This window comes from Tamandua tetradactyla, chromosome 12 (genome assembly GCF_023851605.1).
Source record: "Tamandua tetradactyla isolate mTamTet1 chromosome 12, mTamTet1.pri, whole genome shotgun sequence".
NCBI lineage: Eukaryota > Metazoa > Chordata > Mammalia > Pilosa > Myrmecophagidae > Tamandua > Tamandua tetradactyla.
In genome coordinates, this window is record NC_135338.1 from 11,849,009 (window position 1) to 11,921,097 (window position 72,089).

At 39.7% G+C, this 72,089-nt stretch overlaps 2 protein-coding genes across 9 annotated transcripts; one reads left to right on the forward strand and one right to left on the reverse strand.

The window, feature by feature from the left end:
- Positions 1 to 6,420: 6,420 nt before the first annotated feature.
- Positions 6,421 to 22,107, forward strand: CNIH1 (cornichon family member 1). The gene is made up of 5 exons (XM_077122599.1): positions 6,421 to 6,597; positions 10,154 to 10,222; positions 14,246 to 14,358; positions 15,500 to 15,643; positions 18,276 to 22,107. Exons 1-5 carry the CDS (start codon positions 6,451 to 6,453, stop codon positions 18,301 to 18,303), a joined length of 501 nt encoding a protein of 166 aa, XP_076978714.1. The 5' UTR covers positions 6,421 to 6,450; the 3' UTR covers positions 18,304 to 22,107.
- Positions 22,108 to 24,176: 2,069 nt separating this feature from the next.
- On the reverse strand, positions 24,177 to 39,977 carry CDKN3 (cyclin dependent kinase inhibitor 3). Of its 8 annotated transcripts, none has more exons than XM_077122592.1 (9): positions 39,761 to 39,973; positions 37,839 to 37,997; positions 37,519 to 37,601; positions 35,788 to 35,843; positions 35,227 to 35,271; positions 33,108 to 33,330; positions 27,730 to 27,761; positions 26,089 to 26,192; positions 24,177 to 24,406 (listed from the first exon to the last, which is right to left on the reverse strand). In XM_077122592.1, exons 2-9 carry the CDS (start codon positions 37,878 to 37,880, stop codon positions 24,320 to 24,322), a joined length of 672 nt encoding a protein of 223 aa, XP_076978707.1. In that variant the 5' UTR covers positions 37,881 to 37,997; positions 39,761 to 39,973; the 3' UTR covers positions 24,177 to 24,319. The 8 variants fall into 8 exon arrangements, with proteins under 8 accessions (XP_076978707.1, XP_076978710.1, XP_076978708.1 ...); XM_077122595.1 differs by lacking the exon at positions 39,761 to 39,973 and adding an exon at positions 39,396 to 39,678 and having other exon boundaries at positions 26,089 to 26,189; XM_077122593.1 differs by lacking the exon at positions 39,761 to 39,973 and adding an exon at positions 39,484 to 39,646.
- Between the last annotated feature and the right edge of the window lie 32,112 nt (positions 39,978 to 72,089).

Below are 72,089 nucleotides of genomic sequence, written 5' to 3' on the forward strand. Positions count from 1 at the left end.
AACGCAGTCCTAGGTTCTACAAGCAGTGAGTAGTCCCCTCTAAATTTTGTTATGGGTCAATCTCTCTCTAAAAGCTAGGTCCCCCAGGTGCGCACCCTAGCCGCACTCTTGGATCCAAGTCTGTAAATGCGGCCGCTGGGGAAGCCTCTCCCTCGAATTACTCGAGAGGCACCCGCCCTTGCGGGACCATGGCGAACATACTAATGGCGGACAGACGAATTCCACCCTTCCGCCTTCTTCTCCACTACCTAAACAGGAAGACAGCCACAACCTTTACCCCGCCCTCCCTAAGAGCGCGGAGGCAAAACATCCTAAGCCCTCCCCCGCCCCTTCAGCCCCTCCCTCCGCTACCCCCCCTTCTTCCTTTAGCTGCACTAACCCTTTTGTCCCGGAGGCGCAGCCGCCACCTTATGTTCCCCCACCGCCATCTTACGCAGGGCCGTGCCCGGGGCAACCGCCATCTTTTCCACCCCGGCCACCCTGCTACAATCCCACTAACAATAACCCCTCCCTGGGACCTGGACAGCTCTGGCCCTCGGTCCGACCGCTGCCGCCGACACAGGCAGTGCTCTTCCCCATTAATCTCACCCCATCCCCGCAACGCCCATTCCCGTGAGTTCCCCACAGTGAGGAAGATATAAAGCGACTGCACAAAGCAGTCAAAGAGGATGGGCTTACCGGTCCCTACGCTACCCAGCAACAGTTGCTCCAAAGGATTGGAGCCTCTTCGAAAGAATCCTACTTGCCATAATTTTCCTGTGCATCATCGCATGTTTTAACCTGCTCATTTTCTTCCTCTAGGTGCTAACCTGCTTATTATTTTCAGTAAAAATGTTCTCCCTAGCACGCCCCTCCGGAATTCCCACCTGGCAACTCCTCCCTGTAACACTTCTAATTTTCTCCACAGCCACTTCTGCAAAATCTACCGAGAGCGAAGTGTGGGCCGCGGTCCAATATCCCCCAGGATTACTGTTCCTCACCCCCGATTCCCCCACATTCCCACAACTTTTTGTTAATAATTGTTTGCTGGACCTCCCGTGCGATCCCAATGTCCTCCCCGCTAGCGCGCCTCTCAACCTATCATCATTCCCTGACTTCTCCCCCCCTCCTGAAGCCCTAGCGATTAACCTTACCTTTTTGCAGACTTCGTCAATGCAAGCCCTCCCCGAAGTCTCCCAGCCAAACAACAAACTACTCAACCTCACGTTCACTAATCTTTCAGGAGAAGCAGAAAATGGGCTCCCGTGTTCTCCTCAATGGCCCAATTATATCCACCTTATCTACTCCCGAACCATAAGCGCCGGAGTACTCAATAAAAACTCCCATAACGCCCCCAATGAAGCCCTCCTTTTCACAGGACCTTGGCCAGCTAGAGGAACTGCACCCGGATATAACCGAACTCGCCCGCACCTACCGGTGCGGTCCCCAGTTCCCCTCTGCTCGCCTGGCAGCTTTACACCCTCGACTTCCTTTACAGAAATCCCGTGGCTTCCATATCATTCTCCCCCTCGAACTTTCAACTCTTCCAAATATAACTTCTTCGTTCCCTATAACCCCCCCTTTCTTTATGGTACCAGTGGCTTCACGCATCTCTCTCTCTGTGGAAACCTCAGTTGCCTAGACCTACGTTCCCTCCTCGGAACAACCCAATCCCAATGGCGCCTGGTCACCTACCACAGCACCCAGCAGCCCATTACTCAGGGTAATAAAGTTATCGGTACGAGCTCTTACGCGTTTAATATTCTAGGCACCGAAAACCTCACCTCCACAGTCTTCTTAAATCCCCCGTTCTACTTCTTTACCTGCTCAAACTATAGTCACCCTAACACATGTCACCTACTTAACTACCTTAATACCTGTTTCTCAGTAGTTTTCATAGTACTTCAACCTAGACTCCTGTGGATCCCGCTCAACGCGACCAGGTGGGTCGCTCCTGCACTACCCATGGACAGCTCCGTCACTCAGCTCAGCTCATGCGCAAAGCGAGACTTCGGCATCACCGCCGCCATCTCTGCAGCCATCATCGCCTCAGTTGCGGCTTCTGTCACGGCAGCCGTCGCGCTCACCCAGACCTCCACCTCCGCTTCTGTCATAAATAACCTTACCAGTTCCACCTCCTCAGCCCTGTCCTTACAGGCAGGACTCAATTCCCTAACCCACCAAACCCCGTTTCTGTGTCACCCCTGTACTTGTCAACACCTCTCGTCCTCGCCTCACCCTGCATGATTGGAACTATACTCACAGCCTTCAAACTCAAATTCTAGCTATAGAAAACCTATAAACTGTCTAGCTCTCTCCTTTCGAACCTCCTCCATAAATTCTCTTCCTTCTTCCAACCTTCCAACCTTATCTTCTACGGTGTCCTCCTACTAATTTTAATTTTTATTCTTTTCACATTTAAGTGTCTCTGTTCAAGAATCTCTCGTCACAGGCGAGATACGAAACTTTTAGCCCTTGCTGCTCTAGAGCTCCAGAATCCCTTCTCAGACGCCGAAAATCGTCCCCAGGCTCAGGTATGGCTCGCTAGTGTTGCTCACCCCCAGGACTGATCACCCTGAGGTTGGTGTCGCTCTCAAGACTGGCCATCTTGTGCAGTCGGCACTACGCTGCTGCGGCTCTAGCCTTGCCTGCCTATGCCTGCGCCACTCCCTGCCTCTCTCCATTCCCCTACGGGGGCTGCACGTCACCAGAGAGCGTGCATCTGGGGCCGCCGAAAGGCTACCAGATGGGTACCGCTGGGTGCGGCACAAAGTAGCCGCAGAAGAGGGCCACTCTAACAGGCCTCCTCTGGCTCTTCTGGGGCACATGAGATTTGCATAAGGGTCGGCTCAGCACATACCCTTCCCCTGAAATTCTGAGCCTCAAGTGCAAGGGGAATCTCATCCCTACCCCTCCCAGCAAAGGTTAATGCCCACCACCTGTCACACAGGTGAGCCTTTAAAAGAAAAAGGAGAGGAATTGTGGCATATTTCTCAGGGACTGGAGCCTAGCCATACTTAAAATTTTTTAATCCTTCTCTCCCTCTCTACATTCACTCTCTGCCCTCCGTACCTGTAACCCCCCTCTCTGTTCCCCCCTTCCCCCTCTTGTTGTAGACCGCCCATTTCCGTAGCTCACCACTAAACCGGAAGCCTTCCTGTTATTCTCTTCACTCCTCTATACCTAACCTAAGCCCTCAGCCTAGCAACTGCCTCCTGCCTTGTGTGATTGGCTGTCTCCCCCTGACGTGTTCGCCCAAAACTCCACCCCTCCCCGAGAGTACTTAAGCCCCACGCTTACCCCGCTCTGGGTCGTCCGAGCCCCGGGGTCTTCGGACCCCAGACGTCTCACTCCTCGGGTTCCCGGGTGGCCCATCCCGGAGTGTAACAATAAAAGCCTAAAACCCGAATCTGGCCTCAGTGAAGACTTCTCGCGACCGCCGGCTGGGGAAAGCGCCGGCTCCAGCTTACCCAGGTTAATTCCCGCGAGCTCGCCCCAAACCCACCCAGTGTACCGGTCGCACGGCCCGGCTGAAGCTATCAGCGGCAGAAACAGTCATATATAAAAAAAGAAGAACGTTAAAAAGATGTTATATTTTGGTCACATATATAAAAAAAGAACAAGGACAAAAAAGAGATGTGATATTTTTTGAACATGTGAGATTGTTGACAGAGTCATTTCTGCCTGCTAGTTCCTATCATAATTGTGTAACAGGCACTCTGGATCAAAGGTCAAGGTGGGTGACACAGTCAACTGATACTGTGATATCCACATCCTGTTGGAATACTTGCAAGCAGTCATAACCCAATGCTTTAGAAATAAACATAATGTACAGAAAATAATATGAACCATCACCAGCACTGCTATACACAGAGCAAATGAGAGTCACACCACACTCTGGAGAGGCAGGCGCTACCTGTTCCTGAAACTTCAAATTATGGAAAGGCTCCTTCCCTGAGCATGGTGCATGAATGCCATGAACCCTTGAGTAAATTATGGGCTTTGCCAACAAGAATGGAGTGTGGGTGGATTTGGGGTGCCAATACTTTACTTCCCCATCCCTCCCCCATTCCTTCCAAGCCTATATCTAATCATATATCCAGATCTATATACCACCCTTAACCACCATGAATTCTAGATGCAATTGCTTTCAACCCAGATGTGCAAACATCTTCGGGAATATTGGGAACTGCTGGCCTATAATTTATTTGTTCTCACAGTTCTTTCTCCTTGAGGTGCCTCATTAACCGAGGCAAGGGCCCAGATCTTCCCAAAGTGTCATGAGTTCCACGTGGTATATGTAACTGGGGTAATATATATTGCTTCACCTTTGTGAGCAACTTCGAGTCGGTTGAGACAACATTCAGACCAGTGCATGGGCTTTCCCCTTATGTAACCACCATGTCTTTAAGTATCCTACCCGTCCCCCAGCCCCCCACCCCCATTCTGGAGGTGCTTATGCTTTGGTGCTTATTGGGCCAAAGAACCAGAATTATCTCCTGAGCATGGACTGGATGAGGTGCCAAGCAAAGAGATAAGCCTCATTTCCACCTAGACAATTGATGGGTGAAGTATTGCCTGCTGTTGTTTGCTTGTCCTTAATGGACACTCATATAAAAAGGAAAATTGAGCTCAGCTGCCAAGAAATTTCCTGGTTCCTTTGGACAGCTGCAACTTTCTTGAGCTCACACTCTCCTAATTGCTCAGTACGTCCCTTTATCCCTTCCTCAGTCCTAGCTTTCTTTATTTAGTCTGGTGTCTGGATAATTCTCTCAGATATGTATCTTAACTTGTTTCTTTTGTCTTATTTTTAGACTAGACTCTTTGAACTTAAGTCAAATATTATGTCCATTGGTTTTCAGTTCTCCAGTTCTCCAGTGGCTGACTTGTGTCCAGCTGTCTGGCTTGGGTTCATTGGCAGGTGGGAGGTGGAGGCAATGTGATGAGGGAGGCAATTCAAAGGAAGTTTGATGGGGAGATATGTGTGTGTGTGTAAAGCAGATTAGTACTTCTTTGGAATATCATCTGGACCCATTCATATACACAAATAGAAAAAGGAATCTAAATCAGTTTGTGTTGCAAAAGTAGTCCCATAGTCTGAAATGGTTAATGTAACTTCCAAAGATTGACCTGGAATGGTTTGAACACGGACTGTACAGATTGCTTACTACCGTGAATAAACCTCTAAATTATCGGAAACCAATTATTTTTCCCACCAACTTCCTTGTGTATGGTTAGTTGGTCCAATTTTCTTTTTGCCCTCATTAAATGGTTGTATTCTTTAACCAACTATAGCTGCATAATATTGTCTAAAGCAATGCTGTCCAACAGAACCTTCTGCGATGATGCAAATATTCTGTATATAATGTCCAATACAGTGGGTGCGGAACTGAATTTTTAACTTAATTTAATTTAAATGTAAATAGCTGCATGTGACTAGGGGTTACCACATTAGAGCAGATCTAAAGCTTACATATGTATCCTGAAAAACTGTGAAGGGTCATGTGGCCACAGCTTTTGAAGGAATCCACCAGCATTCTACCTAACATAAAATGGATGCCCAATAAATGTTTGTTGAAATATATGAAATGCTACACTTGAATGCAGTGGAGCGAGTTGGTTTTAATGCCAACAGCAGTACTGGATGTTGGGGCACACAAAATTCCTCTTACCATTTCTCTTTACTTCCTTAGTGACATGTGGGTCGCTCCTTCCAGGACTGGTCCCTGGGAGAAAGTTCCATTCTGTGAAATAAGGTGATTGAGTATGGCTACCAAGCAGGGGAAAGGTTCATTTCACGTGAAGTTGGAGAAAAGCTTCTTGTCAAAAAGCAGGATCTTGAAACATCACCTCCCGAGGTGTGGATGGAATGCACGTAGAAGAAGGGGGCTGGATCTCATGGCTTGGCTGGAACAATTCTCTGCAAATTCTGTTTCCCCCGAACCCAGGAAACTGCATCTGACTCTCATTATCTCAGGTAACTGCATCTGCCTCCAGTCTCACACTTCTCTTCATCAGGGTCATCGTGCACAGCTTGTGCACTGCAGGAAAGCGTCTGGCCAAAGGAAGTGACTGGGGCTGAGGCACCATTCTCTGATTTTTCATAATCTCCTGTAGGCATCCGCTTACAGTGGTAGACTATTGTTTTGATTCATACAATATATAAAGTGTGCCAGTTTGTTTCTGGCACTATACTAGATCTTTCAGAACATGAACTCTCGTATTCATTTTCGTATTTCATGGGAGAAGCACTGTACTTGGAGCAAACTGTGCATTCATTCGATAACTATTCAAAGAATAGACTTGGGAAGACAGGAAAAAAAATAAATCAACTGTGTGGGCGTTATAATGGCAACGCAGACTCCAGCCGTCAGAGGGCGCCGGCGGGCCCGAGCTGGTGCGCAGGCGTGCTGGGAAGGCTGGTGCCGCGGAGGCGGCGGCGGCGGTCGTGGCTGTGGCCGGGGGAAGTGAATGGTTTTACCCAGAGGGCCCCGCGCCGCCTTTCCCCGCTGTCCCCGGCGCTGCTCGTCGCCGGCCATGGCGTTCACGTTCGCGGCCTTCTGCTATATGCTGGCGCTGCTGCTCACCGCTGCGCTCATCTTCTTCGCCATCTGGCACGTGAGTAGTCGGAACCGGGGGAAGCAGGGCGAGGCGGCCGAGCAGCCTCTTCTCGCCCTTGCGTCTCGGGGGTGCCAGAGGAGGGGGCCGGGCCGCGCGGCGAGGGGTCCACGGGCCGGGTGTGCTGCGCGTCCGGGGGGCCCCGGGGCGGGGAGGGGTGCGCCGGGCCCTGGCGTGGGTCCGGGGGGCCCAGGGCGGGGAGGGGTGCGCCGGGCCCTGGCGCGGGTTCGGGGGGCCCGGGGCGTGCGGCCGCGGGGTGGTGCGCCGAGCCCTGGAGCGGGCCGCGCGCGCCGCTGCGGGTCCCCGGGGCGGGGTGAGCGCGAGACGGCCAGGCCCGGCAGCCCTTCGCAGGGACCCCGGCCCCGCAGCCCCGCGGAGGATGTCCCGGGCGCAGGCGCACCTGCGACGTTCTTAGCGGGGATGAAGTTTTCCGAGATTTAAAGAGTTCATACAGATCGCCTTTCTTTTCGGGTTTCTGCAGGAGAATGGCCACACTGAAATAGTGATCGCCTGGCTTTGATGAATTTTCCACTTTGCCCTTTTAGCACGTGTTGTGTGCTTTTAGAGTAGAATCACCGCTTTTCGGGTTCCTCTTGGCGGTGAACTTTGGTGCAGGTCGGATTGATTTCTTGGTCACTGCATCTCCGAGCTTTCCCTCTCAACCACACTTGGACCGTCAGACTCAAAAGACAGTCTTCCGAGCCGCCGCTGTGTACTGGGTAACAGGGTTTAGCGCAGGAAGTTTTACTTCTCTTTTGAAAACGCTCAGGAACCTTAAGCTTCTCCAGGGCAGTTTTATTTATAGTATTCACATCATACTGCAAGATAGAAGCAAATCCTTACTGTTTCTTGTAAAGAACAAGTAATAAGTTCCCTGCGACAAGAGATTTTAAAGGATTCCTGTTTCTCTGGCGCAGAATTAGAAGCACTGAGAGAGCCCTCCGGAAATCAACATTCATTAAAAATTAACCTCATTTACTTTCGTACTGCCCATGTTCCAGTACATTCTGGGATTTTGGTCTTAATTTGAATTATTGGGCATATTCGGTCCGATGTAAATTTTAATAATATTTCATCGTGTCCATCATAAGGATTTGTTTATGTAATGTACAGAAGGCAGAATAATTTGAATGGCATCGTTTCCTGTGCAAACAAAAGTCTCAAAAGTAGAACTGTATCACAAATCCATTCCCTTTTACTAAAGAATGTGATTATAATTATTTTTAGAACCTGACTGCTTGTGTATTGGGGGAATGCTTACGTAGGTCAGTTTTTTCACAAATAACTAAATGCTTGTCAGTAGGAACCAGTAGGAAGGTTGCTTCGCTGCTTAGGCTCTTTTTTTGGTGGAAGAACAAATAAATGAGATAAGTTGGGATGCAAACCAGCCCTGCCTTAATAAATTTCTAATGAAACTGAAATGTGTGGCTTCCTTCCAGCTTTAAAAAATCTGTAGATGTGGCTTTAAGTCACTCTGCTTGATGGGTGTGCCTCATTTTTCTGGGATGATGGGAATTTGTAGGCGAGAGCTATGTGATGACTTTTATTTTACATTTTTGAACATAAGTTATGTTTGGCTTAAAGAAAACCTGCATTATACTTTTAAAAATGAATAGTTTAGATTCTGCTTTGAAATGAATGTATGCCTCAGCAAAGTAGATCATTTTAAGCCCTAGTATAGAATTAAAAAAAAATTATTTTGTACTCCACGGATCAACGGAGTGCCTTTATGCTTAGGGATTTCTTAGTTCAGAGGATTATTGCATTATTTGGAAAACAATTCTAAATAAATTTACATAGTTTTAATTTTTCTATTATCCACATAACCGTAAGTTTATTTTCTTAGGTAGTTTAACTGTCTTTCAGAAGACTCATTTGGAAATTTTAAATATAAATCCCAAAATTCAGTTTACATTAATCATTATGTGGAAGGTATTTTATACTGATGGTCACGTCTCGTACTGTAGTGTTAATTCATGTATGTGCTTGATGCTTTATGGAATACAGAATTGTGAGTACAGATTTTTTTAAAAGCTGAAAAATGCAGAAGTCAATCCCAAAGGCATGCATCAAATTTGAAGACACCCTGAATTGTGTAGCTTGGCATCTTTATAGATTTAGGATAAAAGGAGTCTCCCCCTGTGGGGGCCACAGCAGTCTGGCTTTTCTGTTTTATTGTTTTTACACCAATGTGGGAAATTTTGTGAAAGCCTTATCTAGTAGCAAGAGGATGTTAGCAGTGTTTAGCAAAGGAAAATGCCATTTAGTGAATCCCGTGCTTTTTTATCCCTACGACTATTATTCTTTTGCTCTTACCTTTTTATGAAACGAAGAACTTAATAGGGAAATAAGCCAGGATATTAAAAGATAGAAATACAAAATTCCATTATTTGATTATTGATAATATTAAGTAACAGTGTCTGACATATAAAGATACAACTTCTAACCCACCAGGGGAAGCATAGATTAGGTTCTCTGTCCCCTGGGCCCAGGAATAGTTTTCACATATACCTGGTACCATTGGCTTCTTATTTGGACACCTCACTTAACACCCCAAAGTAATGTGTAGTCCATATTTTGATTTTTAGTCATTTTGACTTTGAAGTTCTGTGTTTAGTTAAAGCCACATTTTTTAAAGTCTAAAGCCATATTTCTTCAGAGTGTGGGCAAAAACATTCTTGCCATTTATTTTAAATGGGTGGTCTTTTCCCCTTGCCACGTCTATAACTGTTTCACCATAAGAAGCTGACCTCACCCAGGCTTACCCTCCTTCCATCATTAGTTTGGTGACCACATGAAAAAACCAGCATGTTTGGTCAAGGTGATCACTTTTACAGTGGCTTCAAACTGGGTAGCTCTTGCCTGTGTTCTGCCTTCCTGTGAATTTGGAAAGACGCCTCGGGGGTCAGAAGAATGAGAAAAGCTCTCCTTCCTGAACACACATAACCCCGGAGGGTCCTGTGCCAGGGGGCCTGGGCGTAGCAGTGGGACATGGGTGGATGTGGCCCCCACCTAGCATCTTGGCTGGGGCTGTGTGTCCGTTGTGGAAAGGACATGACTGTATATGGTGGGCCTGGCTGTGCAATTTAAGAATCCCGTAGTATCCTGTGCGTAAATATTCTGCTCCATGTTGGCTGCATTTTAAATCCCTGTGCTATGTGGATATGTAGTCAAGGATGCAATTATTTCATCCCAAGGGAGTCAGGAAAAGCTGTGGAAAGGAGGTAACAAAGGAAGAGGAGTTTTTAGGGTAAAGAGGAGTTTGCCAAATGGTAGTGAGTGGGAGAGAGATCATTCAAGTAGGGTAAATAACTTGAACCAAGGCATTGAAGAAATGGAAAATATTTTTCAAAGTGATGTCAGCTCATTTTTAGCAATAACATAAAAGTGTTTTCAGGTCCTTTAAATTCGATTTAATCATAAATTGAGTTCATTGTAAATTGGTAAATGTGATGCTGGTATACTTTGCTTTTGTTTTAACTTTATTCAGTAATTATCTGATATGGGCAGGTTTGTTGTTAAGTGAGAGATCCTAACTCTATCAATTTTATTTTAGATTATAGCATTTGATGAACTGAAGACTGATTACAAGAATCCTATAGACCAGTGTAATACTCTGAACCCTGTAAGTTATACGATTTATCTTCAGATTTTTAAACAGTTTCTGCTTGTAATTTGATATAATTGGAAAATGGCCAATATTCTCAGTAGCATCATTGTATTTGTTCTTTTTGAAGTAGGCGGAATTTAAAAAATATCTCTTTTCCTGTCATGCTTGACTATTCTGACTATTATTAATCTGTTGGCGATCTTGTCAGCTGTCATACTAACATTCTTCCAATCTGCTTTTTACATTGTCGACCAAAGACAGTTGAAAAGGTCAAAAAGATTAAAAGAGTCAAAATTGCATTAAAGGTGTGTACTGCTTTTTAGTTTAATGTTTTAATCTGCATTAGTTTTCATGGGGAGGGTTAGGGCATCTGTATTTGTAATGTTTTGTTCAGTGTGCTTGTTCATATGCCTGTGAGGTTTATGATTTCATGAATTTTCTTATTTTATGCAGATGTTTGCTTGCTGGCCCAGCCAAGTAGGGAAAGCTGTTATATGCTTATGCATTTTTCTTAATATTCTAGCCATAGGCACCTCTGTATTGTATTATTTGGTGCAATGTTTAAAAGTTAAAATAAAATGACTTTTATAGATGGTGAGATTATTCAACAATTGTGACTTGTGAGATGGTGTGAAGTGGAGCTTTTAGCATGGTCTGCACCCCCATAGCCCTTCTTATCCATATCCTGGAATTAATTTAGTCATTCGGCTGATGTCAGCTGGCTTTGTGGCTAGGCTCTGGAGTCTTACAGTAATTGATGTCCTTCACACTCAAACTGCTTGGATTTAGATAACAATCTGTATACAAATGTCTACAAAATTATTTCTAGTATATAGTCACTTTAAATTTCTAAAATAGACCTGTCTTATACTAAGTTCTCTGTATGAAGGATTTAGTTGTAATGTGCCTTCATTGCGTTAGGTGTACATCTTTTTTGCTTTGTTTTAGTTTACTCATTTAGCCCCCGGGTTTGATTTTGCCTGATTGGTCAGAAAATGAAAGGTCATTTGTAATAGAGCAGAGGGTATGTGTTTAAGAAATAGAATACCGTAATGCATTAAAGAAAAAAAATCACAGTGAAGATAAAAACTTGTTTTGTGCATACTTAGTTGCATAAAACCATAATGTACTTGCATATTAGATAAATTTTATGGAAGAAGCTCTATAGTTTATTGTTTTCTAGATAAATATGAATAATGGTGTAGATCTCTAGTTTGTCTTTAGAAAACTATTACAGTCAGGCTTTTTCATAAAAGTGTGAATGTACTAGCTGTTCTTTACTTTATGAAACAAATTGTGAGAAGCTAAATCTACTTTCTCATTGGAAAGTAATGTGTTCATTGTAAAAACATCTTAACCTTAGTAGTTGAAACTAATTGCTACCAAGAAATTAATAAGCTGGAATTTCTCCTTTGGCAGCTGTTTATTCATAGTGTTCTATCCTCTTTAGCTTTTCATTGCTTCAAATAACCAAATGATGATTAGGATAATAATAGCTGAAATAGTTTGAGGGCTTTCTTGGGTGCCAAATTCTGTGCTAAGCACTTTCCTGAGGTGTTTTCATTCAGTTCTCATGGCAGTCTTATGAAGTAGATATACTTTATTTTATTATATATAGGTGAGGAAAACGGGGGTTAGTGAGCTTAAAAAACTTTCCTCAAGGACACACAGCTAAGGTGGAGCCAGAATTTGAACCCAGATAGCCTAATTTTTGAAGCTCAAGTTCGTGTACCTTCCTAGTGTCCTGTAAATTAAAGAGGGACCTATTTCATTTTAACATGTAGCGTGTGATTTCTGGCTTTTCTTAATGGAAAGAAATTCTTTCTTAGAAGAGATGCGTGCAGTAGGTTTGGCAAGAAGTTTTTACACCAGCACAAGTTGCATTTTGGGTAGAGTGCCAATACTTGGCTTAATAAATGTGCATCTGACAGTTTTCCCTATTTTAAGTTTGTTTTAACAATTCTGCCAAAGTATGGGGGAAAACAAGTACCATTTTTTAAAAACGTGAACTTTAACAAAATAATACGATTTGCTTGTTTAAGTAATATCATTTCAGTCATTTTTGCATGAGCTATTTTTCCTGGATACTAGCTTTTGTGTGACTCTTGGCTCCTAAATGGAATAATTTAAGTGCTACTTAGGGGAAATCTCATCATTAAAACAAAGTTTAGAGAAGACTTTTTTTCATTAGAAATGCATAGTAAATATTTCTGGGCTTCTTTTGAAGGGAAGTAGGGTGCGTGGCATTTGTTTCATACTAGAGCTGGTATAGTTGTTGATTATATTTAATATCACTTTTATTCAAATATATTTTCCAAGAGCAATAGGGGTCATGCTTTCAAAATCATTCTCTCCCCATACCTCAGTCTGTAAATTTAGGATGAAACCTTGAATGCAAATTTGTTTGTTAAATATCATTTGGCATTAGAGGGCTAAAAACAGGCATCTTATGTTTTATTTTTATTTTTTTTATTTTTTAACATGGGCAGGCCCCGGGAATCGAACCCAGGGTCCTCTGGCATGGCAGGCAAGCATCCTTGCTAGCTGAGTCACCGTGGCCCGCCCGCATCTTATGTTTTAAAGAAAAATTATGTTTTAAAGAAAAATCATGTATTTAGATTAGTATTATAATTAGTGTTTCTGGTATAATTCCTTAAAAAATGCATATTTTTCTTGATTTGTCCTAGTTTTTACCATAAAATTTCAAAGACTTCCTGTGGACATTTTCTTATTTAGAGACTGCAAGAATTTGATCTTAGATGCTGGTCATGTAATTTACAGATTTATATATGTATACAGAATTTATCTTTTTTTTACATCTATATTGCTTGAGTTTGTAGAAAATATTTGGTTAGTGGTGTAGACTAGTTGGAATTTCGTTTAAAATAGTATGTATTTTTAAAAGTTTATTCTACAGCTTTTAATTGGAAAAAGTAATTTGGGAGTTTTAGAAAATGAGCTTGATTGTGTGGTATAATCATATTATTTCTGTAGACATATTTCCTCTCAGGAAAGATCTGATGGTGTTGAGAATTCTTAGAATTTTAATTTGGTATGAAGTAGACATTGAGAAACGGACTTGGCAGTTGTGACCTATAGACGATTCTTTGGCTAAAACTTGAAGTGAAAGCTTTTGATATTTTTAGTTTCAAAAAATATTAGGCTGAAATCTTTAGGATGAAAAAGATAAAAGAAAGCATTATATTGCTTATTTTGGAATAGAGTTATTTAACTTTGTCATTTTATAAAAAGCCTTTTGCTTGAGTTAATTTTTCCTCACTTAAAACTTCTAACTACTATCAAAAGATTTGAGTCTGAAAATGGAAAGGACATGTAGGAATGGAGCTCAGAAACCTGGAAAAATTCTGATTTCATGGTTAAGAACTCAGTCTTTTCCCTCCTACATTGCAGAAAGCACATCATTTGTACTTGTGCATATTAATGTTCCCCCCCCCCCCCAGACTGTGCTGAGATTATTGGCTGATTGGCTTTCCACTGAAAAATTACTGTTGTGGTAATGTGATGTGGTTTGCTAAATATTGTTTATATACCATTTCTGGTTTTTGTTAAAAGCTTAAAAAACTTTTGAAGCTTTTAAAAAGCTTGTACACCTCTAAAGGGGTATTATGTTTTTTTGTGGATTCTTTTATATCATGTTGCATGTGATCAGATGCCTCATTTTGTATTTTTATCATGTGTTGAATGGTGAAGAGAAAAAGCATCCCAGTTGATTAGTAAATAACTGTGTGTGAACAATCTGGGTGGTAAATTTATATAAACCTTTAGTTCTGAGATTTTGAGTTTCAAAATTTAAGTCATGTTTTACAAGCTATATTCTCTGATCAGTTTGCTTATAATCCTGCTTTTGAAAAAAGTTTAATATGGAAAGAAAACTCAGCATCATCTTTCATCTTTGACTGTAAGAAAGCAGTGATTTTTCATTATGGAAACTTGGTTGCCACTTGCTTTCCAGATTAGCAGTTGACAGTAGACTTAATGCCAACGCATTTTGATAACTGACTTGTATTTTTCTTCCAGCTTGTACTTCCAGAGTACCTCATCCATGCTTTCTTCTGTGTCATGTTTCTTTGTGCAGCAGAATGGCTCACACTGGGTCTCAATATGCCCCTCTTGGCATATCATATTTGGAGGTAATATTTAGATATACTTCTAATAATTGTCTTAATTAAATTTTAATTATACTGTGGTCGATGTGCTTATCTTACATGGTAGCTGCCTAAATGAAATTCTGAAAAGTTCTGAAAAATTTCATTGTAAAATTTAAGTGGATGAACAAATACTATAGGGGGTATGCTTTTATTTAAAGTGGTTTTAAAAAAAATGAATCTAACTTACATACAGCATGCACATGTCTGATGAGTCTAACTTACATATAGCATACACAAGTCTGATGTATACTGTTCTCAGTGAGTTTTTACATATGTATATGCTTGTGAAACCCCACCCAGCTCAATACCTACAACAGTTCCAAGCCTCTCAGAAGACTCCCTTACACTCCCTCCCAGTCATTTTCTGTCTGTGCCTCCTGTGGGAAACCATTGACCTTTACCAACTTAGATGAATTTTGCCTGTCTTTAAACTTGATATAAATCAAAATGTGCAGTGCTTGTTTGATTTCTTTCTCCATTTTACTTTATAACTTTAAATAAATTTGGTTGTTTATAAAAGATGTTCATATCTCATCACTCTTCTAATAGTTATACCAGATCTATATAAATACACTTAGTTCTTTGTTGCTTTAAATAGGCATATCAAAATCTCAGTGCTCTGGATTTTAAGAAATATATACTGAAGATATATTTAGAGGTAAACTGGCAGATATGTCTGCAGCTGATTGAAATGGTTCAGAAAAAATGTACATATTTTAGAGAGGGAAAGAGAAGAATAAAGCAAATGTGGTAGATGGTAACATTTAGAGCATCTGGGTAGGAAGGGTTCTTGCCACATTCCGGTTACTCTCAAATTATGTCAAAAGAGAAAATTAAAAGAAAAAAATCCTGTTGTCTTTATACAATTATTCATATTTTTGTTGGATTCCTGAAAATGTAGAGGAGACCAGATATGACTAGTTGTCCAGTTCTGTACATTTACAGGCCCCAGTTTTAAAATTATAATGATAAAAGGGAAATAATTCCATCTGTAACTATGAGTTTGCTTTCCTACGTGGATCACCTCTCTCTGTAACAAGTACCACTGAGAAGAAGACCCTTCCTTCCCGTCCTGAAGGGTTGCTCCCTTTTCTGAGAGGCTAATCGACTATGTTTATTTCAGGTATATGAGTAGACCAGTGATGAGTGGCCCAGGACTCTATGATCCTACAACCATCATGAATGCAGATATTCTAGCATATTGTCAGAAAGAAGGATGGTGCAAATTAGCTTTTTATCTCCTAGCATTTTTTTACTACCTGTACGGGTAAGTTTAAATAACATAATGAAAATATGATTTTTAATGTTGCTGCCTAAAAAGTTTATAAGCTTTATGGTCTGAATATCTTACAGTATACTGAATAACTCAGTGTCCTGATGGTGGTAGCTGGTAAAGGCACATTGCACACCAGCAAATACATACTAATTCAAGAGGCCATACATTGGTACAGAACAGAAACTTTGGCTAGGGATGTTACTTCCAGTTTTCAGACAGACATGTTCATCAGTGATGGACAATTCTTCTCCATGGCAAAGTGATGTCAGGGAAATGATACTGCTGTGTGAGTTTGCCTGAAAGTGCCTTTTTGGAGATTGTATCATTTTTTCCTTATCAGTCTTCATAACTAAATGCTCTGCCCTTTATTTTCTGGTTTGCTTAATCCCAATGGAATGAATGAAACAAAGTTCTGTAATATAGAATAATAAAAGTTCTATATTACAGGACAATGTGACTATTGATTTTTCTCTTTTTATACTATGATGGACTCATACCATCTTTCCTGTTAGGTCAGGATTTCTCAACTTTGATACTGTTGTCTTTTGGACTGGATAATTCTTTGTCATGGGGGGTTGTGCACTGTAGGATGTTTAGCAACATCCCTAGCCTGTCTTCTCTGGATAGCAGTAGCCTCCTTTCTCCAGCTGTGACAACCAGATGTGTCTCTGAATGTTACTCAGTGTTCCCTGGGGAGTAAAATGGCCAATGTTTGAGAACAATTGCTCTAGGTTTACTGTAAGTGGGATAAAATGACTGCTTATTAAAACTAGAAAAGTACAGTTAAGAATAGAATTTTTTTTTAAGTTATATACACTTTTTTCATCTTCCATTGATATGTATTCAGTTGAAGAAGGTTTTCCACCTGATTCTGAAAACAGAAGAGATATTAACTGCTGTTCTAGTTTGCTAGCTGCCGGAATGCAACACACCAGAGACGGATTGGCTTTTAATAAAAGGGGATTTATTTCATTAGTTTTTCAGAGGAAAGGCAGCTAACTTATAACTGAGGTTTTTGCTTACGTGGGAAGGCACAGGGTGATCTCTGCTGGCCTTCTCTCCAGGCCTCTCGGTTCCAACAGCTTTCCCCGGGGTGATTTCTTTCTGCATCTCCAAAGGCCTGGGCTGAGCGGGTGCTGAGATAAGGTATGCTGAGCTGCTTGGGCTGTGCTACATTGAGCTCTCTCATTTAAGCACCAGCCAGTTAAGTCAAACATCATTCATTGCAGCAGGCGCACCTCTTAGCTGACTGCAGATGTAATGAGCAACAGATGAAGTTCACGTACCATTGGCTCATGTCCACAGCAACAGAACTAGGTACCTTCACCTGGCCAAGTTGACAACTGAATCTAACTACCACAACTGCATAAAATGAAATTGTGTAGCAATTAAGCTTCCATTCTGTCTTCTTTTTATTTGAAAATTTGCTGAGTATTATATGATAAGCTTATATTTGTATTTCTCTGTACATCATCATACAAGTTTCCATGATAGAAAAGGATGAATGAAATATTAGACTGAAATTTAAGAAAAAGGTATTTATGCTTTCAAAACTCACAAATGGAAAAAAATAAGGACATTAGTACATCTATAAATATCTCTCACATATGAAACAAAAGTACTGAATGGATTCTGAGAAGTGATATTCCATTTGTCATTCTAATTCCCTATTGATTTTCAGTTTTTAAAATTTCTTTAACAAGTTTAGAGTAGTGTTGGTACATATTAGGCATTTAAAATATATTTGTTGACAGAAAGAAAATGAATGCATGAATAAATGATAAAGTTGTAGATGGGCAGTTGTGGGTAAATGTTTAACAGAAAACATGCATTTATGTTTTAAAACTGTCCATCAAGTTTGCACAGCTTCTAGCTTTGTATTTATGTTGAGGTATAAGCTTGTGAATCATAATCCTCTGCCTTTCCCACACCATTGTTAATGCAGAATTACTCCTGGCAGTTCTTAAGCCTAAATTGAATGGCATTTGCCTTTTATTTTGCTTGTTTGTCCTGTTTTCTTCTTTAACCCTGCTTCTGTTGCTTAGAACTTTTCTTTAATGAGAAAGTTCCTTACTTGACTATCCCTGTTTGTAAAATGAGTAGTATCTACCTCCTAGGATTGATTTGAGGATGAAGTGTGGTAGTGTGTATGAGAGACCTAACAGAAGGCCTGGCACCGTGTGAGCCTTCCAGAAATGCTGTCTCCTAATATTAGAAACAGCTTCAGAACACTGTAGCTGCATTGCCTCTGTAAGCTCTCATTCCCCATTAAGCCTTCAGCTGTGCCATTTTACTTGCTAAAATTGGAAAGGAAATTCTGCTTACTAAAATTGGGAAGGAAATAAGGGACAACTACACATGAACTGAGCCAAATTGTACCTTAGGCAAAAGTCCATAAATGCGAATTAAAATCATACTGTGAACTTGTCATTTGTTTTTCCACTTTCTGTGATTAAATCTAAATACAAGTTAATGTCACTTAAGTCTAAAGTAAGGCACTGAAAATGCTTAGATGATCATATACCACAAACTTGTTTGCTGTGGAAAGCATTCTCAACTTTTTGCTGCTCTTAGTTTTTCTAGTTAGGATTGTTTGAATTAACAGCCTTTTTCTTCTTTACAGCATGATCTATGTTTTGGTGAGCTCTTAGAACACACAGAAGAATGGGTCCAGTTAAGTGCATGCAGAAGCCACCAAATGAAGGGGTTCTATCCAGCAAGATCCTGTTTCCAAGAGTAGCCTATGGAATCTGATCAGTTACTTTAAAAAAATGACTCCTTATTTTTTAATTATTTCCACACTTTTTGCTTGTGGAAGACTGTTTTCATATGTTATACTCGGATAAAGAATTTAAATGGATTACGTATAAATTAATATAAAATGATTACCTCTGGTGTTAACAGGTTTGAACTTGCACTCCTTAAGGAACAGCCATAATTCTCTGAATGATTGCATTAATTACTGACTGTCCTTAGTCCATTGGAAGCTTTTGTTTATAGGAACTTGTAGGGCTCATTTTGGTTTTATTGAAATGCCACCTACTCATAAATTAGCTGTAGATATCAGGTGCTTTTGATGAACTGAAAATGTATACCTGACCTGTGGGAAACGTCATGAGTTTCCTTGTCTATCATGTAGATGATTATATCTGAATACATTTACAGAAATAAGAATGGGATTTTTTCCCCTTCAACTTGAATATTATCCCTATATATTGCATGAGTGAGAAATTTCCGTATTTCCATCAGAGTAATATACTTGCTTTAATTCTTAAGCATAAGTGAATATAATATAAATATATCGAATTACTTGTGAAGAATGCATTTAAAGCTATTTTAAATGTGTTTTTATTTTAAGATATTACTTATTAAGAAATTGGTTATTATATTTACTGTTCTAATCTGGTGGTAAAAGTATTCTTAAGAATTTGCAAGTACCTTAGATTTTCAAAACTGAATGAGAGAGTACATTGTATAACCATCCTGCTGTTCCTTTAGTGCAATACAATAAAACTCTGAAATTAAGACTTATTTTCAGTGCATTGTGTTAAAGATTTCAAGTACCTGGTTTTTAAACTTACATAATCTATAATAAAGACATATTACTGTCATTTTTTTTAATAGTAGAGTATTGCATTGTAATTTCTTTTCTTAAAAAATACCATGCCAGGATCTAAAAAGGATTTTTTAAATGAACAAATGCATTCTCCTCTATTGCCATTTCAGAGGGATATTTTATTGACAAGATTTATCAACACCGATCTCACAGCATCATAATTTTTCTTACCAATTAAAGAAATTATTGTGGCACTTAAAATGTTTTAAATACTTTTTTCCTGTTTGAAATAGCAGATTTTAAGGTAAAATCACTTGTAAACTTCTTTGAGTTTTTGCTGCTTCTTGTAAGGCAGGTAAATTATGGCTTGCATGTTTTCATAAGTATCCTTGTGCTTTATTTGCCACGAGAAAGTTATGTCAAATGAAAGTTTAAGTGGCTCAGAAGTAGTTTCTGGACAAAGGATCAAAGAAAGAAAACCAATATGTAGAAATTTCACAATGATCAAGGGAGTCTGGATATGTTTGTGGAAGTTTTACTCTAGAACTCCTTGAATTAGATGCTGATTTATGCTCTGATAGTGAAACAATGCTTTGAAATAATGCTTCCTCATCTTTGGGAGAATAGCTTTCACTATCTGGGGATTGGGTATGTGGGTGAGTATGTAGAAGAGGATGTAGAACCAGGAGAGTGAGGGGAGTGAAACCATTTCATAATGAGGAATGCTTTAAAAACCTTGTGTTTTATATTCTGTAGAATGCTGGGAGGGATCTGATGATCAGTTAAAGCAGTAAATGATCGGGCACTTGGTTTGTGCTAGCATTGTGCTGGACACCGAGGAATCATCTCTTGAGTTTGAGCAATCAGTTTTTAGTCCCCATAATTTTATTAGCACCCACTCCTTATTTCTTGTTCCCAGGTAGTTTTGATCAAGAGCGACCTGGCCAAGTCTTCTATAATCCAAATGAGTTTTCCTGGGGCAGCTACTTTAGAGCCCCTAGTCAGTACTGTCAGAGACCCTTGCTATATCTTAGCAAACACTGCTTCTCTTTATAAGTTTTAACAAACAACTTTTTAATAATCTATTTCAGAATATTCTCCAGGGTTAATGGAAAGTTTGCTTATTGTAATTTGTAGAAGCCACGTTCCAGGCTTCAAAAATGAGATAAGGTAGTTCTCCAATTGATTTTTTTTTCTTTGGCATGGGCAGGCACCGGGAATCAAATTGATTTTATTTCAGTTAGATAATGTTGATTCCTCAAAGGTGATTGACAGTGAAGTTCACTTATTTCAGTTGTAAGTTGTTAGTCTGTAGTATATGATCGACTAAAGATTGAGTACCTGGGTAATCTCATAATATCTACCCCACTTTTGTTTTTTCCATCATTTTATGATAGTAAGTCACCAAGAGAAAGCAGAAACACAGTGCTTTCATTTAAGTGTCCCACTGACTTTTTCTTGTTCTGAATTTAATTTCTTCTCCCCTGCTCCCCCAATCTGTTTTGTATGTTCACAGCTTCACTTTATTACTGCAAGTCCGGCTGAGGCATAGTTAGCCTGGGTTTGTAATCCTTTCCAGTTTTTATCATACTCCTCTCTGTGCTGCAACAGCTATTTATTTAGGTACCTATATCCTTGTTACAGTTACTTTTGATATTATATGTCTTGACCTCTCTTTAAGAGCTCAGAAACCATGTGCGTATGTTACTGCATCTGGTGTAACATGCTGTGGTTATATCTCTATACCAACAAATTCTGAATTTGAAATCTCATATAAAATACATATTGAGCAGTTATTCTATTGAGTAATAATACTATATCATACAGTTATGTTCTTAGTGCTAAGAATGTAGGGGTAGAAACTTTGAATACCCATATCTAAGTTTTATTAATAATGTTTGATGATTTTTCATAATATCTGATATCCTGTGTCCCTTTCCTGAGGTATAAGAGAGTATGGTTCCAGTCTATATACAAAATTGTTAAAGTTTGAATTATTTTTCATGGGAAGGGGGAGTGATAGGAAATGACCAACCAACCCAATTTGGCATGGCGTTATTATAATATCTTAGATTATGCCATGAACTGCTAGACCTACCAGTCAAGTTCAGACACTCAAGTATTGGTCTTTCACAAAGTAACAAAGTGTGTAGCAGTTTATTTGGGCATGTGTGTCTTTCAAAGCCTGTTTAGGGTGTTTCACTTCCTGGACTGCTCATGCTAACAGCTCTCATAGAGCTCTTCTCTGGTCCTCAAATCAACATATTTTGAAAATATGTCAAACGCTAGTAGAAATAGATATATTGTTAGGTTCTCTTTGAAATTGGCAAAATGGTTTCCTTTGTACAACATTTCTCTTTTCCCCCAATTGTATCTATGAATAGATTACTGCCAGGTGAAAATAATGGCTTCTGTGTATCTCCTGTTCCCTACAGAAGTGAACTTTCATCTTAGGTGTGGCTACATCCTAGCAGTGTGATATTAAGCCTATTCAAATAATGATCTTTATTTTAAAAGGTACATCAAGTTTACTTATATCATTTAACATCGACAGCGTGCATCTCAATAATAAGTTGTACAGTATAACTGTAAATCAGAAACATGGATGGCAAAATTATTTAAACATCTTTCTAGAGGGAAAAGGAAAAAAATATTGATACTGTGTGCCTAGCATTGTTCATGAAAGGTACTCATGTTCACCCTTTTTGGAAATGACTAATAAAGTTATTCTCAAATAATCTGAAGCTCTTTTGCTCAAAACAATTTATTGATCTGCTCTCAGACCAGCAGCTACTGTGTCTCTGGTTCTAGTAATATAGCTGGGAAGATGGTTTTGAACTAATACTCCAGGTTGGTTCGAAGAGAAAAAGTATGTTTCTGTTTCTGGATATGTTGACCAACCTTCTTTTTTTTTTTTTTTTTTTTTTTAAAGGAAGGAAAGACAGAGAAGGAAGGAAGGATGGAAGGAAGGGAAACATTTTTAAACATTTTCTTGTTTTATTATATTTTGTTTGTTTGTTTGTTTTTTTACATGGGCTGGGGCCGGGAATCGAACCGGGGTCCTCCGGCACGGCAGGCAAGCACTCTTGCCCGCTGAGCCACCGCGGCCCGCCCCAACCAACCTTCTTTTAACAATTTTATCTGACTAAAAATTAAGAGTTCTAAAGTTAAATGTCTAAAATGAGTAAATAAATGCTGCTTGTTCTGCTGTTTTTTGAAAATAGTATTAACCGTATAGGGTGATTGAAGGTTTCATCCACATTAATTTTATTAACACACATTGTGGAAGTGAAGAGGTAGAGAATACCATGACATGAAAAAAAGTAACTGCATGTTTCATTTAAATAACTTTTTATTGTACAATGCTTTTTCTAAGTATTTAAATTTCCTTGGCTACCATATTCGTATATTCTGGAGAAGAAAAATTTCTTGAATAGATTTGAGGACAAGGTAGACCTTAAAACCATGAAGAGAAGTGCAGAATGCAGTTAGCTGACAGTCTGTTCTCATGGTTTGTTAAAATCCAAATTAACTTTAATGGTGCTGTATCACCATCCAAAGAAAATGCCCTTAAATAGTCTTACTTTTCTGCCTGCTTGATTTATTTTGATTTTGTATATTTAATAAAAACTGTCTCACATGTTTCCTTGTGTAGTTTATGGATAATGGTTGAGCCTATGTTAAATTCAGTTTCAGATGCAGCTAACTCTGGCTTGTGTGTGACAAGCATGCTAGATTGTCTCTCTGTCCCTGTTCTGGGGATGTCACATGGGTTTGGAGGAAAAATATTTTTTCCTAGAGCATTGGACTCACATGTTATTAAGCTTAACTGGGCAATTATATTTGAGTAGTAAGCATCTCATATTTCTCTGTTACAGAATGACTGATGCTTATCTTATACTTAACATTAAAGTAGTTTAGTGAAGCATTTTAAATGTGTAAGGCTTAAGCACTTTCAAAGGACAATGAGAGATAAATGCACTTTTAAAATTCATTTGATTATTAAAGGGTTTGACTAATCCATGTCAATATTTTCCCTCCATGTCCTGAATATTAACGGATAGGCTATATACTTAACATTGGGTAAAAGTGAAGATAAGATTTACTAATACCAAGTTCAGTGACTGCCTAAAATTTAATAAAATGTGATTTTAAATTGCGTTTGATTTTAACACTAAAATCATGAGGAAGATAAATATATTGTTGCAGCCTGTACTTTAAAAAAATAACTTTCTTGCCATTACATGGCATTTCTTATCTGAGATGAGGAATCTTAAGGTTAAACATTTAGAGGCTGTTGGGACGTATGATTCTCCCATCATCCTTGGTACTCTCATAAAGTCATAAGTTCTAGAAAGTGTATGTACAAAAGTACTAAAATAATTGATTTTATATTACAGAACAGTACCAGCTCTCTGGTTTGACATTAGAGAATTCCTTATAAAATGAAAGTAGTTCATCAGCAGCAAGAGGAGTGTGAGACAAAATTAGAATTTCAGTCTTTCTATGATTATTTAAAAGGCAAGTTTTGATTTTGACTAAATTTCCTTTTTCTTGTATGGTAGTGCCCATGACTATCATATGGTGGTAGTTGTTAAATAACCACTGGTTCACATTTGTGAGAAGCAGTAGCCGGGAGAACCATGAGGCCCTCTGTGTGTTCCTGATACCACTGAGGCCTGCTGGAGTGAGGTGGCTTTGACTCGTTTAATGACCCTTGTCTATAAGCCAAATGACTAACTGGTTACTAATACCAATTTTCAAACCTATTACTTTGCCATATACCACCCAATAGTTACAAATAGTAAAATGAAGTGATAAATAGTAAAAATATACAGTCAGATATTTTTTATATCCTTTTTAGCATAATCCCAAATAAAATATACCAGGCAGTACACTTCTAAAAAAGAAAATTGTGTAGCAGATTTTCTATCCCCTCTCTTGTAAGACATGAAAGACACGATGAAATTTGTCAATAAAAGCTTTAGGAATATCTGCACATATACATTTACATTCAAGTTGATAACACTAGTAGTTTCATTACAATACAAATTACGTTAGAGAGCTTAAATTTCAGACATGGTCATATATATGGTATTTGAAATGCTTCTCTATCTAGATACAGATCTTGATAGTGAATCTCTTGATAATAGATGTGCAGCTAGTTTATCCCGGAACTCATGGAGATAATTATATTGCTGAAAAAAGTACAGAAACATTGAAATATATTGTAGAAAACCAGTTGTTACAGTTATACTAGTAGGAATCAAGAATCAAAAAATATTTGCTAAGATTGAATTGTATATCCTTCTGGGTGAGGAAGCTCTTATATTATGGGGAAGTTTTATCTTTTAATAAAGTTGCAAATATAGTGTGAAAAATTAAGTATTAAAAATACCTAATAACAGTAGCATGAAATGAATGTGTTATAAGTTCGTAATATCTTTTCTCTCTTTACTGGCAGGGCCAAATGAAATAATAGTACATGAAGACATTATTTTAATTTTTGTTCATGCCTCCCCCCCGCCCCCAGGAATAAGCAGATAAGTAGGAGGGGATGGGATTTTTTGTAGCAATCAACAGTGGTATATTCAAGAAAATCTATTTCTCAATTTATAGAAACACCTAGTTTTCTGCTTTTATGATGAAAAAATCCATTTGGAACAGTTCTTATAGTAGACAATCTTGCTAATCTTCACAGACAAGCAAGACAAAAGCTTTAAATAATTTATCTGGAGTTTTAATAGCTTCCTGGGAGATACTTTTATTATGCCAATGATAATCATTATTGAGAGGTTGAAACTGCATACTGCAGACTTATAATGCACAGGAAATGTTAAAACCTGTTTGCAACAGAATGCTGCGGCGATACATTGACAGTTGATATTAACGTGGGCTTAATTCTCTCTAAGATTAAAGATGTAAAACAAATTGCACATATAAAATATATATATTTGACCGTGTCTTTTGTTCAGTTTTGAGGAGAAATTGTGGATTTGAAGCATCATTTGATTTTAACAGACATAAGATAGAACTATCATGTTTTCAGAAGCTGAACAGAGAGTGCTAGCATTTTAGGAAGCGGGTCCTGCAAGGATTGTTTTGTGAACACTTTAAGCCCTGAGAATGACGGTGCTTGGTGAATGTATCAGTTATCATACTAAGGCACTATACGGAGCACTTGATTTAGTGCTTTAACCCTAGGGAGATGGACTTTCAAGCCCAAGGATGCTGCCTGGAGGCTGGGATTTGTTTCGTACTCCCTCCCTGATGATGTAGCCCTAAAGCTGAGACAGGATACTTGGAAAATGAAGGAAAATTAGTTTCACTGACTTACAAATAAAGTGAAGTCAGCAGAATATTTTCAGTAACATGACTGATAAATAATATCCTTATGGCATTATTACTTGAGTGCTTTTGAAGTGATAAGGGGAAAGTAAATGTGGAAGATGCCACTTTGGTTATCTACAGCATAGGATAATTAGCACTATGTTAGTTTTTGTGTTATAGTCATTCATCAATCTTTTGGTGATATAACTAGTGTTTTTGGCCAAAAATTTATTCAGGAAATTACCATGCTTATAGTACCCATATCATTTTTAGAAGTGAAAGGGTCCATTCCCAGAACTGAATGGGGCAAAAACTAAATAGTAGTAGATCCAGAAAAAAACTGGAAATTTCAAATATTTTCATTATTTTGTTTGAAATATCTTAGGCTTTTGCAGACATCACTATTATATTTAAGTGTAAATATTAAAAATGTAATTGAATAATAGAAGGCTTTGGGTTTTCATTTTACTGTTCTTTTCATTATATATTATACTTTATTTGTAATAGTCTACCTCTAATCACAAGTAAACAAGAACGGACAACACCTTACCTTTATGGTCTGTATTGCCCCAGATCCTCTTAGGTCTCTCAGGCTGTCTATGGCTTGCTGTGGTGATACTGTGTCAGATAGGTAGAGGAGGAGACAAGCAGCTACTGATAGAACACATAGAAAAATAGTTTATAGGTTAGAACAATTTATACTTAGACTTTTGTTGGTGCTAAAGACTTAATTTGGTATAATTATTCAAAATGAAAAGGCTGAACTTAATGTATTGTTTTTGACAAATATTGATCTTAAATGACTAGTTTAAATAAAGCTTAATACTAACTTCATTTTTTAAAAAGAGCTTTATTAGGATATAGTTCACATATCAGACAGTTCATTTAAAGTGTACAATTCGATAGTTTTTAGGATACTCAGATATGTGCAACTAACACATTTTCATCACCTCAAAAACAAATTCTGTACTTTTTTGCTGTCATTTCCCTATATATCCCCTACCTCCACCCTATCTCTAAGCATCCACTAGTCTACTTTCTTTCTGTTTATAATTCTGCTTATTCTGGACTTTCATGTGAATAGTATATAGAATTTTGTGACGGGTTTCTTTCACTTTTCATGTTTTCAGGGTTTATCCATGTCATAGCAGGATATATCATATTTTATCAGCTGAGGGACATTTGGGATGATTCCACTTTTTGGCTATTGCAAATAATGCTGCTGTAAAATTCATGTACAAGTTTTTGTGTGGACATAGGTTTTCATTTCTCTTGGATTTATGTACCCAGGAATGGAATTGCTGAGCCATATGGTAATTATGTTTAGTCATTTGAGGAACTGCTAGATGGTTTTCCAAAGTGGCTGCCATTTTATATTCCCCACCAGCACTGTATGAGAATTCCAATTTCTCTACCCCCATGCCAGTATTTTTGATTTTTGATTCTAGCCATCCTAGTGAGTGTGAAGTGTTATCCCATTATGGTTTTGATTTAGATTTTCCTGATGACTAATAATGTTGAGCATCTTTTCAAGTGCTTATTGGCCATTTGTGCATCTTTTTTGGAGAAATGTCTATTCAGATTCTTTTCCCATTTTTAAATTGGGTTATTTGTCTTTTTGTTACTGAGTTATAAGAATTCTTTATTGCATATGATTTGTAAATATATTCTCCTATTCTGTGGACTGTCATTTCATTTTTCTGATAGTGTTTTTTGAATCATAAAAGTTTTTAATTTTGATGATGTCTAACACTAAAGTGAACCACCATTGTTACAGTGTGGCATTTTGTTAACTGGTTTTTAACACATTAAAATTTTTTTAAAAAATTAATACAATAATTAACTTTGATTTTCATGCTTATGTTATTCATGAGTGTTATTTAGAAGTTATTTTCAGTTCTAACAGCTGCATGGGGAGAACAAAATAGAAAACCAAGAATGCAGGTGCCAAGACTTGTAGTAAATTATGTTTCAGAAGCTTCCAAAACAATGCTGAAAATACCCACCACTCTCACCCAAGTTTTCTAGGGAGCACCAAGTTGAGAGCCTTAAATGATCCTATAGGCTTTCGCAGATTTGTATTGTTTTGTTTTATTTGGTGAGCATTTGGCCCCCAAACCAGAGTTTCCCAGAGACCAGAGTTTGCCTACTTGAGGTTAAAAAACTTGAATAATGAAAATATATTTCTTACCAAGACAAGATCTCCCAAGTCCTCCATAACAGCTGAAAGGGAAATACAGTTTTGAAGTTTGTACATTTTCATTTCATCCCAACAGGTACAACTAATGATTTTCTCTTACCTTCTATTTACAACTCCACTGTTTAGCACAGCGCTCTACACATAGAGAATACTTTTTTTTTTTTAACTAATCAAGAACAAAGTTTGTTGTTGGGAGGTATCCTGAATGCTTCTTACGGCATGGCCTTTTTATTGACCTATTCAAACCCCATGACTCACATCTGAGAAGTGGAGATTAGTTACTAAATAGATAGAAATCAGATTACTTTAACCCACTACCACTTTTATTTTTCTCTGTCTAAACAAAAACTTAGTGGTTATGGGACAAGTGCTATCCATATGATAACTCTTCATTCACCTAGAAAGATAATACAGAGGTAGCATAGAGTTTAAGAGCAGCAGCCCTAGAGCGTGACTGCCTGGGTTTGAATTCCGAGTCATTTAGATATTAAACCTCCCCAAGTTACTTAACTTCTCTAGCCTCAGTTGTTTCAGTCTTAAAATGGTGATAGCACTAGTACCTACATAATAGGAATAAATGAATATGTATAAAGGGCTTAGAACAGTGTTCGGCACAGAGTATGAAGTAAATGAAGGTTTGCTGTTATTTTCTATCATTGTGAAGGAATGAGTTCTGCATAAATGATTTTCCAGAAAAAATGAAGATTAACCATCAACCTTTAAAGCAACAAAACTATTCCTTTAAATAATTTTCCAATATTCTAAAAAGTGTATTACACACTTCCTAACTTTCTTAGAGGGTATACTAGTGTTGATGACTTATCATAAAAATTAATTACTGTAGTTATAGTGAATATAGCTGTAGATACATGTCTTGGTTCGTGATGTGAAATATATGACCAAATAGTTACTGGCCTCCAGAGTTGGTCATGAGTTTGTTTTCTACAAAGCATTCTAGATATAGCATCCTAGATATCAGTCTGTTTCAGAGAGGTCTGGATCTACCTACCTTATAAAGGTTGAGAGAGGTATAACATTTTAATGGGTTTCTGCAAGATAAATGCTGTTTATACCCCCTTGCTATCTTTATCTTTTTTCCTTTGTTTTTCTATGTATTTCCTACGAATTTCTACTTCACCTTAAATTTCATTTCCTGAAATGCTTTTATGCCCCCATGGAATTGATCACTGTCCTGTGTGTTACCTTGCACACATCTTCTGCAGATTACTGCACTTATATGGTAGCATAGTTAACCTGGGGGCTCCTTAGGGGTAGAGACTGTGCCTTATTTTGCATTCTCAGTGGTTGGCACACAGTAGGCAAGCAATGTTTACTGATTTTATAAAGGAATGAAAATGTCCAGGCAGAACCAGTAACACAGTACTGGCAGATAAAAAGATAGTGGGAAGAAAACTTCTAGACCTTGATACTGGCATAAATCTACAGCTGTAGTAATGTGGAAACTCAAAGATGGCAGAACAGATAGAAAATTGTCTTTGTCCAAACAAACATTAGCTTGTAAGCTCTTTAAGCAACCATTGTGGAATACTTTTGATTGGGGACTTTAATCCATTAACATTTAGTGTTATTACTGTATGGGTAGTACTTTCTTTTACCATTTTGCCTTTTGGATTTTATATGTCATATCTAATTTTTCTTCTTTTTACCTTTACTCATAGTCTTCCTTTCTACACTCTTCTCCACACCTCTCTCTTCTGCCTTCATATCTGTCTCTAGTGCTCCCTTTAGTATTTCTTGTAGAGCTGGTCTCTTGGTCACAAATTCTCTCAGTGATTTTTTGTCTGAAAATGTTTTAATTTCTCCCTCATCTTTGAAGAACAGTTTTGCTGGATATAGAATTCTTGGTTGGCAGTTTTATCTTTTAGTAATTTAAATATATCACCCCACTGTCTTCTTGCCTCCATGGTTTCTGCTGAGAAATCTACTTATAGTCTTATTGGGCTTCCCTTGTGTGTGATGCTTTTCTCTTGCTGCTTTCAAGATTCTCTCTCTTTGACCTCTGACATTCTGATTAGTAAGTGTCTTGGAGTACGTCTATTTGGTCTATTCTCTTTGGGGTGTGCTGTACTTCTTGGATCTGTAATTTTAAGTCTTTCATAAGAGTTGGAAAATTTTTAGTGACAATTTCCTCCATTAGTTTTTCTCCACCTTTTCCCTTCTCTTCTCTTTCTGGGACACCCACAACACGTATATTCGTGCACTTCATGTTGTCATTCAGTTCCCTGAGTCCCTGTTCATATTTTCCCATTTTTTCCCCTATATTTTCTCTTGCTTGTCGGATTTCAGATGTCCCGTCCTCCAGTTCACAAATCCTATCTTCTGCCTCTCAAAATCTAACATTGTAGGTTTCCATTGTTTTTTCATCTCTTCTACTGTGACTTTCATTCCCATAAGTTCTGTGATTTGTTTTTTCAGACTTTCCATTTCTTCTTTTTGTTCATTCCTTACCTTCTTTATATCCTCCCTCAATTCACTGATTTGATTTTTGATGAGGTTTTCCATGTCTGTTCATATATTCTGAATTGTTTCAACTCCTGTATCTCATTTGAATTGTTGGTTTGTTCTTCTGACTGGGCCATATCTTCAATTTTCCTAGTGTGATTTATTTTTGCTGGCATCTAGGCATTTAAGTACCTTAATTGCTTTATTCTGGATGTTTTCACTTCTTTTACCTAGGGTTTTCTTGCTGGATGAGTTTGTTGTCTATCTGTTCTTTGACATTCAGTTCAGCTTTTTCTGGACCTCTACCTTAGGTTTTGTTTAACAGAGGAGAACTTTACAGTTCTTGTTTTCTTGTTTCTTGTCCTGCTTGTATGGTGCCTTTTCCCTCCCCACCCTTAGGAGGGTCTACTTAGGTATTAAAGACCCCAGCTGAATTTTCCCAGACCAAACTGGCCTTCCATCAGGAGGAAAGAGTCAGCTGCGTCAGTTTTCCCTGAGGGTGAGACCCAGCAGGTTGAAAGACTTTCCTGTTAAGTCTCTGGGCTCTGTTTTTCTTAGCCTGCCCAGTATGTGGTGCTTGTCTGCCTGCAGGTCCCACCAGCATAAGATGATGTGGTACCTCTAACTTTGGCAGACTCTCCATGCTGGGGGTGTGGTGGAGACAGAGGAGAGGTTGTAGGCTGGTTTTAATGGCTTCAAATTACCAAGTCCTGGAGTCTGAATTCCTTGAGAGAGGGATTCCACCTGAGTTGGACCTCACCCCTCACCGGGGAAGGCACAGCCTCCAACCAAGCTCTCAACACAAGCTTGTTTCTGCCTATTCCTGGGGCAGCTGCAGCCTGACAAGTCCTGCCGCTATATCTAAGGGCAGTCAAGCCTCCATAGAAACACAGCCACAAAAATCTCTGCTTCCTTTTTTCTTTCTTTTTCCGTCAGCCCTGCCCCCTTGGCACCAGGGCAAAAATCAGCGCGCTCCACTTTGACCAGGTTCACCTGACCTGGGGGCCTATTTTTAGTAGTCAGAATTTGTGAATTAATTCCACAATTGGCGTTTGGTTGCGCTAAACCCCTGCTGCTGGTAAAGTCCGTTTCCTTTCCCCTCTGGGAAGCAGCCTGTGGGGGAGGGGTGCCAGCCACCACCGCTTGGGGAACTCACGGTTCTGGGGGGGCTCACAGCCGGTCCAGCTGGTCCAGACTGGGGTACTCTGTGTGTCCGGTCACTGATGTGGCCCCAGGAGCTGTTCTGTACTGTTCCTGGCTATTTACAAGCTGCTCTGGAGGACGAACTAAATCCCACACCTTGCTAAGCTGCCATCTTGGCACCTCCCCTGTGGAATACTTTTCAAAGCTCTGGGACAATTAAAATTTCTAGTCATTAGACACTTTATGGGAGCCTGAAAAGCATTCAACATATGCAAGATCTCCTATCCATCTATCCATCCTGTTTCTATTTTCTTCAAACATCAGAGCATTTCATTTTGCCAGAACCTGCTCAAGTAGAATTTGTTAAGCTTCACCAAACTGAGCTAGTTTGAGTTCTATAAACTTATGTGGAGCTTGCTTTTAACAATTTATTTGGAAAAAACTCTCAGAACAAGTTTGGAAAATGGGTAAATAATGCTTTTCACTAACTACATATCTAGGTATATAACGCTATCTTACTTTTCACTAACTACATATCTATGTTATTTTACCTATGCTTATCAGGAATTTAACCACACCTATACTCTGAAAGAACTATAGCCTTTAGAGAATGAAGAACTAGAAGCCAACCTACAATACAGTTTATAAACCCTCCAGGGAAAAGTGTAATCACTCATTTAGCATGAATTGTATTTATTCTGGAATTTTACTTTTACAATTAGTAAACAGGTAAGTCCCTAAAGACCCTTGTACTTGGTAGTATACCATCAGAAAGGGCACTAGTGGCAATGATGCCCCGGGCTACAAGTGTAAGGAGAAATGTTGGCTGGGCATGCCCTTTCACTAGGTGCCCTGAGACTCCAGAGTTTATAGTTTGCATACCTCTAGTTCAACCCAGTAGTCTGGGTGACCTAAGGGCTTTTGAGGCATCAGACTATTTATAACCCCACCTTGTTCCTGGGAAGGATAAAACAGCTCATTAGGATACAAAATGTATATACAATAAGTACCGTGAAGGTCTTTTCTCTTGCTAGTTGGCTCTCTTCTGCTCTGCTTCTCACTCCTCCTGGCAGGGCATCTGCTGTTTGTTATCTATAGCACCACTTCTAATTTTTGCACTGCTACTGTCAATTCAACCATCAATTTCCATTCTCTTATTCCTTTTGCCAAGTTAATTTTTTTTTCTCTCCTCATTTTGGCCCCTTTCCTTACCCATTTTACTTTGTTTTAAGCTTTCATACTGCAGCTTGTGTTTTTATAGCCACTGAGAATGACAGTCTCTCTTTCATTCTGGAGGAAGGTTCAGAGTCATATTTTTTAAGATTTGCTCACTGCTTAAGAGGTATCTTTGCTACTGCTAATTTTTTAAAAACTGACTTTTTGCTGTTAGAAGCAACTAAACAACTGAAAAATTGAAATAAGTGAGGTGTTAATATAGCCAGAACTATGTTCCATGTGTTTTTTACAGAGCAATCCCAAAATTGTAAATAAAAGTCTAAGACAAAAGGAAAAGAAAAAAAAAAAAAAAAAAGCTAGTAACCCTATTTTAAAAACATCCAAATCTGCTCATTTATTGTCCTTATTCTTCAAAAAGTAATAACAGCAAATATTTGAGTGCTTACTCTGTACCAGGTATTGTGCAAATACTGTTTATGTGTTACCTCATTTTAATCCTTGGAATAGAATATGGGATAATAAGGATGCAATAATTCAAGAAATCATTGGGAAATTTCTCATGTAGTTTACCAAGAAAAAGAACGTACTGTATTAGGGTTTTTCGGTTATTTTTAAGGCATATTGCAAGCTCCTCCATTATTTCACAGCAGCTGGCTATGTCAGGAGTCCCGCCATCTGGGATTGGATGATGATGAGTAGTAATTCCATACTGCTGGTAGAAGTCCAAAAGATTTGGAACCCTATATTTTGACAGTTCCCCTCTGGTGCAGAAAACAAATATGTCTTGTATACCATAGCTCTTTAGTTCTTCTGCCAACAGACCAAGATACACAAACACACACATAAAACATTGCAAACTTAAATACGGCCAAAAGGAAGAATATGGAGTTAGATTTCTTAAGCCAAACTATGCGAATAAGAAATAATTATCTACATATTTGAAGTACCTATTGATCATGTAAAACACTATTGAACCGGCTTCAAACTAGGATAAAAATCCAATCACTAAGCACAAAATAGGAATTAGAAATATACAAACCAAACAGTTTTTAAGTTTTGTGTTTCTAAACTTGAGTGTGTATATGTGCATGCACTACAAGATGATTAAAATTAAATGTGACAATAAGGCAGAATGCTTTATAATGAACCATAGGAAGAGTCGATTACATTGCTATTCTTGAAAAAAATTTTCACTAAAATTGTTTTCAAACAAATTTAAAAACACCTTGTATTTCCAAATAAACTCTTGAGAAAGAATAGCACATTTTTTTTTCTCACAAAATCAACCATGTTTGCTGCTTTCATCACTTTGCTGTTCCTTTTACTCAAGCACTGTATGCTTAAAATCTTCACTGTGATGGTGCCAGAGCTCTGGCTTTCTTCGTTATGTTTGCATTACCCCACACAATCACATATTTAATTTTATGGGCTAGGTTTCTAGTTAATAAAGCACTAGCTGTATTACAATTATTTGACTTAGCTAATTTCACTATGATGATATGAGCCAAGCAAATATTACTATAGACTATTCTATACACTAGTACTTCCTATGACAGTATCCACTATCAAGCATTTGGTTCAAAAGAACTAATTAGAAGGTATACAGATTGGTTCAGTGGTAGAATTCTTGCCTGTCATATGGGAGACCCAGGTTCGATTCCTGGCCTGTGTACTACCTCCCCACCTCCACCCCCCAAAAAAATCAACAGTGCTGCAATAACAGAATAGTCACATGGAAAAAGAATGAAACATGAACCCCATCATACAGCTTACAAAAACCAAAAAAAAACACTAATTCTTGCTGATCTGAACTTTCTTCCTTATATCAAATTCCCCTCCCTCCCAATTTAAGCAAACTTAAGCTATTTAAGTGCTTTCCTTTATCATGGCCCTCAAGATCCATACTCTCCAAAATGGTAGCCACATGGTAGGACACAGGCTATTGAGCACTTGAAATATGGCTAGTCCAAACTGAGATATGCAGGAGGTGTAAATACACCTGATTTCAAAGTTTAAAAATAAACAAAAATGTAAAGTATCTCACTAATAAGTTATTTTATACTGATACATTAACATATTGAAATGATCATATTTGGGATATATTAGGTTAAATAAAATATATTATTAAAATTAATTTTACTTGTTTCTTTTTACTTTTTTAATGTGGCAACTAGAAAATATAAAGTTCCATGTATGGCTTACATTTGTGTCCCCCACTATATTTCTGCTGGATAGTGCTGCGCTAGATAATGCCATTATATTTTTATACTTACAATGAGATTTAACCTATGTTTAACAGACTTAGCCATTTTGAGTGAGTAGGTCATTTTCTATTTGCCTCTTGTACGTACATATTCAGTGGTTTTCACATGGTCTGTTCCTGGAAATGAATCTGAAGAGGGCCTAAAGGAACTGTTGTAAGAGTCTAGATCTCCTCCATCCAACTTCCATGCAGTTTATATGTATAAAATACTATAACAGTCAATGAACAGCAATACCATGTTTAGGTAAATAATGAGTTTTCAGGGTCCTTCACAAATACTTCTTCAAATATTTAGAATAAATCTATAGGTGAAACTTCACAAAATATTTATTATTTTTTAATATAAATAAATAGAAAAGACTATATAGTTTGTTCCTTTTGACAAGATTTTCAGAATTATTAAAAGAAAACCTATTAGTATGGTTGTTTCATATTACACCTACCTGTGTCTTTTTGGATATTTCTTCTAATATCTTTAAATTTACAACCTATAAGTAGTAATAAGGCAAATAAAAAAGTCAGTTTTTAGTCATATATAACAATGCTTAAACACATAAATAACTACTTTGGAAAGTTATTCCGCATGATCATTAATATATTTCAATTCCATTATGAGTGTGAATCTCATTTTTTAGGGAATATAATTACTGGGATTCATAAATCCTAGCTGGGGGGGACTTGATCTAAGCAAGGATTCTTCATTCTGTTTTTTTTGATAACAAGCACCTGGCTCTAGCTTTTAGTCTTACATTGTAGTCCATGGTTTAAGTTTTATTAAGTTTGGTAAACCAGAAATGTAAAACTGTGAGTGCAGATCTGGAGGGGTTCTCACAGTGGATCTATGCTACTTTATCTTAGGGCACTATGAATACTTCCAAAACTGAGTCCCCCGGTGCTGAGAGTCTGTGAAATCCTCTTATTGCCCAGTACAGAAAATAAAGTGTTAGCTGATCAAAAAACAGTCTTAAATATGTCAATAAGAAGCCAACTGTACTGATACATACCTGGAAGAGCACATAAACCGAGAAACTGAGAACAATTCACTCTTGACAGGGGTAGCCTGAAACGTAGAAAAATTGATCAGGTTTGGATAAATGGAAGTTTAATTTCTTCAGCATGTGTGCTTGCCACTGATATAGGGTGATTTTTTTTGTTTTTGTTTTTTTAACATGGGCAGGCACCAGGAATTGAACCCGGGTCTCAGGTATGGCAGGTGAGAACTCTGCCACTGAGCCACCAAGGCCTACCCTAGGGTGTTTTAAAGTTTTACAAAACAAAAATTCACAGATGAATATCAACATATTGTCATAACAAGGCCTACAACAACTGAAAGTTTTAACTTAAAAAGTTAAAATTTAAGTCTTAAAAATGAAAAGGTAATTAAACTAACTTTAAATATAATGTCTAGGTATTATAAAGTATACTTAAATCACCCCATAGTATAATGGAGATTTTGTTGTTGTTGTATGATATAACATATATACAAAACAAAGAAAGAGAAAAGCAATAGTTTTCAAAGCACTCTTCAACAAGTAGTTATGGGACAGATCCCAGAGTTTGTCATGGGCTACCATACCATCATCTCAGATTTTTCCTTCTAGCTGCTCCTGAATATAGGAGACTAGAAGGAATAAATATTTTTTATCATCACAATTGACTTTTTTTCTTTTTTGTGAAAAATAACATATATACAAAAAAGCTCTAAGATACTGAGAAATATCAACTAAATGATTCAGCAGTCATATTCACTTGTTAAGCCCTACCTTCTCTGTATAACCGTTAATGGAAAGATTTTGTATAAATAACCTCACATAAATAAGGGAGGGAAATGGCAATCTGGTAATTTAATCCCTAGCATTCAGTCTATTATTATTTTGGGATTTCTTTGTAGGACTTCCTAAACAGTAATAATTTCATATGAAAACCATAGCTTTTAGTTGTAATGGATATTAGTTAAAATGAAAAACATTTCAAGAAATCATTATCAATTTTCAGAACCCAGGGATGGAGGGTAATTGCATTGTCAGCAAGATAGAAAATAAACTTGGAGGAAAATTGGAGGCTTCATATAGATACACCTGACTATTCCTCTTGCTAGTTCTTTTTGGCTGTTTTGTTTTTTTGGTAGATGAGTTTTTTGAGATGGTTTTGGTATTTGAAAAGAGGAGTTTAGCAAGGGAAATGAAAGGTAATTGCTATACTACACTTACAGTTGATTGTTGTTTGTAGAGAACTAGGCGTAACCATGGTACTTTGTCAGGATTTAGAAACAGAATTTCTGAAGAAACTTTTCTTTGGTTATTGTGTCTACAGTAATGTGATTTTTATCTTAAACAGGGTCTGCTGACAGATCTATTACTTATGACAAGTAGTTTTACCTAGGATTTTGTTTAATGATAAGTGATGAAATATTCTATCCTTATATTTGCTATACTATTCTTTTGTAGTAAAAGAATAAGCAGCTTTTGGTCCTAAATGGGATATAATTCTGATCCTACATCTACTGCTTCTTACTTGCTTCTGCTATGGTTTTCGCAATGTATAAAGAAAAAAAAAACCAAACAAACCCATCACCTTATTCAATATCTAGATAGTGAAGATTCCTTTAACATTAGAATTTTATAATCAGCAGAAGAGAATCACTAAATATTTCAATATGTGGACTATATTCTACAAAGATTATGATGTGCAGATCAAATATTTTTGCTCGTTATTGATTAGGAATGCTAACTTACCATGATATCTGAATTGGAGTCTGCTCATCTTCAATAGGTTCTTCGTCTGATGAGTCAAACTCACTTGTTTGCAATGAACTAGGCTTCAAAAGAAATCAATTTTGTTAAATAACTAAAAAGAAGGATAGTTGCATATAGTCTTAGTATACCTGGTCCTTACTTAAACACATACTGAATACATTTGCAATTTATTCAGTCATCAATCTGGACTAGCAATATCAAAAATAAATTGCTATTTACCATCCTATTAATAATTGTGTAGTGGAGAATTGGATTGGGAACCAAGAAACCTGGCTTCTGCTCCTGGTTCTGCTACTTACTGTATAATCTTGGATAAGCCAATTCAGTATTCTGGACCTCATTTTTCCTCAACTATAAAGTGAGAAGCTTTATTCATTTATTCACAAATATTTCTTGGACACCTTCCATTTGCCAAGCTCTGGAGATGCAAGTCACCTTCAGTATAGTTGGAGAGACAGCTGTGTGCATAGATCACAGAAAAAAAGGTGTAAGTGCTAAAATGGAAGCATAAACTATACGCAGAGAACAGACAAGTGACTGCCTGGAGAGCTGAAGAAAGCTTCGCAGAGATGTTTCAGCTGGATTTTGAAGGATGACCAGGTTTTTAGGCAATTAAGTCAACTAAGGCAAAATGAAATGTATAAAAGAGCTTGTGTATTCGGGAACTGTGATACCAGAACCAAAATGGAGCACAGATGAAGCTTGAGAAGTAGTTTTACTCACCTCATTTCTCAAAACAAAACAAAACAAAACAAAACAAAAAACCCCCACACGGCATAGTAACTTGATGGGAGGAGTACAGGTGAGTAACCTGCAACCAACTTTATGAATCACTGGACCAGAGTTTGAGATAGATCTTTATACCTTTCTAAGAAGCTGGAACTCAGTCCTAAAGCAGCATAACTGGAAGATTTATATACTCCCTGCTGGATTTTAATAATCAATATAACATCAATCAATAAGCATCAATAAATAACACACCTTTCTTCCATTTCATAGTTGGAACCAAATGAGAGATAAGACACTGGGGAGCAAATGGAGATAAAAATATTAGTTCCACTGCTGAGTGTCAAATGGAGGATGCGGCTTTAAAACTGCCAGTTTTCACCTCAAACTAGACACTCATCTATCCAGTCACGGGCGGGGTGGACAACCCCAGGGCTCCTGCGTGATGGAGAGACCAGACTAAAAAGCACCCTCTGCAGCCAAGCTGACGGGTAGACAGGTCCTTAGAGAGAAGGGAAGGAATGCCTGAGCTCCCCAAGCCAGGGGTCTGATAACTCACACAGGCTCCTGAGGACAAGTGGGTGAGGGGTGGAAAGCGGGACAGGAATGAAGGACAGATGACATCCCTCCACATTGAAACATGGGAATTACGCAAATTTAACCACCCCACGTCCTATCTAGATCCGAAGCTACGTTCTATAACGGCCTTGGGCGTTACAGATCGCATTACAGAGCCAGTTTAGGCTGTGACTTTGAGTTGCTTTGGATCTATCCCTAGTGTTACGATCAGCGCAACCTAAAAGGAGACCCTTTAATAGGGTGTCAGCCCTGGGGGTAGGTCATGCGGGTCAGGGATCCGGTGGGGCTGCGGCTCCGGCCTGCGTGTCCTCCACCCCACCCCTCTCCTTTTAGGAGTTTCAATGATTTCCCACGTGCGTGGTCCGTTCACTCAGGCTCTCCCAACCACGTCTACAAACCCTAACAGAAGTTAGGCGTTCTGGCTTCTCCCGACCCAGCGACTCTGAAACGCAGGGAGAGGAGAGCCGTGGCCGGTGGCGGGGGGCGGTGACAGCGGCGCTATCTCCCCAGGCGGGGGAGCGGGCGACCGTATTTCAAGCAGTTTTCCGCACCCGCGGGGCCGCCTGCTCCTCAGTGGGCTCGGAGTGGCCCCGGACACTCCTCGGACACCTAAGCTCGCCCCTAAGCCTCCGTGTTCACCGAAACACGGGGCCCATCGGTCCCTGGCAGGGCTGTCGTGAGGCTTCCGTCCACTCAGGCGCGCAGTGGCTCGTCCCCGTCGTCCGCCGACGGCCCCGCGGGGTCTGGTCAGCAGCCTTCGCCCTGGGCACGCCCCTGGCCCTCAGGACCGTTACTGCGCGACTCGCGCCGCCACCGGCTCGGGCTGTTCTCCAGTGAAGAGCTGGCCTCGGGGACCCTCTCCATCCCGGCGGCTTCGTCCTCCAGGGCCCGCACTCCCTCCCGCCTCCAGACTCACCGGCTTCATCGCTGGCCACCCCGCGTGGGGACCCGCTGCCGCCTCCCTCCAACACCTCCAGCGGCTCAGACACAGCCCCGCGCCGAGCCCGCCCCTCCCCTCAGCTCATTGGTACATTCCTTCGGGAGGTGGGACGCAGCGTCCTCTAAGAGCCAACCAGACCCTTCCCTTGTCTCTTCCTCCGCCTCCTGGCGCCCTGGCTCGGCCTCTAACCGCTCATTGGCTCCTAGCAGGCCTTTGAAACCCGCGCGACAGAGAGCCCAGCTGAATGTTGATTGGCCAGAAGGGCGCGCGCCTCCCGTCACGTGAGCGTGGAGGGGTGGAGGCGGAGCCGGGCCCGAGCGCTCCGGAGATTCCGCAAAAGCTGCACTTTCTAATGCAGAACTCGAGTGGTACCGAGTTTGTTTTCTTCAAGTTTTTTATTTTTTGAACGTTTTAAGTCGTGACAGGAGCATTTCCTGGAGTCTTATGAAAAAACATGAGGTCACATCACATCCACTGATGGTGACACGTAGTCAAAAGATCACTATGGAAACGGCTAGAAATTCAAAGTATAAACATAATCTGTGTGCTTGGGATTTTATGTTCTTACCATTCCGGGATCTAGACAAATTAGGCATAGATCAACCTTGCTGTTCACTAAATATGAATGAAATAACAATGTATGAGAGCGAGATTAAAACAAACAAACACCAAAGGGGGACCGCGCTGCCAGCACTTCTGAGTAATTGACTCTGATCTCTTTGGAAGGTTTCGCTATTTCCCGTCCCCCCATCCCCCGCCCTCCTGTCCCCATTTAGGGAAGGAAGTCTTCTTGGAGCTTTTACCTGCAGACCTGAAGAAAAATACCCACAAGTTTCAGCTCCCTGACTCATGTTGTGAAAGCCAAATTTGTTATGAAAAAAGACAGCACAGTCTCACTTGGAAGCCCACTAGGATTTTCTATTGTCAGAAGTTCCTAGACCTGTGCTGTCCATATGGGGGCCACTAACTACGTATCGCTGTCGAGGATTTGAAATGTGGTCAGCCCAAATAGAAATCTTTTATAAGTGTAAAATGCACACCACATTTTGCAGTTCTTAGTACAAAAAAGGAATGCAAACTATCTGAATAGTTTTATGTTGATTACATATTGAAATAATACTTTGAATAGAGGACTTCACTTGTTGATTTTTGCTTTTTAAAAATGTGGCTACTGGGAAATAAAAAATTACGTATGTGGCTCATATTATGGCTCTATGTAATGGTGCAATTATAGATCAGGAGTCGTCAAACCAAATTTGGCCCCAGTGCTTGTTTATTTGTAAATAAAGTTATATTGGAACACAGCCATGCTCATTTGCTTTCTACTGTCAGTGACTCTTTTATGCTACAAAGGCAGAGTTGAGTTTTTGGTACAGAGAAGACATGGCCTGTGAAGTCTAAAATATTTAATATCTGCTCTTTATAGAGAGAGTTTGCTGAGCTCTTAACTAGGTAGTTGGCAACAGTATTGATGTAAATATTTTAGCATATTGAATAAGTTTAAAAAACTTACTTTAAATTCCCATGTTTGTTGCTCTTATACTATTATTCAACAAAACAAATTTATAAATTTAAAATGAGAAACAAAGCCATTTAAATTCAAATTATTATTAATGTGATAGGAAATGCTCTTTTGCAGAACCTAAATTGTGGGTATTGGGTGAAATAGTAGGAAGATGAATTTACTTTTCACTTATAGACTTGATTTGATTGTTTTTTAAGTAATATCCTTATTACCATTATTTTTCATTTTCAATAATTAACTCATTTTAGACCACCAGTCTTTTATATTGACACATCAACCAACTTAGTGTTGCACCCTGAAATATAATTCTGAAATAAATACTCTTCAGCAAAAAAATTCTTCATTTCCCAATTTCATTGTCACTTTTCTTTTTCTTTATTCTTTTTTGCATGGGCAGGCACCGGGAATTGAACCCGGGTCTCTGGCATGGCAGGTGAGAACTCTACCTGCTGAGTGACCATGGCCTGCCCTCACTTTTGAATGATGGACTGTTGGAACTTGGAAGAGAAAATCTATAATATGCTTGCAATATAAATATGGCACGTACCGTCTATCCTGTGAGCTTTGTGAAACCTGTATCCTCCCCCTTCTTCTTCTGGTAAACGATCAGGAAACTTTGTCAATACAGTATGTCATTGTGGTAGGTTGAATTATGTATTCCAGAAAAAACATGTTCTTAATCTTAACCCATTCCTGTGGATGTGAACCCCCTGTAAATAGGACCTTTCGTAGATGTTATTTTTACTTAGGATGTGGAGAACTGAATGAGGGTAGGTCTTAATTCTATTACTGGGGCTAATGAAGAGAAATTTACATGGAGGAGTGGAAGCTGGAAGTCATTGGAGCCCAAAAGAGAAAAGAGAGGATAGTGCCATGTGACAGGAAAGTCAAGGACCCAGGGATCTCCTGCAGCCAGCCGCAGAATGCCACAGTCTTTTCAAGGAGAAAGCATCACCTTGCTTACCCCTTGATTTTGGACTTCTTCCAGCCTCAAAACTGTAAGTCAATAAATTCCCATTGTTTAAGCCAACCCATTGTGCAGTATTTGTCTTAGCTGGGAGCTAAGATAGTTTTGATGCTATTTTAGGCTAGCTTGTTGCAAATTGAACTGTAATCAAAATTGTGAATAAACATGCAACCACGGAGGGAGTAGGCAGTACTCCCTCCTATAAGATAGTAATCTAATTGATCCAGAATGTTTTCATTTTATTTGTTTCTTGATTATTTCCAAAATCAAACGCTAAAATTATTTAAGATTTTTTTTCAAGAACTCAGGGAGCACTTAAGAAACACTGCTTTATACCTATTCTCTTTTTGTTTTTATTGTGTAACATGCGTATCTCAAAATTTCCCATTTTAGAGTATGTCTTTTGCTTCTGATGAAGTCCTTGGTAAAGCTGAGGAATTTGTCACAATCAATGAATATTTACAATGGTTGTTTTGGTGTGTTATTTGCATTTCATATTAGTGGCCATGATACTATACATAAGGGCAACAATATTTAAGGTGCATCTACTTTCTGTGGTATGGCTGACATTGTAGACTCCAAGCACAGTGGCTACGCTCAACTTTAAATACATTTGCATTGATTTGAAAATAAACCAGGCTGACCCTGGGTGAAATGGTGAAACAGGTAAAGTTTGACTTTTGGTGTTCTGGGTACTCTTACTTCACGTTTGACCTAACTTATTCCTGGAGCTGTATATGCCCCAGAAAAGCACGTTCTTAAACTTCATCCATTCCTGTGAGTGTGAACCCATAGTAAATAAGACCTTTTGATGAGGTTTCTTCAGTTAAGATGTAACCCATCTCAATCAGGATGGGTTTTAATCCTATTACTGGAGACTTTTATAAATGGAATGAATTCATGCATGAGAGAGAAAGCCATTGTGTTCTAGTTTGCTAGCTCCCGGAATGCAATATACCAGAAATGGAATGGCTTTTAAAAAGGGGGATTTAATAAGTTTCTTATTTACAGTTCCAAGGCTGAGAAATTGTCCCAATTAAAACAAGTCTATAGAAATGTCCAATCAAAGGCATCCATCCAGGGAGAGATACCTTGGTTCAAGAAGGCCAATGAAGTTCAGGGTTTCTCTCTCAAGTGAGAAGGCACATGGTGAACACAGTCAGGGCTTCTCTCGCAGCTGGAAGGGCACATGGTGAATATGGTGTCATCTGCTATCTTCCTCTCCTGGCTTCCAGCTTCATGAAGCTCCCCGGGAGGCATTTTCTTTCTTCATCTTCAAAGGTTGCTGGCTGGTGGACTCTCTGCTTTGTGGTGCTGCAGCATTCTCTGCTCTCTCTGAATCTCCCATTCTCCAAAATGTTTCCTCTTTTATAGGACTCAAACAAACTAATCAAGACCCACCCAAATGGGTGGAGACATTTTGTCACCTAATCCAGTTTAACAACCGCTCTTGACTAAATCACATCATCCAGGGAGATGATCTGATTACAGTTTCAAACATACAGTATTGAATAGGGATTATTCTACCTTTATGAAATGGGATTTTGATTAAAACATGACTTTTCTAGGGGGCATACTTCCTTTCAAACCAGCACACCATGGAAGCAAGAAACTGAAATCAACAGAACCCAGAAGAAAAGACCAGCAGGTGCTGCCATGTGTGTTGCCTTGTGACAGAAGAGCCAAGGATCGCTGGCAGCTGGTCTTTGGGAAGAAGCCATTGCCTTGCTGACGCCTTGATATGGACATTTTCCTGGCCTCAAAGTCGTGAGCAAATAAATTCTCAGTGTTTAACCTGACCCATTTCATTGTATTTGCTTTGGGTAACCTAGGAAACTAAAGCATGTGGTTGGCAGCATCACATTTTGGTGGCAGTAGCTAAGTGATACATTAATTTAATACTCTGAGGGAAATATTATTAAACTCATTTTAGAGAGGGGGAAATTGAGAGGAACAGAGAGAGTCATTATGATCCCATTTGTCCAAGGTCCTATGGCTTCTAAGTGGAAGAGTCAGGATTTGAAGTAAGGAATTCTGACTCTAGAAACTGCATGCTTAACCATTACTTTATACTGTCTTGAGACTTTAGCTGGAACTTGGAGTATGGAAAGGCAGCAAGATAAAAGAGAAAGAAGCATGTTAGGCAATCATGGAGAATGATGTTAAAAACATTCTTTTACCTTTGTTTTGGAAGTAATGTTGTGAAAGTAAACTTTGAGATTTCAGGAGAACATGGAAAACAACCCTCAGACTCATGTTCAGGAAACCTCAATGATGATGATGATGATGATGATGATGATGATGATGGAGTATTAATAATAATTAATGTAAATTGAGATCTACTGAGTGATAAACACTGCTAAGCACTCGTGAGGTGGCATAGTCGGGGTGCAGCTTCTGGATCACTGGTATGTACAATGACCAGTGGGTCCATTGTTGCACCCCCTCCCTGATAGTGTAACTCTTTGAGTCAGTGACCTGCACAATCCCTTGTTGGCTAGCCAGATATGCCATGCATACTTGGAAAGTGCTGGCTGAGGCAGTGTTGCAGGAAAGGAAAAACCATACTTAGAATATATGACTGTTCCATTCTGGATGAATTGCTGCCTTTCTGGGGTAGAAAGGGTCCAATGTCATCAACTTGTCATCAAGTGGATGGTTGGTCTCTTTGTGAAATAGAAGCATATTAAGGTCTATTATAGGTTTCTTCTATTGACAGAGTGGACATTCAGCAGTAGCATAGTTAGATCAGCTTAGGATAGAGAGAATCCAAAATCTTGGGCTCATGTATGGCCTCTATCTCTGTTGCTATGGCTACTCCATTAATGAGACCATTCATGAGACCAGGGTGTTCAAGTGTAAAGGCTGGTTGACATCTGCTGGATAAGTCATTACGTTCACCTGGTTATCTAGTGCCTCCTCTGTAATGGACAGTCTTAGTGGCTATGAATGTATGTTGCAGTCATCTTCAAATCTTGTACCCACTCCCATAGATCCATCTATATGCTTCTCCTTCTGACTTCTTGATCTTGATCTTCCAATGTTTCTACTTCTAGACCCCAACCAGTGCGTTCAGCCATTCACTTATCATTGCCCAGGAGTACATGCATATCCTTTCCTCAGGCAGCTTCTCTCTCCACTAAGGATAATAGATGTACCACTGAAAGCTTTGCTTACTGGGAGGATTTTCCCTTATGATCATCTTTTAAGTAGTGGTACACTGGAACTAGCTTGTACTGGCTTACAAGAACCAATTGTTAAAATTTTAGGAATTTTTTGAGACTGTTGTTAAACACAGCCATTATTAAAAATTAAATGATGTAAACTTGTAACTAAATTTTATATTAAGAAGGTAATAATTACTCGGTGCTATCACTTCCTAATTATTGTATCACATTTTACTATTATCTATGTTTTTGAGGATATTTATATCTGTTGTATGTATATAGGTGAAACATGGAAATACTCTATAATGGTGTGTTTTGCGCATCTCTTCCATATCTGCTTTCAGTGATTTCATGTTAGCTAAAAATTGGCCTGGTAGGAGTATTTATAGCATGGAAATCAGAAGCACTACAACCCAGGGCTTGATTTATTTTTTTTGGTGGTAGTCTAGACCAGGATTTCTGAACCTTGGACCAGATAGTTCTTTGTTATGGGGTGCTGACCTATTGCAAAGTAGGAGTTTAACAACATCCTTGGTCTCTACCCTCTAGAGTCAGTAGTACTCCCTCAGTCGTAACAATAAAAAAATGGTCCCAGGGGAGTGCAAAATGCAGATTCGGCTTAATAGTATACAATATCTATAGCTGTTAAATTGCAAACAGTACAAAAGGTTGAAGAAGTGTTCTTTCAGTATTTGAAAACCATTGTCCAGTTTAGCAAAGACTTCGCTCATGTCATTGGTGAGTGTGGTTGTGACATACATCTTTTTGTTTCACTTTGTCTTGTTCATTAATGTTAGTGAATATATCAATCAGCGTTCTTCTTGTAAATAGAATTGTTCATCACTTGCAACCATACAAGAGTTTGGCAAAAATCAACAAAAGCATTTGCAAAGTCCCCTTGAGTTACTGGAGAAAAATGTGGAAATATTAAACTTCCCCACCTGAGGAATTCCTGATATTTTCACAGTCATTAGGGACGACCAATTTAATATGCCAAGCCCTTGATCTTGGGGTTCACCCTTATGAAACTTATTCCTGCAAAGGAGAAGCTAAGCCTACTTATAATCATGCTTAAGAGTCACCCCCAGAGAATGTCTTTTGTTGCTCAGATGCAGCCTCTCTAAGCCAACTCTGCAAATAAACTCACTACCCGCCCCCGCTATGTGGGACAAGACTCTTGGCGGGGGGTAGCGGCTAACTCTCCTTGGTAGTGTAGGGCATGACTCCCAGGGATAAACCTGGCCCTGGCATCATGAGTTTGAGAAAGCCTTCTTGACCAGAAAGGGAAAAGAAATTAAACAAAATAAAATTTCAATGGTTACAAGATTTCAAATAGAGTCAAGAGGTTATTCTGGAGGTTATTCTTCTGCATTATATAGATATTCCTTTTTAGTTTCTAGTGTTTTAGAATAGCTAGAAGGAAATAACTGAAACTGTTGAACTGTAATCCAGTAGCTCGATTCTTGAAGATGATTGTATAACTATATAGCTTTTATAGTGTGTCTGTGTGATTGTGAAAACCTTGTGACAGACACTCTTTATCCAGTGTATGGGCAGATGAGTAAGAAAATAAAGACAAAAAAATAAATAATAGGGGGGATAAGGGATATGGGATGTCATGGGTGTTCTTTTTTTATTTTTATATGTATTTTTTGAGTAATGAAAATGTTCTAAGATTATGGTGATGAATGCACAACTATATGATGATACTGTGAGCCACTGATTGTATACTTTGGATGATTATTTGGTATGTGCGTATATCTCAATAGAATTGCATAAAGAAAAAAATGTAAAAACATTTTATGGGAATCAATTGACTACATGGAATTTTTAATTAAACGTTTTAAATAATAAACATTACTTGTACATTGATTTTATTATTCTTCTCAAAGAGCTAACTTATAAATTTGTTGACACTTTCTATTATGTATTTATTACTTCATTGATTTCTGTTACTATCTCTATTATTTCATTTCTTCTATTTTTTTTATTTATTAACTAAAAAAATTAACAACAAACGAACTAAAACATTAACATGTGATCATTCTGTTCTACATATATAATCAGTAATTCACAATATCATCACTTAGTTGCATATTCATCATTTCTTAGAACATTTGCACCAATTCAGAAAAAGAAACAAAAAGACAACAGAAAAAGAAATAAAACGAAAACAGAAAAAAAAAAAGATTATACATAACATACCCCTTACCCCGTGCTTTCATTGATCACTAGCATTTCAAACTAAATTTATTTTAACATTTGTTCCCCCTATTATTTACTTTTATTTCATATGTTCTACTCATCTGTTGACAAGGTAGATAAAAGGAGCATCAGATACAAGCTTTTCACAATCACACAGTCACATTGTGAAAGCTATATCATTATTCAGTCATCATCAAGAAACATGGCTACTGGAACAAAGCTCTACATTTTCAGGCAGTTCCCTCCAGCCTCTCCATTACATCTTGAATAACAAGGTGATATCTTCTTTTTTTTTTTTTCTTAAATTTTTTTTATTAATCAAAAAAAAGAAAAGAAATTAACACAACATTTAGAAATCATTCCATTCTACACATGCACTCAGTAATTCTTAGTATCATCACATAGATGTATGATCATCATTTCTTAGTACATTTGCATCAATTTAGGAAAAGAACTTGCAAAACAGCAGAAAAAGATATAGAATGTTAATATAGAGAAGAGAATTAAAATAATAATACGAATAAAATATATATATTTATATAAAAAAAGGAAAAAGAAAAAAACAAAAACAAAAGATACAAACAAACAAACAAACAAACAAAAAACTATATTTCAGTGTTCCAACATAGTTACATTACACTTAGGTATTATTGTGCTGGTTATTTTTGAGTTTTTGTATCTAGTCTTGTTGCACAGTCTGTATCCCTTCAGCTCCAATTACCCATTATCTTACCCTGTTTCTAACTCCTGCTGGTCTCTGTTACCAATGATATATTCCAAGCTGATTCTCGAATGTCGGTTCACATCAGTGGGACCATACAGTATCTCTCCTTTAGTTTTTGGCTAGACTCACTCAGCATAATGTTCTCTAGGTCCATCCATGTTATTACATGCTTCATAAGTTTAGTCTGTCTTAAAGCTGCATAATATTCCATCGTAGGTATATGCCACAGTTTGTTTAGCCGCTCGTCTGTTGATGGAGATTTTGGCTGTTTCCATCTCTTTGCAATTGTAGATAATGCTGCTATAAACACTGGTGTGCAAATGTCCGTCTGTGTCTTTGCCCTTAAGTCCTTTGAGTAGATACCTAGCAGTGGTATTGCTGGGTTGTAATCCATTCTGCCATTCTATGTCTTTTGATTGGGAAATTCAGTCCATTAACTTTTAGTGTTATTACTGTTTGGATAATATTTTCCTCTACCATTTTGGCTTTTGTATTATATATATATCATATCTGATTTTCCTTCTTTCTACACTTTAGTCCATACCTCTCTCTTCTGTCTTTTCGTATCTGACTCTAGTGCTCCCTTTAGTATTTCTTGCAGAGCTGGTCTCTTGGTCACAAATTCTCTCAGTGACTTTTTGTCTATAAATGTTTTAATTTCTCCTTCATTTTTGAAGGACAATTTTGCTGGATATAGAAGTCTTGGTTGGCAGTTTTTCTCTTTTAGTAATTTAAATATATCATCCCACTGTCTTCTAGCTTCCATGGTTTCTGCTGAGAAATCTACACATATTCTTATTGGGTTTCCCTTGTATGTGACAGATTGTTTTTCTCTTGCTGCTTTCAAGATCCTCTCTTTCTCTTTGACCTCTGACATTCTAACTAGTAAGTGTCTTGGAGAACGCCTATTTGGGTCTATTCTCTTTGGGGTGCGCTGCACTTCTTGGATCTGCAAATTTAAGTCTTTCATAAGAGTTGGGAAATTTTCAGTGATAATTTCTTCCATTCGCTTTTCTCCTCCTTTTCCCTTCTCTTCTCCTTCTGGGACACCCACAACACGTATATTTGTGCGCTTCATATTGTCATTCAGTTCCCTGATCCCCTGCTCAAGTTTTTCCGTTCTTTTCCCTATAGTTTCTGTTTCTTTTTGGAATTCAGATGTTCCATCCTCCAGTTCACTAATTGTAGCTTCTGTCTCTTTAGATCTACCATTGTAGGTATCCATTGTTTTTTCCATTTTTTCTTCTTTGTCCTTCACTCCCATAAGTTCTGTGATTTGTTTTTTCAGATTTTCTATTTCTTCTTTTTGTTCAGCCCATGTCTTCTTTATGTCCTCCCTCAATTTATTGATATGGTTTTTGAAGAGTTTTTCCATTTCTGTTCGTATATTCAGCATTAGTTGTCTCAGCTCCTGTATCTCATTTGAACTATTGGTTTGTTCCTTTGACTGGGCCATATCTTCAATTTTCCGAGCGTCATCCATTATTTTCTGCTGGTGTCTGGGCATTTGATCATATTTCCCTGGGTGTGGGACCTGGCTGGTTGAAAGGTTTTTCTGTGACATCTCTGGGCTCTGTTTTTCTTTTCCTGCCCAGTAGGTGGCGATCATGGCGCTCGTCTGTCTGTGGGGCCCACCAGTAAAAGATGCTGTGGCTCCTTTAACTTGCCAATCCGAATCTCGCAGTCGGCCCGGGAAACCGCGCGTGGATGGGGGGTCGCCGGCCACCGCGGCTTGGGAAAGTGCCGGTCCAAATTACCCAGCTGGCCTGAGACGCCAAGCGTGGCGGGAGGGCCCCGCTATCCAACGTTCCCAGTCAGACCAGGGAGCCACGTGCGTGGAGGGGACCCCAGTTGCCAGCCGCCCCGGCCGGGAAAACACATGCCCCTCGGGTATTTCACCACAGCGGATTCTCCCTGCCCGTTCAGCCGTTCCAGAATGGGGTACGCTGTCTTTTTGGTCTCTCTCGTGGCTCCGGGAGCTGTTTCGTATTGTTTCTGTTTCTTTAGTTGCTTTTCTGGAGGAGGAACTAAGACCCGTGCGTCTTACTAAGCCGCCATCTTCTCCGGAAGTCCATTTCTTCTATTTTGCATGGTTTTAACTTCCTATTCTTTAACTGACACCTTGAGACAGATGGTATTGGTTATCTATTACTGAGTAACAACTTACTCCGAAATCTAATAGCTTAAAAACACACATATTTGCTCATTTCCTTTTTTATCAGTCTTGTTCTGTTTCCCTATCTTTTTCCCTTTTTTTCCTTTCCTTTTCTAATTTCTTGTTCTTTTTCTCTTTCTTTGTCTCCCTTCCTTTCTTTTTGATTTTTGGGTGCATGGTCTGGGAATCGAACCTGGGTGTCCACATGAAAGGTGGGCATTCTTACCATGGGACCACCCGCACACCCCTCTTCTTTCTTTTTATCTTTCCTCCTCTGTTTAATTGCTCCAAATATGGGATCAAAATAAAGACCATAGTAGGGGTTGAAATTGATGGCCAACAGGCTGAATCAGGTCTGCAGAGATGTAACATTTAGCTTGTACAGTGTTTAATCATTGGAAAACGCAAACTAAAAAAAAAGGGGGGGGGGGAGTGTTTCTGGCATCTCTTAAAAAATCAGATGTGGCAACAAAGGATCTGTATTCCCACATGGAAACCATAAGCTAGAGCTGACACTGCTTTCTCTCTTTGTTTCTTTTATTCCTTTGAAGGCAATTAGGTCTCTTTAGGCCAGTATTTGTCCACAACACTTACCGCTTCCTATTAACAATATCACCATATGTCATGCAGTTATAGTTTCTTCAAGATCCCATAGCCATTGAAGTTTGAGATTTCTGAAATAAAATAGTATGATCTTCATTATTTAATGCAAGATAAGGTGAGTATCTACTCTCTAAAATCAGCCATCCTCAAAAAAATAAAACCTAACACAAGAAAGGAAAACAAAATATTAATACAATGCCATAGCTAAGCAATCACTATCCTCTTTTTTTTTTTTTTTTTTTTTTTTTTTGCATGGGCAGGCACCGGGAATCGAACCTGGGTCTCCAGCATGGCAGGAGAGAACTCTGCCTGCCAAGCTACCATGGCCCACTCTAGCACCCGCTTCTATGTCCCATAGTCACATTTGTTGTTATTCTTGGGGGAAAAGTGGATAGGGAAAGAAACAGGGATTTGTCTTATAGGTTACAGGCTGGTTGGTCTTCTTAATACATCACAGTGGGAGGACAGTGCCTATGGGATTGTTGTAGAGCAGAGGGCTCCCCAGTTTCTGAGTACCTCCTTATACATCTTCCTTATCCATTCATCACTAAATATTTATTGAGTACCACCTGTGTCCCAGGAACTCTTCAGGAATGCTGAAGGAACTAAACGTAACTACCTTCAATAGATAGACATGAAGGTGGTTTACTAGTGGGTCTATAAGTAATATTGCCGTATGGAAGGTAAGCCTGATTGAAAGGGGTTGTATAGAGTCATGTATCCCACTGATTATAAATAAGTTCTTGCATGAACTACCGCAAGGCTGTGAATCCTGTACAAAGAGTATATAAGTTCGATGTATAGGGAGGAAACTGCTATTGCATGCTATGGGCTATGTTTAACAGGAAAACATCAACAGTACCACAGCAACACAAGGGGTAAATAATGAGGAGAAGGGGAAAGAGTTAAGGGAAGGTTTGGATTTTCTATTTGGTGAGGATGTGTTGATTGGTTATCATTCTCTTAGGAACAGTGAAATTGTCTAAAATTGAGAGTGTTGATGGACTGTTGACTTTGGACATTATACATGATGCCCAATGAAGGAGGTGACTGAAGGATGCACTGACTGAGAAGTATATTGGTGAATGATGGTATGTACATATGATTGAATATTGTGCTGCTACAAAAAGGAATGGAGCTGTGAGGCATGCAATGATGTGAATGAACCCATGGGGCATTTGGTGAGGCAAAATAAGGCAGAAACAAAAGAGTAAATATTGTCTGGTCTCATTTAGAAAATACAAGAAAATGGGGGCGTAGACTGTAAGCTCTTATAGCAGTCATATTTAGTCTGGAGTGGTAATTGTTATTTCTGGATTTGGAGAGGCTATTCTATATATGTATAACCTAGTATTTATTTTTTTATTTTTTTATTTTTTATTAATTAAAAAAATTAACTAACACAACAATAGAAATCAATCCATTCTACATATGCAATCAGTAATTCTTAATATCATCACATAGGTGTATGGTCATCATTTCTCAGTACATATGCATCGATTTAGAGAAAGAAATAGCACTACAACAGAAAAAGAAATAAAGTGATAACACAGAGAGAAAACACAAATAAAAATAAAAAGTACAAAAATATATAAGAGAACAAAAAACAAAACAAACAAACAAAAAAAACTATAGATCAGATGCAGCTTCATTCAGCGTTCCAAGATAATTACATTACAATTAGGCAGTATTGTGCTGATCATTTTTTTTTTTTAGACGTCATACCATTCTACATATGCAATCAGTAATTCTTAACATCATCACATAGATGCATGATCATCGTTTCTTAGTACATTTGCATCGGTTTAGAAGAACTAGCATTATAACAGAAAAAGATATAGAATGTTAATATAGAGAAAAAAAATAAAAGTAATAATAATAAGAACAAAACAAACAAAACAAAACAAAACAAAAACCTATAGCTCGGATGCAGCTTCGTTCAGTATTTTAACATGATTACTTTACAATTAGGTATTATTGTACTGTCCATTTTTGAGTTTTTGTATCTAGTCCTATTGCACCGTCTGTATTCCATCAGCTCCGATTACCCATTATCTTACCCTGTTTCTAACTCCTGCTGAACTCTGTTACCAATGACATATTCCAAGTTTATTCTCGAGTGTCGATTCACATCATTGGGACCATACAGTATTTGTCTTTTAGCTTTTGGCTAGACTCACTCAGCATAATGTTTTCTAGGTCCATCCATGTTATTACATGCTTCATAAGTTTATCCTGTCTTAACGCTGCATAATATTCCATCGTACGTATATACCACAGTTTGTTTAGCCACTCGTCTGTTGATGGACATTTTGGCTGTTTCCATCTCTTTGCAATTGTAAATAACGCTGCTATAAACATTGGTGTGCAAATGTCTGTTTGAGTTTTTGCCCTTAATTCCTTTGAGTAGATTCCCAGCAATGGTATTGCTGGATCGTATGGCAATTCTATATTCAGCTTTTTGAGGAACCGCCAAACTGCTTTCCACAGTGGTTGCACCATTTGACATTCCCACCAACAGTGGATAAGTGTGCCTCTTTCTCCGCATCCTCTCCAGCACTTGTCATTTTCTGTTTTGTTGATAATGGCCATTCTGGTGGGTGTGAGATGATATCTCATTGTGGTTTTGATTTGCATTTCTCTAATGGCCAGGGACATTGAGCATCTCTTCATGTGACTTTTGGCCATTTGTATTTCCTCCTCTGAGAGGTGTCTATTCAAGTCTTTTTCCCATTTTGTAATTGGGTTGGCTATCTTTTTGTTGTTGAGTTGAACAATCTCATTATAAATTCTGGATACTAGACCTTTATCTGATATGTCATTTCCAAATATTGATTCCCATTGTGTAGGCTGTCTTTCTACTTTCTTGATGAAGTTCTTTGATGCACAAAAGTGTTTAATTTTGAGGAGTTCCCATTTATTTATTTCCTTCTTCAGTGCTCTTGCTTTAGGTGTAAGGTCCATAAAACCGCCTCCAATTGTAAGATTCATAAGATATCTCCCTACATTTTCCTCTAACTGTTCTATGGTCTTAGACCTAATGTTTAGATCTTTGATCCATTTTGAGTTAACTTTTGTATAGGGTGTGAGATATGGGTCTTCTTTCATTCTTTTGCATATGGATATCCAGTTCTATAGGCACCATTTATTGAAGAGACTGTTCTGTCCCAGGTGAGTTGGCTTGACTCCCTTATCAAAGATCAAATGACCATAGATGAGAGGGTCTATATCTGAGCACTCTATTCGATTCCATTGGTCGATATATCTATCTTTATGCCAATACCATGCTGTTTTGACCACTGTGGCTTCATAATATGCCTTAAAGTCTGGCAGCGCAAGACCTCCAGCTTCGTTTTTTTTCCTCAAGATGTTTTTAGCAATTCGGGGCACCCTGCCCTTCCAGATAAATTTGCTTATTGGTTTTTCTATTTCTGAAAAATAAGTTGTTGGGATTTTGATTGGTATTGCATTGAATCTGTAAATCAATTTAGGTAGGATTGACATCTTAACTATATTTAGTCTTCCAATCCATGAACACGGTATGCCCTTCCATCTGTTTAGGTCTTCTGTGATTTCTTTTAGCAGTTTTTTGTAGTTTTCTTTGTATAGGTCTTTTGTCTCTTTAGTTAAATTTATTCCTAGGTATTTTATTCTTTTAGTTGCAATTGTAAATGGGATTCGTTTCTTGATTTCCCCCTCCGCTTGTTCATTGCTAGTGTATAGAAACACTACAGATTTTTGAATGTTGATCTTGTAACCTGCTACTTTGTTGTACTCATTTATTAGCTCTGGTAGTTTTGTTGTGGATTTTTCCGGGTTTTCGACGTATAGTATCATATCGTCTGCAAACAGTGATAGTTTTACTTCTTCCTTTCCAATTTTGATGCCTTGTATTTCTTTTTCTTGTCTGATTGCTCTGGCTAGAACCTCCAACACAATGTTGAATAATAGTGGTGATAGTGGACATCCTTGTCTTGTTCCTGATCTTAGGGGGAACGTTTTCAATTTTTCCCCATTAAGGATGATATTAGCTGTGGGTTTTTCATATATTCCCTCTATCATTTTAAGGAAGTTCCCTTGTATTCCTATCCTTTGAAGTGTTTTCAACAGGAAAGGATGTTGAATCTTGTCAAATGCCTTCTCTGCATCAATTGAGATGATCATGTGATTTTTCTGCTTTAATTTGTTGATATGGTGTATTACATTAATTGATTTTCTTATGTTGAACCATCCTTGCATACCTGGGATGAATCCTACTTGGTCATGATGAATAATTCTTTTAATGTGTTGTTGGATACGATTTGCTAGAATTTTATTGAGGATTTTTGCATCAATATTCATTAGAGAGATCGGCCTGTAGTTTTCTTTTCTTGTAATATCTTTGCCTGGTTTTGGTATGAGGGTAATGTTGGCTTCATAGAATGAGTTAGGTAGTTTTCCCTCCACTTCGATTTTTTGGAAGAGTTTGAGGAGAGTTGGTACTAATTCTTTCTGGAATGTTTGATAGAATTCACATGTGAAGCCGTCTGGTCCTGGATTTTTCTTTTTAGGAAGCTTTTGAATGACTGCTTCGATTTCTTTACTTGTGATTGGTTTGTTGAGATCATCTATCTCTTCTTGAGTCAAAGTTGGTTGTTCATGTCTTTCCAGGAACCCGTCCATTTCCTCTAAATTGTTGTATTTATTAGCGTAAAGTTGTTCATAGTATCCTGTTATTACCTCCTTTATTTCTGTGAGGTCAGTAGTTATGTCTCCTCTTCCATTTCTGATCTTATTTATTTGCATCCTCTCTCTTCTTCTTTTTGTCAGTCTTGCTAAGGGCCCATCAATCTTATTGATTTTCTCATAGAACCAACTTCTGGCCTTATTGATTTTCTCTATTGTTTTCATGTTTTCAATTTCATTTATTTGTGCTCTAATCTTTGTTATTTCTTTCCTTTTGCTTGCTTTGGGGTTAGCTTGCTGTTCTTTCTCCAGTTCTTCCAAATGGATAGTTAATTCCTGAATTTTTGCCTTTTCTTCTTTTCTGATATAGGCATTTAGAGCAATAAATTTCCCTCTTAGCACTGCCTTTGCTGCATCCCATAAGTTTTGATATGTTGTGTTTTCATTTTCATTCGCCTTGAGGTATTTGCTAATTTCTCTAGCAATTTCTTCTTTGACCCACTCGTTGTTTAGGAGTGTGTTGTTGAGCCTCCACGTATTTGTGAATTTTCTGGCACTCTGCCTATTATTGATTTCCAACATCATTCCTTTATGGTCCGAGAAAGTGTTGTGTAAGATTTCAATCTTTTTAAATTTGTTAAGACTTGCTTTGTGACCCAGCATATGGTCTATTTTTGAGAATGATCCATGAGCACTTGAGAAAAAGGTGTATCCTGCTGTTGTGGGATGTAATGTCCTATAAATGTCTATTAAGTCTAGTTCAGTTATAGTAATATTCAGATTCTCTATTTCTTTGTTGATCTTCTGTCTAGATGTTCTGTCCCTTGATGAGAGTGGTGAGTTGAAGTCTCCAACTATTATAGTATATGAGTCTATTTCCCTTTTCAGTGTTTGCAGTGTATTCCTCACGTATTTTGGGGCATTCTGGTTCGGTGCGTAAATATTTATGATTGTTATGTCTTCTTGATTAATTGTTCCTTTTATTAGTATATAGTGTCCGTCTTTGTCTCTTTTAACTGCTTTACATTTGAAGTCTAATTTGTTGGATATTAGTATAGCCACTCCTGCTCTTTTCTGGTTGTTATTTGCATGAAATATCTTTTCCCAACCTTTCACTTTCAACCTATGTTTATCTTTGGGTCTAAGATGTGTTTCCTGTAGACAGCATATAGAAGGATCCTGTTTTTTAATCCATTCTGCCAATCTATGTCTTTTGATTGGGGAATTCAGTCCATTGACATTTAGTGTTATTACTGTTTGGATAATATTTTCCTCTAACATTTTGCCTTTTGTATTATATATATCATATCTTATTTTCCTTCTTTCTACACTCTTTTCCATATCTCTCTCTTCTGTCTTTTTGTATCTGACTCTAGTGCTCCCTTTAGTATTTCTTGCAGAGCTGGTCTCTTGGTCACGAATTCTTTCAGTGACTTTTTGTCTGAGAATGTTTTAATTTCTCCCTCATTTTTGAAGGATAATTTTGCTGGATATAGGAGTCTTGGTTGGCAGTTTTTCTCTTTTAGTATTTTAAATATATCATCCCACTGTCTTCTAGCTTCCATGGTTTCTGCTGAGAAATCTACACATAGTCTTATTGGGTTTCCCTTGTATGTGATGGATTGTTTTTCTCTTGCTGCTTTCAAGATCCTCTCTTTCTCATTGACCTCTGACATTCTAACTAGTAAGTGTCTTGGAGAACGCCTATTTGGGTCTAATCTCTTTGGGGTGCGCTGCACTTCTTGGATCTGTAAATTTAGGTCTTTCATAAAAGTTGGGAAATTTTCAGTGAAAATTTCTTCCATTAGTTTTTCTCCTCCTTTTCCCTTCTCTTCTCCTTCTGGGACACCCACAACACGTATATTTGTGTGGTTCATATTGTCCTTGAGTTCCCTGATACCCTGTTCAAATTTCTCCATTCTTTTCCCTATAGTTTCTGTTTCTTTTTGGAATTCAGATGTTCCATCCTCCAAATCACTAATTCTATCTTCTGTCTCTTTAAATCTATCATTGTAACTATCCATTATTTTTTCTATGTTTGCTACTTTATCCTTCACTTCCATAAGTTCTGCGATTTGTTTTTTCAGTTTTTCTATTTCTTCTTTATGTTCAGCCCATGTCCTCTTCATGTCCTCCCTCAATTTATCGATTTCATTTTTGAAGAGGTTTTCCATTTCTGTTCGTATATTCAGGATTAGTTGTCTCAGCTCTTGTGTCTCATTTGAGCTATTGGTTTGTTCCTTTGACTGGGCCATATTCTCAATCTTTTGAGCATGGACAGTTATCTTCTGCTGCTGGCGTCTGGGCATTTATTCAGATTTCTCTGGGTGTTGGACCCAGCAAGGTTGTAAGATTTTTCTGTGAAATCTCTGGGATCTGTTTTTCTTATCTTGCCCAGTACGTGGCGCACGTGACACACGTTTGTCTCAAGTGTTTGGAATGGGTCTCCCCCAGTCACCGATCTCCGTGGCCTGGGGCTTTCGGATCCAAATCTCTCCGTTGGTTCAGGGGCTGCGCGTGGTGGGGGCATCAGCTGCCGTGGCTTGAGGGGACCCTGTGGCTGGTTGCGGGCCGCAGCGGGCCTGGGGGATTCCCCACCAGACCAGGAAGCCTCCCGTGGGGGGGGGGCTTCCGTGGCTTGGATAGCCCTCCTATCTGAGACTCGTATCCGCGGACTCGAAGCAGAGACTCGAAGCCGCCCGCAAAAGAGGGGTGCCACCTGCCTCGGCTTGGGAAACTTGCTTCTCCAATACTCTCAGCCGGCCCGGAAAGGGGGGAGGGAGTAGCTCGGACCACCGCAGCTGCCGCTGATCGGGAGATCACACGCCGCTCGGGGGTCTCACTGCAGCCGAGTCTCGCAGTCAGTCTAGCCAGCCCAGACTTTGGATAGCCCTCTGATCCGGGACTCGTAGCCGCGGACTTAACGCTGAGACTCAAAGCCGCCCGCAAAAGAAGGGTGCCGCCTGCCTCGGCTTGGGGAACTTACTTCTCCGATACTCTCAGCCGGCCCGGGAAGGAGGGAGGGATTAGCTCGGACCGCCGCAGCTGCGGCCGCTCGGGGGTCTCGCCGCAGCCAAGTCTCGCAATCAGACTTGCCAGCCGAGACTTTGGATAGCCCTCTGATCCGAGACTTGTAGTCGCGGACTCGAAGCCGCCCGCAAAAGTGTGGCGCCGGCCGCCTTGGCTGGGAAGCTTGTCTCTCCGAGTCTCTCAGCCAGCCCCGGAAGGAGGGAGGGATTAGCTCGGACCGCCGCAGCTGCGGCCGCTCGGGGGTCTCGCCGCAGCCAAGACTCGGAATCAGACTTGCCAGCTCAGACTTTGGATAGCCCTCTGATCCGAGACTTGTAGTCGCGGACTCGAAGCCGCCCGCAAAAGTGTGGCGCCGGCTGCCTTGGCTGGGAAGCTTGCCTCTCCGAGTCTCTCAGTGAGCCCGGGAAGGAGGGAGGGATTAGCTCGGACCGCCGCAGCTGCGGCCGCTCGGGGGTCTCGCCGCAGCCAAGTCTCGCAATCAGACTTGCCAGCCCAGACTTTGGATAGCCCTCTGATCCGAGACTTGTAGTCGCGGACTCGAAGCCGCCCGCAAAAGTGTGGCGCCGGCCGCCTTGGCTGGGAAGCTTGTCTCTCCGAGTCTCTCAGCCAGCCCCGGAAGGAGGGAGGGATTAGCTCGGACCGCCGCAGCTGCGGCTGCTCGGGAAATCGCCCGCCGCTCGGGGATCTCACTCACCGCAGCTGAGTTTCGCAGTCAGACTAGCCAGCCCAGACTTGGTTACACTGTGTGTCCATTCCCTGCTGTAGCCCCGGGAGTTGTTTTGTACTGTTTCTGTTCACCTATTAGTTGATTTGGAGTCGGAGGAACTAAGACGCATGTACCTTACTAAGACACCATCTTGGATCTCCCCTATAACCTAGTATTTAGAGATGAGAATGAAGCTGATCGGGTTGGGATAAAGGTAATTCAGAATACAGGGATAAGAAAGACATTGGATTCTAGAACCTCATCTACTCTTTGAGACCAAAGGAAGAAAGGTTTATTTTGTCCAGAACCTAAATTTTCTGTAGCACATAACCTAACTCAACCTGTTTGGATAGATCATTTAAACAATCCAAACACAGGGAGCCCAGAATAAGAATGAAGGCTTTTAATCCTACATAGCTTAATGTAATACCTGGATACATCCCAGAGTATACTAAGCAGATAATAAAAAAGTATTGGTAGCAGTGGTCAAATGCTCACCTTCCATGTGGGAGACCTGGGTTCGATTCCTGGACCATGTGCTCCCCCCTCTCCCCCCCCCCCAGCCAAAAAAAAAAAAAATTGGCAAAGTACCTTGAGGGATGGCAGAAAAAATATGGAAATATTAAACTTTACTACTGGGGAAACCCCTGATACTGTGTCAAACATTAGGGGCACCTGAATCAGTAGGCCAAGTCCTTGATATTGAGGCTTGCTCTTGTGAAACTTATGTATGTAGCTGAGAAGCTTAGCCTACTTGTGGGTATGCCTAAGAGTTACTTTCAGAGGACCTCTTTTGTTGCCCAGATGTGGCCTCACTCTCTCTAAGCCCAACTTTGTAAGTGAAATCATTGCCCTTTCCCCTACATGGGACATGACATCCAGGGGTGAAAGTCTTCCTGGCCATGTGGGAGATGACTCCCAGGAATGAGGCTGGCCCTGGCACCATGGGATCAACAATGCCATCCTGACCAAAAAGGAGAAAAGAGGTGTAACAAATAAGGTATCTTATTTGTGGCTGAGAGAGTTCAAATAGAGTCGAGAGGTTGCTCTGGAGGTCACTCTTACATAGCTTCAGTTAGACATTGCTACCTATCATAACTTGCCAAACCCCAACCAAAACCATTCCTGCCAATCCTAAAGAACACCTAGGGCATTATATATGATTCTATGCACTAGGGTAACTTTCCAGAAGCCTACAACATACAGATGGATCCCTGGACCTGATAATTCCTGAAATGCAGAGTGGCCAGCCTCTCCGGAACATCAACTAGTTCCATCCCATAACCCATATTGACAGCCCCTTCCAACATGAAAAAGCTAGACTGGGTATAGCCCAAATACCCCTAAAGAGTGGAAGAAGGACCATAGGTGATGTGAAGTTATACAGAGAAGGTCGAGTTTAACAAATGAGTATGGTTGCTGAATCGTTATATTGATATTTCTTTTAGTCTTCAGTATCTTAGAGCAACTAGAAGTAAAAACTTAAAATTACACTAAACTCTGAAATCTGTTCTACAACTAATGTTGTAATGCACTTTGAAATTTATTGTCTTTTTATATATATGTTTCTTCCCACACAAAACCGTCGATTATTATGATAAATGCATGGCTATAATCAAACTGTGAACCATTGATTGTACACTTTGGATGATTATATCATATGTGAATATATAATATATATCAATAAAAAGAAATAATTAAGAAAAAATCCCTGCCTTTAGAGAGCTCACCATGCTATTGGGACAGACTGATGAATAAATAGGTATTTAATGCGTCAAGTAGTAATAAGTGCTGTGAAGGAAAAAAATGAAGCCAGATGGAGCCTGATTCGAATGTTGTTCTAGGTAGAAAAGTCAGGGAAGGCTTCTTTGAGGAGATAGCATTTGAGAAACATGTGACTGAAGAGAGGAAATGAATCATTTGAATAGTTAAGGGGAAGAATTTTCAGTCTGAAGGGTAAGAAAGTACAAAGAACCCAAGGTGGGAATTTGCTAGGTGTCTTCAGAGACCATCAAGGAGGCCAGTGTGGGAGGAGCTGGTTGGGTGAGGCAGAGAGTGGTGGAAATGAAGCGGGGCTTTTAGAGCTTCTTTTACTAAAGGAAATTAAGAAAGGGTCCTATATAGATTGAATTATGTAACCCAGTTTAGACATGTTCTTAATCTTAATCCTCATGAATGTGAACCCATTGTATATAGGATCTCTTGGAGATGCTATTATTTTTTAAAAATATTTTTATTGACAAACCTTCACACACATGATCCATAAATGGTGTGCAATCAATGGCACATAATATCATCACATATGATCATCACAGTAACCATTTTTAGAACATTTGCATCACTCCAGAAAAAGAAAAAAAAAGAAAAAAGGAAAAACTCATACGTCCCATATCTCTTACCCATCCCTCTCATTGACCGCTAGTATTTCAATCTACTTAATTTATTTTACCCTTATCCCCTCTACTCTTTATTTTTTTACTTATCTGTCCATAGCCTGGGTAAAAGGAGCACCAGACACAAAAATTTCACAATCACATAGTCACATTGTATAATTATATAAGTTATAAGAATCAAGGCTACTGGAACACAGCTCTACAGTTTCAGGCACTTCCCTCCAGCCACTCCAGTACAACATAAACTAAAAAGGGATAACTGTATAATGCATAGAATAACCTCCAGGATAACATCTCGACTTGTTTGCAATCTCTCAGTCACTGAAACTTTATTTTGACTCATTTCTCTCCTCCTGAAGATGTGATTTTTAAGGCTGGGATTATTGAAGTCCTTTGTAAGCAGGAGAAATTCAGCCATGATGAGACATAATGACAGTTGCAGGGAAGTACTGGAAGCCAAAAGTCAGTGGGAACCTGGAAGAGAAGGGGGGACCATCACCGTATGATGGTGTGATAGGAAAGTTGAGGACCCCACCCAACCCCATCCCCCCATCCTTACCCAAGGATTGCTGACAAGCTAGCATTAAAATGCTACAGAGTTTGGGGAGAAAGCAAGCCTTGAACTTCCCCTAGCCTCAAAACCATGAGCCAATAAATCTCTATCATTTAAGCCAGCCCATTGTGTGGTATTTGTCAGAACAGTCTGGAAAATTAAGACAGATCTAAACAAAGATTGGGACTTGGCTCCACGTAAGCAAAGTCACACCTCTATGTGACACCGAGAATTGGCCCTTTCTGGGTGGGCTTCAGGATGATTCATACTCCCTCATTCCCTAGCTCAGCTCTTGCCTTCTCCCCACTTCTCCAAGTTTTGCCTCCACTAATACCCCTTTTAATCTTCAGCGTCAAGTGTCCACCCTATCCTCAGACTTTATCACCCCACCCACAAGAGATATCCCAGCCCATTTGAGTGTTGTACAGATTCTGCCACCTGTGGCCTCAGTTGGATGTGAATATAGTCTCAATCTATTTTTGCTCCTGGGGACTCTTCAGAGAGGAGAGAATGAGCTTCAGTGCCATTATAAGAAGGGAGTGGAGGGCTGGGGTAGACTGGGGGTGTTTCATTGTCCATTTGTTCCTTTCACCTGCAAAGTGTGTCTAGGTTTTCTCCCAAAGACAAGCACAGTTCACCTCTGTGAATCTTTTTTGTCGATTTGCAGGGGTTGGAAAACTACCACCCACAGACCAAATCCTAGATGCCTGTTTTTGTAACATTTTAGTGAAATACAGCCACACTCATTTTTAAAGTATTGTCTTTCATGCTAAAATGGCATAGTGGAATAGTTGCAAGAGAGATTGTACGGCCCACGAAGCCTAATACATTTACTTTCTGGCCCATCAGAGAAAGGGTTTGCTGCTTCTGGTCTAGTTTGTGAGAGAACTGTACATTTCTTCTAATAACATGATTTTAAGTCTACCTCTTGCAAAGTAATAATCTGGCCTTATTATGCTGAAATGTTCAGCTCGGCCCAGCTTGCCCCCTTCATAAAGGAGGCTCCCAAGTGAACTGACAGGGCCTCTGGCTGAGCCATCTGGTTAAAAGGCATCAGGGCCACCTGCTTTCCCTCTAATCCCCCAGAGTCTCCCCTGAGAGGAGGAGGGAGAGCTTAAGTTCAGCCTGTTGCACCTGTGGTCTTCGGTTCATTTTTGTGTGTTGACTCATGGCTGTTAACAGAAATGAATGTAGTCAAAGCACTGTGGAAGATTTTTCAAACTCGCAGAGGGAAAAGTGTTAACACATGTTCCTAGTCAGATGAGTATTCTGAGAAGTGTTCAAAGAGAAATTAGACATGATTGCTGTCAGAAGTTGCACTTGTATATGTATTTTACAACTAGATCTGAATTTTAAAAATATTGTAATATTGATCCTAATGGATTTGACGTGTATGTGAGGAAGAGGACACTGGAACACTGTAGAGAGCATACTTCCTCATTCTTGATATGCCAAGTTTAAGAATTTCTCTTGGGATAATCATCAGATACAGCGAATGACATCCAGAGGAGGCATGTGTTGTTTTACCATTGCTTCTTCCTTTGGCAAATTGCCCCTCTCGCATGCATGTGGTCCTGTTGGGCTCTTGGCAGGGGCCATACTTGTCAATATACTCTATTCCTCTTGTCAGTTATTGGTCCAGGGAAGGCATTTGAACCAAACTGGAGCATCCTTCCTTTTCTTGTGTGCTTTGCAGTTGTTCTCATTTTCTTCTTTACCTTCCTAAGATTTTTGCTTTACCTATTGCTGAGTTCTAATTTGCACTGGATAGAGTAGATTGCAAATTTTACTTAGAATACTATTTAACATTTAAAATGCTGTTTTATTTTATAATTGGAATATATTGCCATGACCAGCGCGGCTCAGTGTTGGGACTGAAGAGAGGTGATGTAGTATTGAGAAAGAAACACAAGAGACAAAGATACAGTTAAAGCTGGGACCAGATGGGACTCTGAGCTGGGGTGGAGACTCAAAGACCCGGAGAGATTCAGCATTGTTTATTTTATAGGGCTGAGAGGTAAAGGAAGCAAAAAATGTAGCTAAAGAATGGGGAAGGAGGAAGCAGCAGCCAAACCATATGCTTCCTTGTGACCCGATGAGTCAAAAAGTTACATGTTTCCCAAGGCATCCTTCTGCCCCAACTCGAGCAGCTCTGCAACACTTTAGTCTTTTCAGGACATCAGGTGCTTTTTCCCACAGAGACAGCTTTGCTGTATCTCTGCAGCCAGCATGTGACCTCTGTCTCATCCGCCCCTGACGATATATTATATTTTACATAAAAATATCACTCATCCCACGTGCTCTTCCTCAATGCGATTCTGCCACTCCCCATCAAAAAGTGGAGTCTAACAGTCCTCTCGAATCTGGGCTGGCCTTGGCGACTTTCATGACTAGTAAATGCATCAAAAATGACGATTAATAAGCTTGATCAAAATGTTCATACCCACGTAACTATCATCCTGAAGCCTCTTTGTGTCTGTCCACTTCGGTTAGTACTGTGTTCCCCCATTCCCACCAAGGATACCTTGACTTATTTTTTTTTTTATTGCTAAAACAACATACAAACACAAACATGCTTAACATACAAACATTCCATACATGGTGCACAATCAAGGGCTCACAATTTCATCACATAGTAGTATAGTCATCACCATCATCATTTTTTAGAACATTTGCGTCACCCCAGAAAAAGAAATAAAAAGAAAAAAGAAAAAATTCATACATCTCATATCCCTTACCCCACCCGCTCATTGACCACTAGTATTTCCATCTACCCAATATATTTTAATATTTGTTCCCCCTATTATTTGTTTATTTTTTTATCATATTTTTCACTCATCTGTCCATACCCTAGATAAAAGGAGCATCAGACACAAGGCTATCACAGTCACGCAGTCAGGTGGTAAACATTATATCTTCATCCAGTTATCTTCAAGAAGCATGGCTATTGGAACACGGCTCTACAGTTTCAGGTACTTCCCTTTAGCCACTTAAATACACCATACGTTAAAAGGTGATAACTATATAATGTGTAAGAATAACCACCAGAATAACCTCTCGACTGTTCGAAATCTCTCAGTCACTGAAATTTTATTTTTTTCTCATTTCTCTCTTCCCCCTTTTGATCAAGAAGTCTTTCTCAATCCCTTGATGCCGGGTTGCAGCTCTTCCCAGGATTTCTGTCCCACGTTGCCAAGGAGATTTACACCCCTGGGAATCATGTCCCACATAGGGGGTGGGGAGGGGAGTGGGTTCACTTGCCTCGTTGGCTTAGAGAGAGCGGCCACATATGAAAAATGAAAGAGGTTCCCTGGGGGTGACTCTTAGGCCTAATTTTAAGCAGGCTTGACCTATCCTTTGCAGGGTTGAGTTCCATAGGGGTGAAGCGGAAGATTGAGGGCTTGACCTATTGATTTGGTTGTCCCCACTGCTTGTGAGAATTCTCCAAATGGGGAAGTTGAAACTTTCTCCTTTTCTCCCTACTCCCTTAAGGGGACCCTGCAAATACATCCTTATTCACTGTTCAAATCACTCTGTGATTTATTGGGGCATCACACTAATCTAGACAAACCAACAAAATCTCATGCTCTATTCAAGACTCCCTGTATTTATGGTGTTCAGCTAAACTGACCATACAAGTTAAATTAGGAAATGCACTACCCAAAATATAAATTTTGCACCAAATAAACATCTCTCCCTTTAGTTTCACATAGAAGTTAAAGTTTTAAGATATGGATGATATCATCCTTTACCCAGTCTTCTGGTATACCTTATACCTCTCCAGATCAGCTTCATTCATGTCTCTACTCAATGTCTGATTACTTTTTCAATTTTTTAAACAGTTCCTGTATGGGGTACTGCTGACTTTCATAGCTTCAGAGCTCTGACTCTGAGTCTCAGACGTAACATAAATACCTGAAGTGTCTGGGAAGGACCAGGTTATATACAAACAGCTCAGTATCTCAGAATTCAGAATTAACAATTACACCTCCTGAATATATATGACTGCTGTAAGAGCTTACAATCTAGGACCCTTTACAAGAGGCCCCGATCTGATAACCCATGCTCTAGTTCACCGGATTTTTATATTATAGTTAGTCCATATAATTGAGGCATGATAATATTTGTCTTTTTGTTCCTGACATTTCATTCAACATACAGCTTTTAAGGTTCATTCACCTAATTGCATGCCTCACAACTTCATTTTTTCTTGCAGCTGCTCAGTTGTCCATTGTATGTAAACTCCACAGGTCCCCCTTCCATTCCTCAGTCCTTGTACCCTTAGGTCACCTCCATCCATTGTGGATCCTGAAAACTGCTGCCTTAAACACCAGTGTGCAAATGTCCATTCGTCCATTCATGTCCCCACACTCAGTTCCTCTAGGTATATACTGAGCAATGGGGTTTCAGGATCCTATGGCCACTCCACCCTTATGTTTTGACTCTTGATGCCTGAACTTAATTTTACTTGTTTGTGAATTGTATGTAAATGGAATCTTTTGTGTTTGTTTTTTTTTTGAGCAACTTTATGTTTATGATATTCATCTGTGTTGTTGTGTGTAGTTGTACTTGTTCATTCTCATTGCATGAATATGCCATAATTTAATTATCTAATTTGCTGTGTGTAGACATTGAATAGTTCCAGGTTTTAACTATTATGCATACTGCTGCTCTGTGCATTCGTGCCCATTTCTTTTAGTAAACCAGTGTTGTATAGATTGCTGTTGGCTATATATTAGGAGTGGAAGTTCTTATGTTCATTTTTAGTAAATACAGCCAAACAGTTTTCCAAAAAAAGGTTGTACCAATCCACAGCCTTATCGGCAGTGTGTGAGTTCTAGCTCAGCATCTTTGTCCACACTTGGCATTGTCCGTCTTTTTCATTTTAGACCTTCAGAGAGTGAATCATTTTGTTTCTAAATGGCATCTTATTTCAAATTGTTGAAAGACCAACTAATCTGTTATATATCAAGGAGAATCAACAGGTGCCATTCTTGAAGATGTATGTTCCTGCATGACGTGTTAATCATCGTGTTTATATATTTTTCTATAAGTTCAAGTGTTGCATCTGTACATTTTGGGGGCACATGCCTACTTTAGACCATAAGAATGCTGATATGAACTGAGTGGCCCCAAGTTAAGAGGGTTCTCAAATTTATGTATAACGATGACAGCCTTACACTGTGATGGGAGAAATGCTACTTAGGGTTCCCAGATGTCATCAGTGTGGGAGTAAAATGAAGTTCACAATAATTGTCTTTTATGAAATAGTGTTTCTCTGATTCCTCCTTTATCCACTGTGGGAGGACTGCAGCCCTTCTCCAATTCCTCATTATAGTTTAGTGGCTCCTCAAAAGTGGACTCCCATGTGCTCTGAGTTCTAAGAGCAAGGTAGCCATTGTCTTCCTGCTCTTGCTTGCTGGGAGGCTGTCTCTGGTGGCTGCCTAAGCCTGAAATGGGAGCCATGTGCACCCTCACCAGAGGTGCTGCGAGTACCTGCTGATATCATGCCACACAGTGGTGCCAACTGCACCTTCTCTGTTGCTGCAGGAATTGAATTGCTGGCACAGGATGATAGCTAATAATAGTACATCTTCAATATTCCATGGAGATTTTAATGAAACACTTCTTTTTTAGTTTTACTGGCTTTGTAAGTGCATGGGACCTGGGCAGAGGGCCCTGGGTGTGCCAGCATTGGGCAGTACTGAGAGTTATCCCCCACACCCTGTCTGGCTTGGTGTCCCTGAACCCAAGGTGTGTACTTTGAGTTTCTCTTCCCGGAGGGCAAGGTACTTCCCAGGAGTCCCCGGGCCTTTCCTATAAACAATCCTAGCAAGATTATCTCACCTTCTGCCAGACATGCCCAGGCATGCCTGAGTCCTGGGGCCTATCAGCTCTTGATCTCAGGCTATGGTGACTGCATCCAGCATGGCCAGAGTTGGTCCTGGGTTATGTCCCTTGTCCCAGCAGAATTGTCAGCAGCCCTCCCTTTCACTCTCCAACGTGTTCCAGTTTGGGTGGTAAATGACACAGTCACCTCTCAAGCCATCTTTAGGAAAGTTTCCAGAGGTAAATCAGAATCAACAAAATATTTTAGAACATTCAAGAAATATAACATCGGGAAAGAGTTTTGAACTCAGAGGGATGGCGTTGGCCGTGCAGTGACCATGCTTGCTGTCCCTGCGGTTCCTCTTGGCCTCTCGACTGGCAGCCACGTGGCTGCACCTCCAGGCTGAGCTGTGTCCTGGTCCTAAATCATTTCTTCCCTTCCCAGCGAGGCTGGGAGAGCAGAAGGAGAGCACCCCAGAAGCGCCGTCAGAGGCAGGCTGTGGAGGGTCCACCTATTGTGCCCCTGGGCCCAGTGTGCCTGACCTGGTGTCTGCTATGTTCCTAAGACAGTTTCCATGTTGTTTTGGGCCCTGACTATCTTTTGCCATCTCCCCCAATCCCTGGCCTGCCCTGGAGCTGGATCTGCCTCCTGACCCTAAGTGACATGGGTTCTGCTACCCCTGCCAGCTTTCTCCACACCACCTGCCCTGTCCTCCCTGGTCAGTGCCCTTTAACCTTTTGCCGCATCTGCCTGCCAAGTTTTCTCCAGGAAGGTGGGGTGGTCCAGCAGAAAGCACTTTGAAGTGAAAACACCTGGATTCAAGTTTTGTTCTGCAGTTCGTTCCGTGGCCTTATACAGTGTGCTGGTTTGAAAGGAAGTATGCCCCCTAAGAAAAGCCATGCTTTAATATAAATCCCATTTCATAAAGGTAGACTCATCCCTATTCAATACTGTATATTTGAAACTGTAATGAGATCATCTCCCTGGTTGATGTGATTTAGTTAAGAATGGTTGTTAAACTGGATTAGGGGATGACATGTCTCCACCCATTTGAGTGGGTCTTGATTGGTTTATTGGAGTCCTACAAAGAGGAAATATTTTGGAGAATGAGAGATATTCAGAGAGATTCAGAGAGAGTGACACTACGAAGCAGAGAGTCCATCAACCAGTGATCTTTGGAGATGAAGAAGGAAGATGCCTCCCGGGGAGCTTCATGAAACAGGAAGCCAGGAGAGAAAGCTAGCAGATGACGCCGTGTTCGCCATGTGCCCTTCCAGCTGAGAGAGAAGCCCTGACTGTGTTTGCCAAGTGCCTTCTCACTTGAGAGAGAAACCCTGAACTTCATTGGCCTTCTTGAACCAAGGTATCTTTCCCTAGATGCCTTTGATTGGACATTTCTATAGACTTGTTTTAATCGGGACATTTTCTAGGCCTTAGAACTGTAAACTAGCAACTCATTAAATTCCCCTTTTTAAAAGCCATTCCGTTCTGGTATATTGCATTCCAGCAGCTAGCAAACTAGAACAGATTTTGGTACCGGAGAGTGGGGTGCTGCTGCTGTGGTTTGCAGATACCAAACATGTTGGAACGGCTTTTTAAATGGATCAGGGGAAGATTCGGGAAGAGTTGTGAGAAGCTTCATAGAGAAGTCCTAGAATGCTTTGGAGAGACTGTTGGTAGAAATGTGGACTCTAAAGATACCTCTGATGAGGCCTTAGAAAGAAATGCGGCACGTGTTATTGAAAACTGGAAAGGAAGGCGATCCTTGTTTTAAAATGGCAGATAATCTGGCAAAATTGGCTGGAAGGTAGATTTTAAAAGCCATGAACTTGGATATTTAGCAGAAGAGGTCTCCAAATTAAATGTCGAAAGTGCAGCCTGGTTTCTCCTCACAGCTTATAGTGAAATGCGACAGGAGAGAGATAAGCTGAAAACTGAACTTTTGAGTAAAAAGAAACCAGAAATTGAGGTCCTGGAAAATTCTGGGCCTACAAAAAGGGAGACTCCAGAGTATAGTGCCCTGTGTGTGGATTTAACCAAATGTGGAACCAGCCAGTCATTTCAGAGAAAGTCAGGATCAGACATGGAGTTATCCAGGAAAGATTTGTGGAAAATCCTTATGTCTGATGGGCATGATCCAAGGCTACTATATAGAAAGCCAACGAGAGTGCTGTGGGACCTGTATAAACAGAGCCGCTGCCAGTCTGGACTGAGGGGTTCAGAGAAGGGACACATTGGAGGAAAAATAACTGCAGAGGCAAAACTGTGGAGGCTGAGGTCTGAAGTCAAGAAGCCTCGGGCCAGGAGAGTGGACCCACCCAAGCCCATGGAGAGGGTGAGTTTGCCCCAAAGGCAGAGAATGGGCCTTCCACCTTATTTCAGTGGGAGAGTCATGCCGCCTCAGGCCTTGAAGAGGGTGAAGCACGTTTCTTGGGGTTTGGGGAGAGCCTGGATGCCACCACATGGAGGGGTTGAGCATGTGCCCCAGAGATGGCAGAGAGCCCGGGTGCAGCCCCAATGCTTGGAGAGGGTGAAACCGAGAAAAAGGTGGTCTCCCCAATATCCCCCAAGGTTGCATTCAGAGAGAGGCAGGCGTAGGCATTTGGAAAGCATGGGACTGCCACTTTCTAAAACCTTGAGGATAAATGAGTCTCAGACTTTGAAATCTAATGGACTTTGCCCTGCAGGTTTTCGAAACTGTACGGGTCCGGTGACCCCTGTGTTCCTTCCTCCCTATGGAAATGTGTATATGTATCCTATGAATGTTCCTCCTTTATATGTTGGCAGCAAATACTTTGTTATGAGTTTTCAAAGGTCCAGAGCAAATGGAGAGAATTTTGCCTTAGGACGGACCATGCCTGTAACTGACTTGATGAGATTTTATACTGTCTTCAATTTTGTGCTTCATTTGTATTGCTATTGAAAGGTTTAAGGTTTCTGATATTGTTATGAAATTAATGTATTTTGTATATGGGATAAACATGTCTTTAGGGGCCAGAGGGTGGAATGTGCTGGTTTGAAAGGAAGTATGCCCCCTAAGAAAAGCCATGCTTTAATATAAATCCCATTTCATAAAGGTAGAATCATTCCTATTCAATGCTGTATATTTGAAACTGTAATGAGATCATCTCCCTGGTTGATGTGCTTTAGTTAAGAATGGTTGTTAAACTGGATTAGGGGATGACATGTCTCCACCCATTTGAGTGGGTCTTGATTGGTTTATTGGAGTCCTATAAAGAGGAAATATTTTGGAGAATGAGAGATATTCAGAGAGATTCAGAGAGAGTGACACTACGAAGCAGAGAGTCCATCAACCAGCGATCTTTGGAGATGAAGAAGGAAGATGCCTCCCGGGGAGCTTCATGAAACAGGAAGCCAGGAGAGAAAGCTAGCAGATGACGCCGTGTTTGCCATGTGCCCTTCCAGCTGAGAGAGAAGCCCTGACTGTGTTTGCCACGTGCCTTCTCACTTGAGAGAGAAACCCTGAACTTCATCGGCCTTCTTGAACCAAGGTATCTTTCCCTAGATGCCTTTGATTGGACATTTCTATAGACTTGTTTTAATTGGGACATTTTCTAGGCCTTAGAACTGTAAACCAGCAACTCATTAAATTCCCCTTTTTAAAAGCTATTCCATTCTGGTATATTGCATTCCAGCAGCTAGCAAACTAGAACATACAGCCTAACCTGAATGAACTCCTAAGCTCAGAGAATTTCCTAGTGAACTTGTTAGATGTAAATCACTTATCTGGGGCTGGTCCGTCTTTATTAAAGTCAGGTTGC

Bases quoted from the DNA above. Each gene is read 5' to 3' on its own strand.
- CDKN3 (XM_077122592.1), bottom strand. From the start codon at position 37,880: ATGAGGTCCAGAATACTGAATTGGCTTATCCAAGATTATACA. The intron at 27,762-33,107 runs GTACGTTCTTTT...TTTCCCTTTCAG, and splicing joins AACCGAAAAACCCTAATACA to CTGTTATGGAGGACTTGGGA. The intron at 26,193-27,729 runs GTAAGAAATATA...GTGTTCTATCAG, and splicing joins ACTTGGGAGATCTTGTCTTG to TAGCTGCTTGTCTCCTCCTC.
- CNIH1 (XM_077122599.1), top strand. From the start codon at position 6,451: ATGGTTTTACCCAGAGGGCCCCGCGCCGCCTTTCCCCGCTGTCCCCGG. The intron at 6,598-10,153 runs GTGAGTAGTCGG...ATTTTATTTTAG, and splicing joins TCTTCTTCGCCATCTGGCAC to ATTATAGCATTTGATGAACT. The intron at 10,223-14,245 runs GTAAGTTATACG...TTTTTCTTCCAG, and splicing joins AGTGTAATACTCTGAACCCT to CTTGTACTTCCAGAGTACCT.